General features: G+C 40.5%; 2 pseudogenes; one reads left to right on the top strand and one right to left on the bottom strand.

Moving 5' to 3' along the window:
- Nucleotides 1–16,309: 16,309 nt before the first annotated feature.
- On the bottom strand, nt 16,310–51,501 carry LOC105494247 (tetratricopeptide repeat protein 4 pseudogene; annotated as a pseudogene).
- A 9,405-nt stretch (nt 51,502–60,906) lies between these two features.
- On the top strand, nt 60,907–62,659 carry LOC105494239 (elongation factor 1-alpha 1 pseudogene; annotated as a pseudogene).
- The last annotated feature ends 9,430 nt before the right edge of the window (nt 62,660–72,089 follow it).

The following is a 72,089-nucleotide window of genomic DNA, read 5'->3' on the forward strand; positions in this document are numbered from 1 at the left end:
CTGCTTTGAGTCTCAGTGTCCTTGTCTGAAAAAGGGCCTGATGATAGAGCTTGCTTCTTAATTTCAGCTGTGTTTGTCCTATGCTCTGCCACATTCACTGGGCAGCTTGGTTAGAAGCAACCCTGGCCCCGACCTGATCCCCCTCACTGTGGGGCCCTGGCCAGTTCTCTATTGGGATGAGAGCCCCCAGCCGGGCTGACCCACAGCTGCCCTCATGGGATTGGTTGTGTGATGCAGCACTTTGGCCGCCATCCCCTGACCACGCCTGGCTCCTAGTGCCCTTGGGGGTCCTGAGCTTTTGGCTGTGGGAGCAGAAGCCCCAAGGGGGGCTCTAAGAATAGACTCCTTTCCAGGACTCTCGTTTCCAGAACTGACTTTGCAACACTAAATAAATATTGAACAAAGTTGACCCTCTCTCTCCTGCCAGAATTTCCAGCTTCTTTTTCTAAAATCCGTACTAATAGCTTCTGAACCTTTTCCTCTGTGAGAAGCCCCTTCTTTTTCAGAATACTTGCTGAAAAGCCGGTATCTCATAAAAGACAAATGCATGAAACTACCAGGAACTTAGGAAGTCCAAGGGAATCTGAGAAAAATCATAACTTGGTAAGAAAATCTTAAAAAATATTTTTATTAGCTTCTTGAGTAATGGAATTTAGTCAGGACTTCAGACAGAGCCAAATATGAAATTTGTTGTTATTTAATATTATCCAACATGAAACTGCTCTCCATTTTAAGCAATAGTTTAAATGTTAATTCTCATTAGAGATCTTTCTGCTTTCAGGAAAAATAACAGTCAAACATAGCACAGACTTGATTAGGTGATTATTTTGCTTAAAATCGTCAGAGATTGAAGGTTAGAGATTTCATTCTCATTGTCCTTTGGCTCTGACTGAGGCTTCTCACCTTTCAGTCTTGCTGTTGACTACTGTCTACCTGCCTCCACTCCATACCTCCACAACCACCCCCAACCAATTTCCAACTGGAGGGGACTGGCTCCTCCATGGAACCCTGGAAATCTTGCTTATTTCCACCAAACCATGTGGCAAGACTGTCACTGTGGCTAAATCCAAATCTTTGCAGAATGTCTTGTGGTCCTCTTAGACCATGGCATTGATCATGAAGGCTTAGAGAAGCTACTATTTCTCAGTTGCTTCCCTGGGATTGAGGAGGCTGTGGTGAAAGTTTCTTATGACCTCCTGGCTTCTGATGAGGCCTCCCTTTGGGCACAGCTATAGGTGATAGAGCTGCTTTGCCACAGGGTGGCAGGGTGTCCCATCCGTCATTCCTGTTGCTGTTGTTTCTGTACTGTCCTGAACAGGGATGTGGGGAGCTGGCACGTGCAGCTCCTCTTCGTTTTGCCGTTCATGGGCGCAGTAAACTCTCCCGGCCTAAGAAGGGCTCCTTGTTTCTCTGCCGGCTGAGTCAGTCCTGTCAGCCTCTGCTTTGTCTTGTGCTTGATGTCTCCTCTCTTCCCTGCTCTCGGCCCCCTCCCCAAGATTCAAGTCTGTGTTTGGGGCTCTTCACTTGCTCTGTGGCACGTCTTTCTGAGATGCTGCTTGTCTATCCTAACTTCAAACTGTGGAGTGGTCTGTCTTCTCTGTAGTGTCTTTGCTCTGCCCTGCCCAGCTATGGACTGGAATCTCTAATGTTTCAAGTGATGAAAGTGGTGGAATATGTCACCTTTGAAAATAGGGAACGTGCCCTGTCTCCCTCAGTCACACAAAGCACCAGCAGGGGCAGGACAGCAGGGGTCTGGGCTGAGGTCCTTTTCAGCTCTGAAAGCTCAGTATCCATCCAGAAGCATACCGGTCTCCTTGGGAGCTTTAGAGAAGATGACAAGATTGTTGGATACAGGTGGCCAAAGGAGCCCTTTTTCCTTGGGACATTGAAAAAACAGATTAAAATGCTACCTGCACATGTGGTACTTAAAACCCTACTGTGCTCCTGAATTCCCTCATTCACAAAATATTTATCTCTCCACCTGTTGAGAGGATCCCAGAAAGGTGTCGAGGAGGACACTCTGCCACTCCAGGGCCCGCCACCACATGTCCTATGGGAAAGGCACAGACATGGGATCAGAAAGCTCCTAGGTCTTGCTCTAGGTCTCTCCCTCAACAGGTGGGAGAAAACCTTAGCTTTCTTATGTACCATACGAATGTAGCATTGTAGCATTCATAGCTAACCTAGGAGGTTTCTGTGAAGATCAGTGAGATTATTAGCAAAAATATATATGAAAGTTCCCAGGTCATAGGAGGCACGTAATAAATGTTAACTGAATTGATGTCTGAAGTTGTAGGCTTTGCACACCCTATTGGATTAAAACTGATTAGAGATGCGTGCTCTCGCCAGGAAATAAGTACCTAACACTCCCATCACATTGTCTTAGGAAGGCAGCGTGGAGCTGCTTGATGGCCGTCTGAGTCACATTTCTTCCCTGGAAGCTCATCGGTCAGAGTTGCAAAGTTCTGCCGCCTGAGCCATCCGAGGGCTGTGTCTGCTCTGCTGGTGCCCATCCATGCCAGGGCAGAAAGGACCCCGGCTGAAGCTCAGAGGCTGTGACTGGAGCCGCGACAGGAAAGGCAGGCAGCTGCTTCTGCAGAACCAGAGGTCTGGGGGAGAGGCTCCAGAGCTCAACACAAAAGTCCCAGATGAAGCCCTAGTGAGGCCAGGTGCTGCCTGAGACTCTGCCATTGGGGTTGCCTGTGAGTGACTGAGACTGACTCGTACCCTCAGCCCCTTTTTTGGGATTCTGCTGTTCTCATCCCTGTCCCCTGGTGCAGCTACACACATTTGCTCAGAAAGAGAGCTCCCAGCAGCTTAGAGTTTAAGATTTTCCTGTTGGAAAAACACAGCTTTTGGAGATAATACAAATGGCAAAACGCTAAATGCTGGTGTGAGCCAAGCATGTATCAGGCGTGTGTCAGGCATGTCAGGTGTGTGTCAGATGTGTGTCAGGTGTGTGTCAGGTGTGTGCCACGCATATCAGATCCTCTGTGTTGTTCCCACCATGTTGTGAAAGACGCATCATTGTTCCCACGTTGAAAAGGAAATGGAGGCCCAAAGGGTAAAGTGTGTGTCCACCTTGTGTAGCCCATAGAAGGCAGGCCCAGGATGGGTGGCCCTGGTCCCGCAGACTCTGAATTCTTTTGCTGTGCTGTGATCACACCCATTATAATCATGATGCCATAGCCACTGTCATTTGCATAGCTCTCTCAGCCTTAGAGACTGTCCCCTGGTACTATGTCCTTGGATGTTAACTTAGCCCAGTTGATAGACAAGCTGGTCATACCCATCAGAGGATGAAAGAAGCCCATGGAAGTTGGCTGCCCTGCCCTGCCCCTGCCGCCTAGGGAAAGGTTGGAAGGAGAAGACTATTGGAGCCACCCATAGGACAGCCAGGTTGGGACTGCCAGTGCAGACCAGGTGTGGTGATGCTGTCTGGAGAGTGCCTCTTCCTCCAGAAGAGTGGCTCCATGTTGAAGAGGACTGAGAATGTGGCTGGAACAGGCAATGAGAACTGTTGGCAGCAGGATGTGCCCATGCTAGAGAACCTGGTCCTGAGCTCGGGGGTGTGGGTGTGCAGGGAGGCTAGGTGCAGGAGGTTGGAGGTGGCAGAGGAGATGGACCAGCGCCTTCACTGCATCGGTGGTCCCGAATGGTCGACAGGATAGGCTGGATGGGGCTGGCAATGGACAGAGAGAGGAAGTGTGGCTCCAAAGGGCAGCACAGAGCCACGTGCTCAGCCGAGGGGCATGCGGGATCCTGAAGCCAGCTCGGAGATGGTGTGTCTGGGTAGCAGGGAACTGGGGCATGTTGCAAAAAAATACTGGAAGTGGGGCCTGCAAGAGCCTGGACAGCAATGATCTATTAAAGATGGAACTCTGGGCTTCCAATCACATGACCTGGGGGCCCAAAACATTTGGGTGCCCCAAAAGGCAGAGCATGGTGTGGCAGGCTGCTTGGGGAGTTGACCTCGAGGGGAGGGGAGGCTGGAGAAGGTGAGACTAGGCTGTGGGAAGTCCCTGTGGCCGACAGCTCCAGGCATGAGGTCTGCGGTTCACAAACAGGTTTGCACCTACGGCTGCTTTCACCTGGGTCTCAGAGGACACTGAGGTTCAGGAAGTCTCCTGGAATTGCCTGGGGTCATGGGACTTGTGGGGACAGAGGTCACCAGGCCTGGCTGTGCCCTATCCTCCCATCCTCTCTACTGACTGGACACGTGATTTCCTGTCTACTGCAGAGGGACATAAAGAGGAAGGGGCAGGGGTGCAGAGACCGTGGGGTGGAGGGTGCTTTATGGCACGTTTACCCTCGCGTCATCAATGAGCACTTATACCCTAGACCTTTGGAGGCATTTCAAAAACAACTTTCCCAGTGTCAAAATGAGAGAAGTCAGAAGCTGAAGCAGGCGTGTCCTGGCTCCCTCCAGTGTGTGCATTTTCCTGGCGTCACTGGGCTCCTTGCCCTGCTGGGAGCTCCACACCGGCCGCTCAACCTGGAGACAGCACCCTCAGTGGTTGAGCCAGGGGTGCTCTCCCCAGGACGTTGTCCATGTCCAGTCTAGGGAGAACCGAGGCTGGCAGAAGATGAAGTAACTTTTATTTCTATTAAATACTGTGCGGCCTGGAATAGGGACACATGTACAGGTTTTAAACCACACTCAGCCAAGATGGTTCAATGATGTGTCAGAGACATCTGACAGGGGTCACCTGTGAGAGCAGGTGAGGATGACCTTTGATGTTGGAGAGTACACAGGACACTTGAGTTTCTTCTTACCCATGACACAAGTTCAAACCCAGAGCGAAAGTTAAGCCCTTTTTAGTCCTTCTAGTTTGTAAGTGTGGACCTACTTTCTTCTGAGCTGGGGGAAGCAACAGATACTGCAGAATTTAGCTGGGAAGTGTACATTGTCTGAGGTCTCATTGTCAACTCTGGTGCCAAGTATGTTCGTGAGCGTTCTCTGGCTGTTCCATAGCCAGCTTTGACGTAGGGCATTCAAGAATGTCCAGGGACACGGCTCACCTTTGGGTATCAGCCGACCTGGGGAGCAAACATTCCCCAGGCGATGCAACTGTTCAGTCTCATCCACAAATGCTTACTGAACACCTTCTACAATTAGTCATTGCACCTCATGGAGTGACAGGGACATGAGGAATCCACAGTCCTGGGGTCTGGGGGCCAGGTGTAAGTGTGTGTGATGTTTACGATCGCCTCAGCAGATGGAGTAAACTCCTCACCCCTCAGGTTGGGGCACACAGAGCAGCTTCCATCCACAGAGCACAGCATGGAAAATGGGAAGAGAAAGGCACTCTACAGTGGAGAAACTAACAGGACCTCCTCCTGGTGGTCAAGGCCAACACCCATAGTGATGAGTCACACTGACAACGTGTACGCTTTGTGTGGTGTGAGGCCCTTCACCGCTGTGGGCTTCCTCCCCAAACCCATATCCCAGTCTAATCTTGAGAAAACCATCAGACAAATCCTGTTTTGGAGACATTCTACAAAATACTTGACCAGTCCTCCTCAAAACTGACAAAGTCATCAAAAACCAGAAAATTCCTGAGAGCCAAGACCTACTGAAAGAGATATGACAACTAAATGTCATGTGGTATCCTGGCACAGGAGAAGAACATTAGGTAAAAACCAAGGGAACCTGAGTAATTTATCAATATTGGTTTGTTAATTATAACAGACGTGCCATACAAATGTAAGACATTAACGATAGAGGAAACTGGGTATGGGTTACATGGAAACTCTCTTCACTACTTTCATAAATTTTATTTACTAAATTTGTGACTTTTTAATTTAAATCTGTTCTGAAATAAGAAGTTTATTTAAAAAAGACCACTCCATCCAGTAGGCGATGGCAGGTGACCTGCCGAAGAGGTGGAGTCAGTTGATGGCTGGAGGCAATCGAGATGCTCGGGGGATGGTGACAGATGCATCTAAGGCATGACAGTGATGAGGCAGTGTCCCAGACAACCAGGGCGACACCCCCAGGAACCTGCACCCTTTATGGTGGCTGAGATCCTTGCAGGATCAGTGCAATGTGCGCTATTATGGCTACTCTGAGCCATCAATAACCGGGCTTGTGAGATTGGCAGGAACCTGGGATAACGTAAAGCTATGAAGGCAGAGGCTCAAGAAACCTGAGGAGTGTAGCCAAGGTCATGTTGAGATCGGAGCTCACAGCTAACAGATAACACAGCAATGAAGCCCAGCACGAGTGAGGGACATCAGTGATGCAGACACCAAGACAATAGAGAGGGTCCAGAAGGGTCATCCTGAAAATTAAGTTAATGTAAGTGTCTATTTTTCCTTATTTGATAAGACCTCCCTATTTTAGTTGGGGAATTTACCTTTCCTTTGTCTCAGCAATCAGTATGCTTGCTCTTTCTGACATAGGGCTCCAAGTTCATTCACTAAAACCAATCTTAGACATAGGAGAGGACTGCTCTTTCTGTCAGATGAGTCCCACTAGAGCCTGAAATAAAGCCAAAATGCAAGTTGGCAAAACTATGGTTTGGAGAAAGACAGAGAAACAGACTGCACACACACTTGATAGTGTTAAGTTGCTGGATGCAGCTGTTCCTGAAGTCTACACCTGAGCTTGCAGTAATAACTTTTGTTTATATTTTGCTTAAGCCAGTTTGAGTGGGATTTATGCTACTTAGAATAAAAGGGTCCTGAGAATCTTTCTACTACTGAGAAAGATCACAGAATAGTGAGTGCTTCTGTTCCCAGAGACACTCCTGGGAGGCAGTTTGCAAATGCTTTGGGAGGAGATGAGATTTTCTGAAGTCAGATTGTGGTGAACAGGGCATATCCTCAGGAAAGTACAGGATGCCACAGCTAGCCAGGTTCTGAAAGGCTCTCTGGAGCCTGGAATGCCGTCATTGTTCTGAGGTTTTGCATCATGTCTAAAGTCACTGTTCTGTCCTCCTAACAGGAGAATGGAGCCCCAGAAACCTAGGAGGAGAAGACAAAGTGTCAGCCTCTTGGCATCTGCAGTGTTGCCAGGAAAAGCTCTGATCCCAGGGGCTTACCCACTTCCACAGATATTAAGCATCCCTGTGAGGACTGGGACATTAGCGTATCTCAGATCCATCTGCAAAACTTTTGCAAACGTGGAGCTCCCTCATTCTAATCTTAGCAACTTCCAGGGCTGAACCTTGATTAATCTGGATACAAACAGGATTGAAACGCCACATAGTAAGCATTAACAGGAGGTTGTTTCTTTTACCCATGAAACTTGATGGATCCATGATGATCTAGTACATTCTTCTCCCAGAAATTAGGATCATCCTCTGCATGTGAAGGAACAGAGAAGCACTCAGTTCTACCCTTTGGAGCAGGGGATTGGACAGCATGAGCCTTCAATCATATCTCTTGGATGACCAAGGAAGGCTGGATTTGTGCACCTAAAAAATGGAAGCACAAACTGTACAACAAATATTCTCCGTTCAAGTTGAAGTTCTCGAATAAGGTATCCAATTAACTGATATATTAATAACATTTAAAATAATAATCTCATAGGAAGATTCCAAAAGTTTCTGATTTTATATCTAGCAAAGACTTCATAAACTATGTTTGATTTGTATGTAGAACTCAGGGTGAACATGCCAATGACAGTGGCAATGAGAGGGGTAACTGGGGGCCAGAAGTAGTCTGAGGGAGAGGAGAGGAGGGGGTAGAGCATGCTCAGGGAACCATGAGCCATGCAGGATAAGCAACAGGGCAGAATAAACAGGACATACCCATCTGTTTATTCTCTCTGTATAATATTTTGATTCTCGTTGTACCCTAACTAACCAAGGCGCAGCTCAGGAAGTTGCTGCCAGGATTAGAAAAAGGGAGTTGCACGTTCTCGAAAAGCAATAGTACAGTGCAAAGAATGGTAGTTAATCCCCGAAGCACACTTGACCCAGCCCCTAAAGAGCTTTGTGACCTTGGGCCAGGCAGGCAGCTCCCAGGCTTCTGTTTTATCATTTTTGACCTCTTCTGGCTGCAGTGATTCATTTCCAGATATAGGTTGCTTCAGCTCACCTCAAACTCTTCTTGGAGCCTGTTCTTTGAGAAATGGTAATGTATCTCTTGAAAAGTTTCTTTTTCTTGCAAAGTCACCCAATTCGTGAGTTAATGAGGTCCCACCAGTGATATGATTGCAGAGTCACAAATATCACTAACTGAAAGGAGTAGAAGGAAGGTGGGAAATGCAGACACACCATGGGTGGGTGGCTTCCAGGAGATATACATGAGACCAGCTCTGTGGTGGGCCAGGTCAGACGGACTTCTGCTTAGACTAGGTGGAAGCTTCTCAGCATTCTGAAGAGTACCACCATCTGACTGGCAGTTTGAAGGTATTGCTTGGGCTGCTGTATCAAGAATAGACTTCAGAAGACAAGGTTGAAAGTAGCAAGACCAGGCCGGGCGCGGTGGCTCAAGCCTGTAATCCCAGCACTTTGGGAGGCCGAGACGGGTGGATCACGAGGTCAGGAGATCGAGACTATCCTGGCTAACACGGTGAAACCCTGTCTCTCCTAAAAAATACAAAAAACTAGCCAGGCGACGTGGCGGACGCCTGTAGTCCCAGCTACTCGGGAGGCTGAGGCAGGAGAATGGCGTGAACCCGGGAGGCGGAGCTTGCAGTGAGCTGAGATCCGGCCACTGCACTCCAGCCTGAGCGACAGAGCGAGACTCCATCTCAAAAAAAAAAAAAAAAAAAAAAAAGAAAGTAGCAAGACCAGTGATAAAGGGGTCATAGCAGTCCAAGTGCACAGTGGGAGTGGAGATAGGAGTTACATTAAGGAGAGAGTCACCAGGATTTGCTGATGGGATAGGTGTGGGCTGTGGAAGAAAGAACAAAGTCAAGAATGACTCCAATGACATTGTCCTAAGCAATTGGAATGATGAAATCACAGTTGTTGAGATGGGGAAGCTGCACATGGAGTGGGTCTGGAGGACAGATTAGGTGTTTGGCTTTGGACATGCTGAGTTTCAGATGTGTTTTGACACACATGTGGAGGGGTTACACTTGAATATGTGAGTCTGACCTTTGTATTGAGATGTTCCTATCCTACCTCTTCCTACCTCTCCCCTGCAAAGGACTGACCTTTGTATCTTCACAAGGCTCTGTGTAGATTCCTGGTATGTCACATTTATTTCAAACGGCTTTACTGAGATGTAATTGATATATCATATTGTTCACCCATTTAAATTGGACAGTTGAATGGTTTTTAGTATATTCACAGAGTTGTGATCGTGTGTATCATGGTCTATTTTTAGAATATTTTTGTCAACCCTTCCACCCTAAAAAAGCTCGTAGCTATTAGGAAACATTCTCCATTTCCTAGCATGGTATTTTAAATTGGTGACAATTCTTATTTTCAAGTCTGTCAGTAAGCCTCTTAATGGTAGGGAACTCCATGTTATTTGTTTTTGCATTTCACCCTATAACAATGACTCAAAAAAGCTTTTGTATGAATGAACTACAGTTTGAAAAATATGACCCCAAGATTGTGTGTCTTTAAGAGAGAACGAGCCCTTTGCATTCCGGTGCTCTTCGTGTGGCTGCCTGTAGCATTTTTCAGATCTAGTTGAGAAACTGATAGGAGAATATGGAGATAAGTCTTATTACTGTTTTCTTTCTTGGCTATACTTCTCTAGCATCTGTTGTAAACAAAACAGAAAAGAGGCTTTCTAAACCTGGTGAAAATATCTCAAATGCAAGGAAGCCAGTGATGAAAAATGCAATATCAAAGTTCGGGCTGTTATAAACACACAGCATAAATCACATCTGCTCATTAAACTTATTACAAGGAATGATAACAAAAGCAAAGAGATATCTGAAAATCTCTTGGGAAAAATAAAGTAGCTGATAAATTCTTGGTTTTAACTGTTTTATGTCATAAGGATGGATATAATTTCATTTGGGACAAATGTTTCTTGACTCAGACTACAGATTTGGAGCTGAAGGCCACTACTAAGGCAACCTCCTCTGACACCTTCGTTTCAGAGCTGATGAAGGCTAGATAGTCATGCCCTGTGACCTCTCAGCAGGTTATGGCAGAACTCGCCCAAGAGCAAGGGGCATAATGTATTAATTAGTTTAAACCGACATGCATTATGTACTAACAGGGTCTGGGCAGACCAGTAGCATCTAAATATTATTCTAAGGGTCAGAAGCTTTTTTTTCCAATAAAGCCTTATACTGAAAACAATAATTATGGCAGAATTCTTCTGATGGAGCCTGGGAGGTGGACTGCTTTTTCCCGCTGCTGCTGCATTCCTGACCTGGTTTAGTGAGTGCTGGGACTGTCCCTTTGACATCCTTCCTCTGTGTTCTTTTGAAATACAGGAGCCATCCACTGCGTATAGTCACTAGTTTACTTGTTTCTCTTCCCTCCTAAACTGTGGAATCTCTCAATATAATGATTGTGTCTTACACTAAATTGCATATCTCAGTTTCTGAACTCAGGAAATATTAACTTTGTTTTTGACCAGGTTCTTTTCAAGGTGTCAGTGACACATATGAGGGAAACAGTTGACTCATGCTGATGGAGCTTACATTCTATGGGGCAAGAGTGAGCAGAGGGCAAATCATCAAATAAAGAAACAACTATAGACATATTGTGGGGAAAATACAGCAGCAGAAGATAATAGGAAATGTCAGGACATTTGGAGTGGCTCAATTTGCTGTTTTGTTTTTATTTTTCCCAGAAGGTGAACAAGAAGGCATCTTCAATAAAGTAACATTTACATAGAGACATAAAGAAATGAAGGGGGAGCCATGCATATCAAGGAACACAAGTGCAAAGGCCCTGAGATAGGATCCTGTATGGTGATTTGTAGGAACAGTAAGGCCAGAGTGGAACACAGCTGGAACAGAGTGAATTAAGAGATGTGGACAGAAAAGTTGCAGGGACTCAGGTTATTTAGGACTCTGTAGGCCATTGTAAATATTTGGGATGGGACACTGGGCAGAGGAGTAACATCATCTCATTTCAGTTTTGGAAGGTTCACTCCAGCTATTCTGTTGACAATGGATTTTAGAAGACTGAACATGGAATCCGGGAGACCAGTCAGAAAACAACTTCAGGAATTCAGCTCAGTAATGACAAATTCATCCTTCCCCTTTATTAGGCCTCTCTGCTCCACATTCTTCATTGTCTACATTCCAATCCATCTGCAAATCCTTTGGCTGTATCACCTAAATATGCTTAGAATCTAATCACTCCTTATCACCACCACCGTTCCCCATATAAGGCACCCTCATGTCTCATCTCATTATTGCCATTGGCTTCCCAGCTTCAGTCCTCTCTATTGCTTCTTCTTAACTCTTAACACAGTAGCCTGTGGTTCTTTTAAAATGTCAAGCAGAAGCAGAAAATGGCAGAGCAGGGAACTCCAAAACTGTTTCTTCACTAAAGCACCAATGAAGTTGGCATAAACTATTAGGATTAACTTTTTAAAACTAAGGAATCTAATAAAAAATATATGACAATGAAGGAAATGTTTCACAAAGAAAAAAGTTCCTAAATTTCAGTAAAAGAGTATTGTGGTGCTTTAACTTACCCATACAATTTACCACTTTCCAGCTTGGTGGTAGCTATGGGGCTGGCTGCCCATGTTACTGACATAACTTGGTGGCCCCAGAGGAGGCACTGCAAGACTTAGTCTCAAGCAATTATGATTGTATGTCTGTCTGGTGGCTCCCCGAGTGATTGGTCAGGGAATTCCCTTTGTTTCACATGCCTCTGAACTTTCTCAGGCCTGAAGCAGCCACCTGGGTGGAATTTTAAGAAAGGATTTAAGGCAAATATAATCACTGTTGCTGCCTGGGGAAAGTTATAACAGATAGGAAAAGCAGCAGACAGACTAGAAAGGTTAGGAAAAGTCAGGGAAAGAATATAAATATGAGAATAAATATTTTAATAGATTCCACATAATCGGATAATCTGGAAGTCCACGCAAATGCCCAGGACTAGACATGCTCAGAAAAGACTGGAGAACACCATGAACTTTCATCTCTGGCTCCTGTCTTTAGGCTCCTCTGAAGCTGAAAGTGGACATTAAGCAAATGTAAATGGCCTAGCTAAGCATTAAAGGAATGCTCAAACACATAGCCAATCCACAAAGACTTTAAGTATTTTTTGTTACGTTGGGTTTAGGCATTTAAGAAAATCTCTGTTAAATCACCAGCTGACCAGTAAGTTAACAGAACTGGAACTTTGGTGACTACACATAACAGAGAAAACAGTCTTATAAAAAGAATTTAGAAGAGTCACTAAACAACTACAACCTACAAGTAGTAACAGCAAATCCTAGGGAGAAGATTATGATTTCTAGAGTTACACATTATGATATTCAACATGTCCAATTATCAAAAATTTACAACACATGCAAAGAAACAAGAATGTATGGCCCACTCACAGGAAAAAATAAATGAACCAAAACTGTCCCCAAGAAAACCCAGACATTGGATTTACTATAAAAAGACTTTACATCAGTCATCTTAAATATGCTCAGAGAGATAAAAACCATGGACAAAGGAAACCATAACTATGATGCCTAGGCAAATAGAGGTTACCAACAAAGATAGAAGATATAAGAATAGATCAAACAGAAATTCTGGAGCTAAAAAATGCAATCTGAAATGAAAGCTTCACTAGAGAGATTCAGCATAAAATTTGAACAGAAAGAAGAAAGCATCCTCAAAATTTCAAACTGAACTTAAGATAGCTCAATGTAGATTATTCAATTTGAGAAGCAGAAGTGGAAAGAAATGAAGAAAAATGGACATACCTTAACAGAACTGTGGGATACTATCAAGTGTACCATTATATGCATAATGGAAATACCAGAATAAGAAGGAGAGAAAGGAGCAGAAAAAATGGCCCAAATTTTTCAAATGTGAGAAATAACATAAATCAGTATATCAGGGAATCTCAATGGACTTTTAGCCGAAGGGGCACAAAGACTCCATTACACATTATAATTAGACTTTCAAAAGGAAAAGCCAAAAAACAATCTTGAAAGCATGAGGTAAGAAGCAACTTGTCATGTTTTTGTACAAGGAATCTTAAATAAGAAAAAGAGTCAACATCTCATCAGCAAGCATGGAGGGCAGAAGGAATTGGGATAATATATTTAAAGCGCTGATAGAAACAAAACAAAACAAAACTGTTAACCAAGAATTCTGTCTGGCAAAACTAATCAATGAAGAAGAAATTAAGACATTCCCAGATAAATAAACTTCGAAGAAGTTCATCACTAGTAGGCCTGTCCTACAAGAAATGCTAAAGGTATTCCTTGAGGCTGAAGTAAAAGGACACTAGACAGTTACTCAAAGCTGTGTGAAGAATTAAAGAAAACCAGTAAAGGCAACTACAGAGATAAATATACAAGCTAATATTATTGTATTTCTGGTTTGTAACTTCTTTCCTTTTTCTTTTTTCCCCTATATGGTTTAAAATTCAAATGCCCAAAATAATATAAATTTGTGTTAATGGGCACTCAGTGTGTAAAGACAAAATCTGTGATAACAATAGCATAAAGAGATGGATGAGGCTGTATAGTAGCAGAGATTTTGTACACAATTCAGGCTAAGAGGGTATTCATTCAAGCTACATTGTTTGTAATTAACATAAGATGTTAATTACAATCTCCAGATTGTGCAGTAGAAAATAAAGAAAATAACTAAAAAAAGTGAAGAAAATAATTAAAAACTATGCAGAAGAAAAAATAAGAATTGAACAAAAATGGACTAGAAAAAATCAATTACACAATAAAATCCATAATGAAGGAATTGAGAAAAAAATATACAAAATCTACGGAACATAAATAGCAAAATGAGAGAAGGAAACCTTTCCTTGACAGTAATCACTTTAAATATAAATGAATCAAACTGTTCAATTAAACAGCAGAGATTTTCAGTATGTATTAAAAAACATGATCCAACTATGTGCTATCTAAAGGAGACTTACTTTAGCTATAAAGACACAAAAATGCTGAAAATAAAAGGACAGATAAGGTATTTCATGCAACTACTAATCAAAAGAGATCTGGGACATCTCCACTATTATTAGACAAAATACACTTTAAATTTTATTTTTTTCCTTCCAAAAGCTTTATTTCAATTTGATCCAAGGCTTGGGCAAGTGCTCCAGGGTAGTTAAAAAGCTGTCCAGTGGCTGGAGGGAGAGGCTTAGACAGAAGCCCTGTTACTTTGCAAGGGGCCTCCCAGAAGTCACTGGGCTCAGTAGGCTCCTAGTTGTACTTGAAGGTGAGCCTTTCAAAGAGATACTCACCCAGCCCAGCCTCCAGGCCAGCCAGCCTGTGGGGAGGTTGGTCAGGTGGTCATCCATCTTCTTGATGAGTTTAACTTCCTTATCTAGGACATGACTCTCCAGGAAGTCACAGAGAAGGGGATCTGTGCAGGCAGAACTGAGGGCATGAAGGGCCTAGTTCAGATTTTTCTCCAGGGCCATGGTGGCTTCCATGGCATCCAAAGTTCTGCCCCACTTATCTTGAGCCGGCTTCTGGAGGTCCTGGAAGATAGCATGCTGCCACACTGGTTTTGTATCTTTGAGAGATGCTTGGTACTCTCATGCTTCTCCTCAGCTGATTTGCAGAAGTAGTAGCCCATGCTTTCCAGAGCCACATCATCATGGTCAAAATAGAAGCCCAGAGAGAAATAGGTTTAGAAGACCTGCAAGTACAAATTGACAAAGTGGTTGATGGCTGCCTCCACCTCAATGGAATAATTCTGATAAATCTGGGAGCTCATGGTTAGTCAGCAAGAAGGGACTAACCACTAAAATGGTGTTGGCTGGTCCCAGAAGCAGGAGATGACTGAGAAGATGGTCCTGAAGGTTGAAAATGGAGAGAAGATTGGAAGGTGGCTGGAGACTGGAAGAAAGAGAGTTCCTGGATCTGTTCCATCCAAACACTGTTGAAGCAAGAGACAGCCACAGGATTGCTGAATGTGCTGCCTAGACTTTAAAATTTATCATAGATGATAAGAAAATTGTGTATTCAAAAAAGGTTAATCCATCAAGCATATATGACAATGATAAATATACATGAACCTAAAACAGAACCCCCAAGACACATGAAGCAAAAATTGACAGAAATAAACTGAGAAAAAAATTCTACAATAATATTTGGAGACTTTAATATCCCACTTTCAATAATGAATAGAACAAAGACAAAGTGTCAGTAAGGAAATAGAGGACTTAAACAACACTATAAACAAATGGAATTAGTAGACATGTAAATAATACTCCACTACCACAAACACCAGAATATGCATTCTTCTCAAGTGCATATGTAACATTCTCCAAGCTAGATCTTGTGTTAGACCACAAAACAAGTCACAGTAAATATTAAAACGCGAAAATCATATGAAGTATTTTCTCTTACTACGAAGGAATGAAACCAGAAACCAGTAACAGAAGGATACCTGGAAAACTCAGAAATCTGTGGAAATTAAACAACATACTCATAAATAAGCTATAAGTCAAAGAAGAACTTAGAAAATACTCATTTTTTTTTCATGGTAGATAAACTCTTCTTAGGAAGGGGGCAACAAGCTGCTGCAGACAAAGATATACCCTATAACAACAACCCAACATGCTAGAAGGTTTTCCAGTTTAAAAGACACAAAATCTCAAAATGTGAAAACTACAGGGGAACTCAGAGGCCACTGTCCTAGTCTGTCACAGTCCTCCATATGGCAAAGATGAAGGAAACTGGCAATCCTTTTAGGGGTACCAAGGATCTCAGTTTGTACGGTCTTTATAAATGCAGAGCAGGATGTGGCTTTCCTGCCCCCATTTCACCTCAAGTCATCTACAGTGACCACACATGGCTCCCCTCTGTGTTCATGAAATAACTTGAGGCCAGAGTCTCTCAGCTTTAAAGCCTTGGAATCCTATGCATAGTTTGTTTGTGTGTAGATGTGCAGTTTGAAGGGTAGCTTCTGTAACAAGATGTCAAACTCCACAAAAGTTCAGAATCATGTCACTGGATCCTGAGTCCATCTCCACAGACCAGGGTGCCGCTCAGGTACCATCTGCAGCAGATGGTCCCTTTAGAGATGGAATCCAAGGATGTCATGGCCAAGGCACAGAATTTTATATTAACTGAAGAAAGTGAAGACCAGCCAGAGAGGCTGCAGTTTAGGGAAACCAGAGGCTCCTCCCCCACCACGATACTAGGAAGGACTATCCCCTTGGTGACAGAAATAAGGCACTGGACTGATTCAGGCGTGCTAAGTTCCCAGCAGAGGAGGGTAAGGGATGAGATCCAGGGGGCCTGGCTCAGTCATCTGGTGCACCTTTCTCCCCCAGGATAATTCTTTCAAAAAGGTTTGGATCCTACACAGACCAAAAATGCTGGTGTCAGGGCTTTTACAAAGTACCTGTGGTGCTGTAGAACCTGCAGCAAGGTGCCCTTGGCAGGCATCCGGTACAGTTCTGCTCTGTCCTCATCCTCAACGTAGACCTCCAAATTATCAGAACAATATTTTTGCTTTAGGTCCCGAGAAGGTGTTTCACCAAACATCACCATTAGATGATCAATAAACCTGGAGTCCTCATGAAAGGCAGAGATGAAGTCCAATTGGGCATACTCTGGGTACAGAAGGAGCACAGGCCAGCTCAGCCTGCCCTGGTTATCTAGATTCAGCCTGGCTCCATGGTGGTTCTCAGAGCTGAGTTCCTCCAGGAAAAACTCCCCTAGTTCCTCCAGGAAAAAAGGTCCCCTAGATCTTCTGAGGCTGAAATTTCATCCTCACAGGTAGTTTCAGAGAACCTGATATTCCTAGCCTTGACGGCCTCGAGTAAAGCCTCATTCTGATTCCTCTCCTTTTCTTTCAAGTTGGATTTCCCCACATCCCTCTTTCAATTTGCTTCAGCTTGTCTGCTTTAGCCCTCATTTCCAGAAGCTTCTTCACTTTGGCATCTATCTGCAGTCCCTTATCACATCAGTTCACAGCCTTGGCAAAGTATTTCAGTTCCAGATGGCATAAGCACCTCTTATTGCTTTGAGGTAGCAGGATTTTAGCTTTCTGGCAGCTGTCACATTACTGACAGCAGAACGAAAATTGCCCAGATAGTACTGTGCTGCTGCCCGGTTGGTATAAAGGACAGCATTCAAATCAGGATTTGCACATTTCTTCTTTAATCCTTCAGTGTAGGAAATCACAGCTTTCTTGTAGTCTTTTTCTTTAAAATAATCATTGCCCTCATCTTTATAGGTATTGGCTTGTTCTTCTGGAGAAAGCTCCTCATCAAAAATAATTGACTGGAGACAAGCCAAGTCAGGATTCTCCCTGGGATCAATTTCTGATGGCACTTTCTTCATAAACAGGGGGACCTTTTCAAATTCCTCCTCCCACTGTTCCTCATGAAAGCCGCCACGGTAAGGCTGGCTCTGGAACTTTTCCAGGAACGAGTTCATGGTGTCGTCTGAGGTGGGGTCCTGCTCATGTTGCTCCACAGCTGATGCCCTGCCCTCCAGCCCAGGTCCCAGTGCCGTGAAGTGTAGAAAATACTCTACAATGAATAAAAATAAAATATAATATCCAAAATTTATGGATGCAATAAAAGCAGTGGTCAGAAGGAACATTTAAGCTCTAAACACTTTTAAAAAGAATGATATTAATAGAAAATCTAATTGTATGTCTTACATAACCGGAAAATGAAAAGCAGTCTAAAGCCAAAGCAAGGAGGAGGCAGGAAATAATGATTAGGGGAAACATAAATGACATAGAGAATAGAAAAACAAGAGAGAGTATCAATGAACCTAAAACTTGGTTCTTTAAAAAGATTAACAAATTTGACAAACCTTTAGCTGTACTAAAAATAAAAGACTACAATAAACAAAAAAATGAAATCATAGACATTACAACTGATACCACATAAATACAAAGGATCAAAAAAGACTACCAATGAACAATTATATGCCAACAAATTGGATTACCTACAAGAAATTGATAAATTCCTACAACATACAACCTACCAACACTGAATCATGAAGAAATAGAAAATCTAAAGAGACCAATAGTGAGTAAAGAGATTGAGTCAGTAACCAAAAATTTTACAAAAAAGAAAAGCTCAGTATCAGACAGCTTCACTGATGAGTTCTATCAGTTCTTTAATGAAAATTTACACCAATCATTTCCAGACTCTTTCATAAAACTGAAGAGATGAGAATACTTCATAATTTATTGTATGAGGCTGGCATCACACAGATACAAAGCCAGACAAAGAAATTACAAGATTGTCTCTTATAAATATAGATGCAAAACCTCTCAATAAAATCCTATAAAACTGAATACAGCAGCATATTAAAGGGATCATACTCCATGACAAATAGTATTTTCCCAGTAATGCAAGAATGGTTCAACATATGAAAATCACTCAATATAAGAAACCACATGAATAGAATGAAGGGAGAAAAAAGACCCCAAAATATATAAAAATTTCAGTTGATGCAGAGGAATCATTTGATAAAGTTCAACATTCTTTTAATGATAAAAACACTCAGTAAATGAAGAATAAAAGATATCTTCTATAACATGATAAAGGTGATATATGAAAAGCCCACAGCTAACATCACATGTGGTATTGAAAGACTCAAAAGCTTTCCCTTAACAATGGGAACAAGAGCAGGATTCCTACTATTGCTATTTCTACTCAATATAGTAGTGGAAATTCTAGCCAGAGCAATTAGAGAAGTCAAATAAATGAAAATCATACAAATTGAAAAGAGAGAAGTTCTCCACTCACAGATGACCTGGTCTTATGTGTAGAAAGCCCTAAGGATTTAATAACAAAACTATTAGAGCTAATAAATGAATTAAGCAAAGTTGCAGGACACAAAATCAATAAAAAAATCAGTTGTGTTTCTATACACTAGAAATAAGCAATATGACAAGGAAATTTTTTAAAACTTTCTTTTTATAGTAGCATCTGAAAGAATAGATACTTAGGAATTTAAACAGGGAGATTAAACACATGTACTGAAAACTACAAAACATTGCTGAAATAAATTAAAGAAGGCATAAATCAATGGAATGTGTTCATGGTGTAAGATTTAATATTGTTAAGGTGATAATGCTACTCGATTTTCTTTGTTAATCAAAGCAATCTACAGATTGAATCCAACAATTTTTTTTTTTCTTGTGGAAACAGAAAACCCATCCTAAAGTTCATATGAAATCTTAAGGGACCTTGCACAGCCAAACAATCTTGAAAAGAAGAATAAATGTGGACAACTCACATTTCCTGATTTCAAAACTTATCACAAAGCTACAGTAATCAAAACAGTGAGGTACTTGTATAAAGACAGACTTACAGACCAATAGATTTGAATAAAGATTCCAGAAGTAAACTCTCACATACACAGACAATTGATTTTTGACAAGGGCACAAAAGCCATTCAATGGGCAAAAGGACAATCTTTTCAACAAATGGTGCTGGGAAAACTGTGTATCCACATGCAAAAAAATGAAGTTGAACCTTTTCCTCAAATTATATACAGAAACTCACCAAAAATGAATGAAACACTTAAATATAAGAACTAAAACTCCAAAACTCAGACGAAAACATACAACTAAATCTTCATGATCTTAATTTCTTAGATATGACACCAAAAGGATGAACGATAACAAAAATAGATGAAGGGTAGAAAGCAAAGTGATAATGGAAGATGAGAGTTGAGTGATGTGACCAGGAACCAAGGAATGTCATGGCCTCTAGACGTGGGGAGGTAAGGGACCAATTTTCCCTGGAAACTCCTGAAGGAACTTGCCATGCTGACACCTTGATTATAACCCTTTAAGATACATTTGGGACTGTTGACCTCCAGGACTGTAAGATAATACATTCGTGTTGATTTAAGCCACTGAATATGTGGTGATTTGTTACAGCAGCAATAGTAAACTAATAATCTAAATGAAAGTAGGGATTTTTGTCTTCCCACACCCTGCTCACTTCACTACAGAATTTATAGCACTTAGTATATTCTTCAGTAAATATTTGTTGAGTAAAATGAATGAAGCCAGACTTTAGAGTCAGATTACACTTGGTTGGTTAACTGTTGTGAGGAAAGCAGGTGAAAGTTCTCTTGGCCTTGCTTCTCCTTGCACTGGGAAGCACTGTCATCAATGAAGGGGTTGCTGTGGGTTTCAAGAGAAAAGAAAAGGTGTGAGAATCTCCCAGGTACAGTGGGAGCTGATCTGTGCTAGGGAAATAAAGTAGTATTGCTTGGTTATTGCTCACTTGGTCACTAATATAACATGAATTGAGACAGTATGGTTGTGTATTTTTCTCCAATTAAGGTTATGGGGAGGCATGGCCTATGGAAAGTTAGTTATTTTGCAAGGGTGATTTGATAGAGGCAGCAAGCCAGGTAGCTGGGGTGTTTGCAAGGGCATGATCATGATGGTGTACCATGCAATTTAAATAGAGGCAGGAGGAAATAAAGACCTGATGTGATATGTTCAGATTCATGAATAAAACATTGTAACTGGAGTCACAGTATTGTCAGACTAGAGGTACTGAAGGAAGGGAGCTGGACACTTAAAAGAGATGGGAGGGTGGAATGTTTGAGATTGAGTGAATGGAGGTGCTGTGGTCATTTAGTGATGCTAAGGTCTTGGAGTGGCCATGGGAGGGGTGGGAGGCTGAGGTGGAGCAGAGGACAGACTCATCTGGAGATGATGCAATAAATGAATGGAAGGCTAGGCCCTGCAAGGAGCTCTCTTGTGTATATTAAAATCATCAAAAACTGTGGCAGCAGTGATTGCAGAGATCCTAGTGACCATGATCAAGGAATGAAGAGGAAGACCAGCGGTCTAGAGATTACTGCACATGTGGGGCGGAAAGTGGGCGGTAATGGATGACAATCATTAATTTGATTTAAAAAGTATTGAATGTTTGCTTTGTGCCAGGCACGTGGTGGTAGGGTCTGATGGGAGGTTAAGGGAAGAGAGGTGGAGAATGATCTGGAGATTTCAATGAGCAAGAAGGTATTTACCCCACATCCAGGCCCAGTGGATTGAAGCCTTAAAAGAAAACAGCAACACCTGAGAAGGATGCCAGGAAATGAGTCCAGAGGGTACACATGGAGTCAGCTGAAGTACACCCGGAAGAAGGACAGAAGAAAGACTGTGAAGGACTTAAGAGTCAGGGAGGGGTGTGAACTGGCTCAGAAAGGGTGATGCATGGGTAGGCCAGGGGGTGAGGGATGAACGGGAGTCTTGGATTTCCTGTAGTCACTCAGGGAAACCCAGCAGCTAAAAGTAAGCGATTTAAGCAAATGAATGGACAGATGAATTAACCAATAGACTAAAGATGGTTGAATGCTTCCACCAGCCTTGCTTCAGGCCCTATTTAGAACTGAAGTTGACTTTCTCTTTCTTTTAATAGCTGCAAAAATGATGAATTTGATTTAGTTTCTAGAAGCAATTTCCTTTTGAAATCAGGTGAGGATCTTGGCAGATGCGAGGAATCTTTCAGAACCTGCATGTACATGAGAAAGGGATATGACAGCATAAAGTTCTCCTGTTTGAAGAAGCTTAATGGAGCCACTTTTTTACTCAGTTGACTGAGACCTGGAGCTGGTGCACTCTTTGAATTGCATGGTGCGCCTGCCGCCGCCTTTTGACTTCTCCAGCCTGAACACCTGCCTTTTTGGGGAGAACTGTGGTAACATATGAGGAGGCGTCCTGTATTTTCTGCAGTGTCTGACAAAGAAAACCTAGTTGGTTCATACGTATATATGATCTTTCAACACAAACTTCAAATAAATGTCTTCACTCCTTGGGGAAAGCAGGGCAGAGCCCCACTGTCTCAGCTAGCTCTCACTTGGCTGTCTTGTTTTGGGGCTGGAAGGCCACACTGTTGTTCCTGCGGTAGAGGCGGAGTCTGGGCATTGTCCCTTTGTAGCTGAGAGCAATTGTGTCTGCTTTGCTAAAATAAAGTTATTTTTTACCTTAGTCTGATCTCCAAATCTTTCTCTTTGAGATACCTCTGCCATCCAAGATCAGGAGATACTGAATTTTCAAAGCACTTTCTTAGGAGTTGCATGAGCAAAACATACACCTGCTCTTGTTTTCAAGGGATGTGGGCAAGAAGTAAAAAGAACAAACTGTTAATGAGAACACTTTTTGTATTCCTCCCTCCACACCGACACATACTAGCACCATAAAATTTAAAACGCATCAAATGACTGTCGTAAGACTTTACTTTGATATATAAGGCAAAATGTTGAACATGGGTGCTAATTAATCGTCACGGAGTTACAGGGGAACCTGGACGAATTAAGACTGGGGCGAGAGACTGCTCATCAAAGATCTTGCATTGTAGCTCAAGAAGAAAATGTTTAACTTAGTGTCTGGACACTCTGAGGATAGAATGAAATGCTGTGTGTGGCCTGGTGGCCTTGGAAGCCGGCATGGTTTCAGCATGCAGGGTTGGGGTGAACCTTCTCTCCCTCACCGTGGCAGCCATCTCAGTCTGCCCCAGGATGTGCAGGCTGCTTGTCCCTGGCCTCACATCCTGCTGTGAGTGGGATTGTGACCCCCTGAAGTGCATATATTGAAGCCCTAACTGCCCCTGTGATGGTATTTGGAGGTGAAGCCTTTAGGATATAATTAGGGTTAGGTGAAGTCCTAAGGACCTCTATGATGGTATTAGTGTTCTTACAAGAAGAGGAAAAGACACCAGAGCTTCCTCTGTCTCACAGTCCTGTGAGGACAGAGGCAGCAGGTGGCTGTGTGCAAACCAGAAAAGGAGCCCCCAGTAGGGAACCAACTGGCTGGTCCCCTGATCTTGGACTTCCAGCCTCTGGAGCAGTAAGGAACAAATGTTGGCTGTTTAGGGTACCCAGGTAATTTGTTATGGGAGCCCAGGCTAAGACATACACCTTCTCAGCACCTGTGTGTGACGGAACACAGGCTTTGGTGCCAAACATGCCTGCACTCCGTCACATACCTTGTTATGTGGCCTATGGTTAGGCACTGTCCCAGTGAGACCCCACCTGGATTAGAAAGTCCTTCTCATGCCATATATGCTCCCTGTGCCATGGGTGGTTCCCGTTGTGGTCTCAAAGGCCACCAGCCATTCAGATGCTTACACAGCAAGTGTGTGGGGCTGTGGTTGGGCTCCTGTCTTCCCAGTGGTCAGGGGCATGAAGAGCCACCTCTCACCACCTTCCATTCTGCTATCACATGCCCTTTGTATTGAACTCTTGTAAGTCTCTGTTATGAGTCAAATCCTGTCACCCCAAAATTCACATGTTGAACTAACCCCCAGGAGCCCAGAATACAGCTAGATTTGGAGATAGAATCTTTACCAATTAAGGTAAAATGAGGTATTTAGGGTGGGTCCTAATCCAATATTACTGTTGATCTTTTAAGAAGAGCAAGTTAGGACTCACACACAGAGAAATGACCATATGAGGACACAGGGAGAAGATGCCTCATCTATAAGACAGGGAGAGAGGCCTCAGGAGAAACCAGCCCTGACACCACCTTGATCTCAGACTTCCAGCCTTCAGGATGGTGAAAGAATACATTTCTGTTGTTTGAGCTGCACAAGCTGCAGTGTTTGTTACAGCAGCCTGAGCAGACTAATACAAGCTGTCACCACTCAGGGCCTTCAGCTGTACTTCTTGTCAGGATACCATTTCCTTAGTCTCCATGGAGCTAACTTCAATTCCTTTCTCAGGAATTCACTTGGGCATCCTTAAATGTTCTAGGAAGTCGTCTCTGCACCCCTCAGGCTAGGCTCTGCCTTCAGGGTGCCCCTGGTTCCCTGGGCGGGCTGTGTTTGCAGGGCTGATCCCAGTGTGCTGTATCCCACTGTGCTTCCAGGGTCCTTGTTTGACCGCAGATTTCTCTTGTGTCCAGTTGTTATCTTTGAATTGTGTCCTCAGTGCCCAGTACTGTGTTTGGAATATGGACCATACTTAATAAACATATGTTGAATGAAGAAATAGATGAATCACAGTGGTAAACCAAAGTGAAAATCTGAATGATAAATTATCAAAGAAGCACAATAGACTACTGTAGTCCACTGGAGCCATGCCATTGGTGCTACCCTGGCCTTTTGGTTTGAATCAACTGGTAATCATGTTGATGGTCTACTTCACTTTGTGGTTTTCACATGACTATCATGTCACTGAAAGATAAACAGATCCACTATTAGGGAAGAGTTACTTGAACTGAGGCCAGGAGAGATACGACCTCTTGTTTTTGATGCCTATGGAAATGTCACATTGACTGTTTTTCAGAAAGCAAGGATAACAACACAGCCTCTTGAAACTGTTATTGAGGATTTTCGAGGGATTCATAAATTATTTTTTTAACCAAGTGGGGAAACAGATTTTTTATATACTGCGAAATTGTGGAGATAAAAGTTTCCTTGTGTTTCCTTTTAAAATTATAAAGGCAGACCCAGCTTACAAAAGGAGAAATGGGATGGATGTAGAGAGAGGTGCATGAGGTGGGCTTTTGTATCCTCTGCCTTCTGCCTTCTGCACAAGCCCCAGAGTCCCTTCTGCTCAATGAGGGACCCCTCAGGTGCCAGGCCTGGTTGGCCAGGCTGGGCTGCAGCCCCTTCATAAGCTTCTAGTATGACAGTGTTGTTAAACAGCTCTGTTTTTTAAGTTTTAGGTTCCACTTGGAGTTTGTACATAGAAGACATTTGGAAGAATAAAATCCATATAAAACCATGTTTATCCAGCCTACTTATTCTTGTTATTCCTCATTCTTGGAATGTGTGTGGAAATTTTATAGTAATTAATTGCTTAAGATTTTATTTCCTTGTCCTGTTGTCTTGGTGTTTACTGCCCGTTTCCCAGGATACTGACGAGGAAATAGAATGAAAAGGCCCTTAACATGCTCTGGACATGGCCACCCTGAGTTGTACTTGGCTATGGGAGCTCAAGTTCACAGCAAGAGAACAGAGGCCAGAATGGCCAGCTCAGTTTCTTGGCTGCATTATCATGTGAACTTTTCCCTCCCTATCAGTATTAAACCTCTTCCCAGCTCTACATGGGACATGTTTTGTCTCTGAGGTCAATGGGGTTGTTGAAAACAAAGACTGTGATGTTGTGAGTGATGTACTGCTATGGGAGAGGATGGGTCTCAGTAGCAAGAGCTACCCCCCACCAATGACACCTCATCTAATCGTCCTGGACCACTGGTGTAGAATCATTGAGTTATGTGTGATGTTAACATGGATGGCTCGGATCAGAAACATAGAGGCAAGGAAAGAAGTACCATGAATGGAAACAGTTCAGGGAAGGTTTATCAACCTCTCCAGACCTTATTTCTCCATCTAAGTGAGGGAAGAGTGTGATGTGAAGATGTCATGTGCCAGGTGCCAGCTCTAGTGCGTCATGCGCCAGTGCCCAGCTAAGGCTTACTCTTCCTCCCTTTTCTTGCTTCTCAGCTTCCAGCCTAGAGTTCTTATTCTGCATGCCGGGGGAGAGCACCAACTTTGGAGTCCCCTAGCCCTGAGTGTGACTATGGGTTCTTGCTTTTCATGAGTATTTCAGTGTTGTTTTGAGGATAGAAAAATACTGTGAAGCATTTAACATGTTTCAAGCACATTGTGTGCACTCAATTCATGGTCACTATTATTTTATTTATAAATATAATATAACTATAAATATAATAAAATGCTTCCCAACTAGTTCTCAGAAGAAGACTGCCTGAAATGTATTGATATTTTTCTTTTTGATTGCTGGAGCTCTCATATGCCAAATGCTCTTGGGACGCAGAATTCTATTTTTTTGGAAATGAAGTCATGGGTCGAATGATTGGCAAAGAAAGTCATATTTCATTTTGTTTTTTATTGTTCTCTTCTCACAAAGTATGAAGTGGATCATTGGCAACCCTAATTTAAAATAGTGCTAAATAGAAAGTATATGTAACACTACTTATTTATTCTGGAACTTTAAAACTATAGTGAACAATTTTCTAGACCAGAGTCAGCACACTTTTTTTCTGAAAAGGACCAGATGGTATATATTTTAAGCTTTGCAGGCCTTCCTGTCTCTGTCACAACTACTCAACTCTGCTGTTTAGTGCAAAAGCAGCTGTGAACAATATAGAAATGATGAGTGTAGCTACGTACCAGTAAAACTTGAGCGGTGTGACACTGACTTGTCAGATTCTCCCCCTGTATCTTGCTTTCCTCATTACAAAAAGAGCATCAGTCTGAGGATGCTAAACATTGTACCTAAATGTACCTAGCACAGTATCAGGCATGAACTAATGGAGCTCACTCTGGCCTTTTATGCCATGGGTCCACAGTCCATGTGCTGTTCATGGTTAATTTAATTTTGGAGTGGTGAAGGCATTTCATGATCTATCTATTTGTAGCAACTGGGGTGCTGTGTTGAGAACGATTCTGGGACTGTCTGGACTTGGCTGAAAAGTATACGGTGACGTCCATTCCTAGTGTTTCTTCTTTTCTTGTTATGTTCCCTGTATTTCAGCCATTTTTTTCTTCTGGTTTCTTCAGTCTAGTTTTTTTTTTTTTTTTTTTTCAATCTCATAGCACCCCTTACCTTCACTCACAGTGGCAAGTGGGTTATTATGTCTATAATTCTAGGTTGGAGAGAAGATGTTGACATGACTATTTCTTTAAAGTTTTATATGGTTTAAACTCTAATTTTAATCTGATGATTAAGCAAGATGTACATTTTAATTGATTAGTATTTTCTTAAGGTATAGGATAAAACTATTTTCACATGTACGCTTTCTTTCTCTTTCTTTCTTTTTCTCCTTCCTTCCTTCCTTCCTTCCTCTCTTTCTCTCTTTCTTTTTTTCTTTTTGAGATGGAGTCTCCCTCTGTTGCCCAAAGGCACGATCTTGGCTCTCTGCAACCTCTGCCTCCCGGGTTCAAGTGATTGTCTTGTCTCAGTCTCCCGAGTAGCTAGGATTACAGATGTGTGCCACCATGCTACAGGCTAATTTTTGTATTTTTAGTATTTTTAGTTGGCCAGGCTGATCTTGAACTCCTGACCTCAGGTGATCCACCTGCCTTCGGTCTCTCAAAGTGCTAAGATTATAGGCATGAGCCACCATGCCTGACATCTACATGTGTGTTTTATGTGTGAGATGTTGTCAATCTTAATTTAGGAAAAATCCTTTTTAATTTTCTAAGGTTTCTTTTTTCTTTTTTTTTTATCCCCCAGGATTGTCATGAAAGCTGACTAATTTGTCTTCTGCAGTGGAATGCAGGAGACTACAGCTCTGAAGCATCATTCTCCACACCTTTCTCTTGCTGCCCTCCCTGCCCTCCCTCCTTTCTCTTGCTACACCACCCCTGCAGAGCAGAGCAAGGAGGCTGGCCCAGTCCTGCAGGGGCTTCCTGTGCAAGCTGATTCCTTTCCTGTGTTTGTAAAGTTGGAGGCAGTCCACAAGGCAGCTTTCTGCTCCATCTGCAGAATTTGCAGGTTCCTAAGGTCACCCTCAGGTTTGATAATTTGCTAGGTGAGTTCTTACAGAACTTACTGAAAGCTGTTATACTCATGGTTATGGTTTACTTGAGTGAAAGTATACAGATTACCATCAGCCAAGAGGGGAGATGCAGGGCAGAGTCAAGAGCTTTCCAGATGTGGAGCTTCTAGTTGTCCTTATGGTGGAGCATGGAGAATGTCAGCTTCTGCTGGGAATGGTATGTGACAATGCTTGTGGGGTATTGACAACCAGGGACCCTCAGCTGAGTCTTGCTGTCCCGGGTTCTGATTGGTGCTTGAGCGAAAAGACAGGGTTGACTGCCCAAGTCAATGACCTTTACTCTCCACCCCTCTGGAGAAAGAGTGAATACTGCATGACCCATAGCCCCCATCATAAATCACACTGCTGTTAAACCGTCCAGTGGCCAAAGCCCCAGGCTCAGGTGAGCTGCTTTGTTGGAGATATTATGTTTATCTTAACGCATGTCATCCCTTGAATAAATTAATGCTGTCTGTGACTCAACTGGATGATGACACCTGGAAGATCTGCATTTGGAATCCTCTGGGACTCTGCCCCATGTGTCTCTTCCCTTGGCAGATTTTAGCCTGTGTCCGTTCACTGTAATATAACATGCCATAAATATGCTAGCTTTTAGAAGAATTCTGTGTATTCAGTGGAATTCTGTAGCTGGAGAAGGGAGTGAGGGTGGAAATGTACGAGAAATACTTGTACAAAACATACCATGAGGCATAGGCCAACCAAAATACTGAGATATAGTCAGGAGATGAGAAAATGCCCCTCCTCCTACACCTTATCACCATGCTAAGAAGCCACCAGTAATAAGTGGATTACAACTGAACAAGTTGCGAGATTAAGACCCTTTCTGAGAACGTTGTATAAAAGAGGGATTAAAAAAAAAAAAGCAAATGGGGTGGAAAATTTTAAAAAGCAACAACAACAGAAGCACTTACTAGAGGCATTTGAAATCTTTAGTGGCTACAGCTACAACAAGCATTAAACATATCTCAACTCCTAGATATATTATGTTTAACATAAATCTTGCTATGTGTTAAATAATGATGATTATTTAACATAATTTTTGTTAAATGAAGATTTACCATAAATCTTCATTTTAATATCTTATTTACATCAATAACTATTAACCTATGCAACATGGCTGGCTTTCAACAAGAAATTACAAAGAATGGCAAAGGCAAAATAAACAAACAAAGCTTCACAATCTGAAAAGGCAAAATAAAAAGAGAGAAATAATCAGAATCAGACTCTGATATGACATAATTGTAGGAATTATCAGAAAGGAACTTTTAAGTAACCATGTTAAGAGCTAAAATAATATAGTAGTAGTAATAATAATATACAAGGCCAAGTAGACAATGTCAGAAGAGAAATTGAAACTATAAAAATGTTTCAAAAAGAAGTACTAAAAATAAGAAAACAGTAACAGAAAAGAAGGATGCCTTCAGTGGACTCATCAGGAGACTCAATATATCTAAAGAATCGTGGAACTTGAGTTTAGGTCAATAGAAACATCTAAAACTCAGATGCAAAGAGAAAATTAAAAATAATAATAATACAGAATAAAATATCCAAAAACTATGGGATAATATTAAAAATTACAACATACACAGAGTACCAGAAAAACAAAAAAGAAAAAGATAATGGGTGGATAGAAAATATTAAAAAATGTAATAGCCAAGCACTTTCTAAGTTTCACATTTTATTGATTGAAACTACAGTAACACACAGGTCCAAGAAGCTATACATATTATATTCAAATTGTAGAAAATGAGAAACAAAAAGAAAATTTTGAAAAAAGCCAGGGAAAGAATATACATCACTTATAAAGGAACAAAGATAAGGATTACAGCAGATTTGTTATAAGAAACCATGCAAACAACAGGAAAATGAAGTAAGTTCTTTAAAGAACTTGTTGAAAAAATATCTCAACCTAAAATTTTATAGCCAGTGAAATTATAGCTGACCACTTCCTAAAAGTGAAGCAGAAGTAAAGAGTTTCTCAGACTAACAGAAAAACGAGAGAATTCATTGTAACCTGATCTGCCTTGAAGGAAATTTTAGAATAAATTCTTCAGTCAGAAGGAAAATTATATAGGTCAGAAACTCAGATCTATATAAAAAAGGAAAGGCATCAGAAAAGAAAGAAATGATAATAAAATATACTAATTTTCCTTATTCTTAATTGATCTAAAAGGTAACAGTCTACTTACCAGCAATAATAGTAATAATATTGGAAGTTTATAGCATATGGATAAGTAATATGAATAACAGCATCATCAGAAGAGTTGAAAGGGGGAAACTGGAAATATTCTGCTTAAGCTATCTTCATTACCCGTGAAGAAATAAAGTATTATTTGAAGATAAATTTAGATTATTTAAAAATGTGCATTATAAACCCTTGGGCAACCACTCAAGAAGTTAAAAAAAAAAGTACAAATGATATGCCCAGAGAGGAGATAAAATGGAATCAAATAAAATTCTTAGTTAAAATGAGAAAATGCAGAAAAGAGGAAAAAGGAGACGCAAAGAACAAAGCAACAAATGGACAACAGAAAGATAGTAGATTTTTATTAGAAATCAACTTAAAAATGGCCTAATTGTAACAATTAAAAGTTAGAGATTATCAGAGTAGATTAAAAAAAGAGACCTGATCATATGCTGCCTACAAGAAACCCATTTTAAATATTAATATAAAGACTCAAGTAGGTTAAAAGCAGAGATGGAGAAACTTATACCATGCTAACACTAATCAAAAGAATGCTGGAATAGCTATATCAGTTTCACACAAAACAGATATTTGAACAAGGATGATTTATCAGTATAAGGAGGTCCCTTGCATGATGATATAGAGACCAATTCTCTAGGAAGACATAATTTCAAGTATGTATGCTCCTAACAACAGAGCATCAAATACATGAGGCAAAACCAAATAGAACTGAAATGAGAAGTAAGTAAATCTACTATTATAGTTTGAAACTCCAATACCCCTCTACTAATAATAGATAGATCAGGTGAAGAGAAAATCAGTAAGGATACATATTACCTCATTTGCACTATCAAGCAGACTGAGCTAATTGGTATTTATAGAACACTTTATTCAACAAAAGCAGGCTACATATTCTTCTCAAGTACCTATGGAACATTCACCAAGATAGCCCATATTCTCAGTGAAAAAAAAAACAACAATTAAATGGAGAGGAATAGGGAAATTATACAAAATGCATTATCAAGACACAGTGAAATTAAACAAGAAATCAATAAATGAAAAATAGGAAAATACCAACATGTGGAAATTTAATATATTAAAAAAAAAACCTTGGTTAAAGAAGTCTCAAATGAAATTTTAAAAATTAAACTGAATGAAAATTAAAACACAACTTATAATTTATAGGATGCAATTAAAGCAGCACCTTAAGGAAATTTATAACATTGAGTACATATATTAGAAAAGTAGAAATATCTACAAATCCATTACGCAGGCATCAGTCTTAGTAAGCTAGAGAAAAAAGAACAATTAAGTGTAAAGCAAACAGGGAAAACAACCAATAAAGATTATAGCAGAAATCAATGAACAGAAAAATAGGGAAAATCAATGAAACAAAAAATTTGGTTATTTGAAAAGTCCAGTGAAATTGGTAAACCTCTAGCCAGACTAACCTGTAAAAAGAAGATAAAGATACATATTTCTAATTTCAAGAATGAAAGAGGGGTTATGACTGCTGATTCATAGATATTGAAAGGACAGTAAAGGAATACTGCAGACAACTTAACACCTGTATATTTTAAAGCTGAAATTAAATAAGCCAATTCTTTGAAAAACAAAAATCACAAAAATCCAATTAAGGAAAAAGGGGTAACTTGACTATTTCTATATCTACTAAAGATGTTAAATTGTCAATTAAATTCTAAACAATTTGCCAGTGAAACCACCTGGCAAATTATATTAAATATTTGAGGACATAATACAAATTCTACATGATATTGACCAGAAATACAAAAGGAAGGAAACTTTTCAATTCATTTTATGAAACGAAGATTACCATAATTACCATAATCAGATATTACAAGAAAATTGTGAATATCTCTCATTAATATAGATGTAAAAATCCTTAGCAAAATGTTAGCAAATAAAATCCTGCAATAAAAAGGATAATACATTGCAATCAACTGGAGTTCCTTTCAAGAGTGAAAAGTTGGTTCAACATTCATAAATCAAAAACTTTTGTTTATGATAACAAATTTAAGAAAAACTAAGGTCATATTTTATGTATGTGTGTATTTTTCAAAAAAATAGTTTAAAATTACTAAGAGAACTGACTAGGAGGCTGGTATGATCCACGAAAAGGAAGAACAGTGTGGTGTGGGGTGGCCCACCTGAGAACCACATGGGGCAGGGAAGCCCCCTCCCCCGAGCCAAGGGAGGCGGTGAGAGAGCATATGTGCTTTTTCCATGGAACTTTGCAACCCACAGATTGGAAGATCCTACTTGCGAACCCACACCACCAGGGCCTAGCGTCTCAACCCCAGAGCAGTACAGATTCTCAACAGCCTGTCAGCTGGAATCTGCTTAAGCCTACTGAGGTCCTGGGGAAGGGGCGACCAGCTTCGGCTGCTGTCTAAGCTGTTTGAGCTCCTTGAGGGAGGGGCAACAGCCAGCATTGGCACTCACAAGTGCTTGGCACACTAAGCTCCCTGGGTGGGGGAAGGGTGGCATCCATCTGTATAGCTCCAGACTGTGCTTTTCCCCTGCTGGAGCTGGGGAAGCTGGAGGGCTTGGTCCCAAGACATGTTCCCCACAGCCCAACACACCAGCTGTGGCAGACTGCGGCCAGAGTGACCAGAGTGCTTCTTCAGGCCTGACCTTGACCCATCCTTTCTCACTGGGTGGGGCTTCCTGTCAGGAACTCCAATAACTCCAGCCAGAGGCTCAGGGATAGAACCCGGATCTTCCTGAGCCTGAGTCCCTAGAGGGAGGGGTGGTCACAGTCTCTGCGGACCAGCAGACTTAGCCTTTCGTCCTGGTAGTTCTGAGGAATCCGGGCAGCCCAGACGAGTAGGTTTCCCCCATGTGAAGCACACCCTCTCCACCAAGGTTCAAAGTGCTTCATTAAACAGGTCCTGTTCCCTGAGCCACCCAACTGAGTGAGACCCTCCAACAGGGGTTGTCAGACCCTATATAGGAGCGATCCTACTGGTATCAGGTTGGTGCCCCTCAAGGTCAGAGATCCCAGAAGAAGGAGTATGCACCCATCTTTGCTGTTCTCTAGCCTCCTTAAGTGACATCTCCAGGCGCAGGAGCAGACCAGATGAATAGGGCCTGAAGTGAACCCCCAGCAAACCGCAGCAGCCCTACAGAAGAGGGACCTGACTACTGAAAAACAAAAACAAACAGAAAGCAACAGCAACAGCATCATCAACAACAAAAAGCCCCCGCAAAAATCCCATCCAAGGGTCAGCAGCCTTAAAGAGCAAAACTAGACAAACTCATGAAGATGAGAAAGGATCAACAAAAAAAGGCTGAAAACCCAGAAGGACAGAGTGCCTCTTCTCCTCCAAACGATTGTAACGTTTCTCTAGCAAGGGCACAGAACTGGACAGAGGATGAGATGGATAAATTGACAGATGTGGGCTTCAGGAGATGGGTAATAGAAAACTACGCTGAGCTAAAGGAGCATATTTTAACCCAATGCAAAGAAGCTAAGAACTTGATAAAAGGTTAGAGGAGCTGCTAACTAGAATAACCAGTTTAGAGAGAAACATAAATGACCTGATGGAACTGAAAAACACAGCATGAGAACTTTGTGAAGCATACCCAAGTATGAACAACCAAATTAACCAAGTAGAAGAAAGGATACCAGAGATTGAAGACCACCTTGCTGAAATAAGGCATGAAGACAAGACTAGAGAAAAGAGAATGAAAAGGAATGAAGCAAACCTCCAAGAAATATGGGACTTCATAAAAGGATTGAACCTACGATTAATTGGAGTACCTGAAAGAGACAGGGAGAATGGAAACAAGCTGGAAAACACACTTCAGGATATTATCCAGGAGAACTTCCCCAACCTAGAAAGACAGGCCAACATGCAAATTCAGGAAATGCAGAGAATACCACTAAAATACTCCATGAGAGGATCAACCCCAAGACACATAATCATCAGATTCTCCAAGGTCAAAATGAAGGAAAAAAAACGTTAAGGGCAGCCAGAGAGAAAGACCAGGTCACCTACAAAGGGAAGACCATCAGACTAACAGTGGACCTCTCAGCAGAAACTCTACAAGGCAGAAGAGATTGGGGGTCAATATTGGACATTCTTAAAGAAAAGAATTTTCAACCCAGAATTTCATATCCAGCCAAACTCAGCTTCATGCATGAAGGAGAAATAAAATCCTTCCCAGACAAGCAAATGCTGTGGGATTTCATTACCACCAGGCTTGCCTTGCAAGAGCTCCTGAAACACTAAATATGCAAAGGAAAAACTGGTACTAGCCACGGCAAAAACACACCAAAATATAAAAACCAATAACACTATGAAGAAACTACATCAACTAGTGTGCAAAATAACCAAATAGCATCATGAAGACAGGACCAGATTCACACATGACAATATTAACCTTAAATGTAAGTGGGCTGAATGCCCCGATTAAAATACACAATCTGGCAAATTGGATAGTCAAAACCCATCAGTGTGTAGTATTCAGGAGACCCATCTCACATGCAAATACACACATAGATGCAAAATAAAGGGATGGAGGAAAATTTAACAAGCAAATGGAAAGCAAAGCAAAACAAAACAACACAGGGGTTGCAATACTAGTCTCTGATAAAACAGACTTTAAACAAATAAAGGTCAAAAAAGACAAGAGCATTACATAATGGTAGAAAGAACAATTCAACAAGAAGAGCTAACCAGTTTAAATATATATGCACCCAATACAGGAGCACCCAGATTCATAAAATAAGTTCTTAAAGACCTACCAAGAGACTTCAACTCCTACATAATAATAGTGGGAGACTTTAACATCCCACTGTCAATATTAGACAGATCAATGAGACAGAAAATAAACAAGGATATTCAGGACTTGAACTCAGCTCTGGATCAAGTGGACTTCATAGACACTTATAGACCTCTCCACCCCAAATCAACAGAATATACATTCTTCTCAGTGCCATATGGCACTTATTCTAAAATCAACCACATAATTGGAAGTAAAACTCTCCTCAGCAAATGCAAAAGAACCGAAATCATAATGAACAGTCTCTCAGACCACAGTGCATTCAAATTAGAACTCAGGATTAAGAAACTCACTCAAAACCACACAATTATATGGAAATTGAACAACCTGCTCCTGAATGACTCCGGGGTAAATAATGAAATTAAGGTAGAAATCAAGAAGTTCTTTGAAACCAATGAGAAGAAAGAGACAATGTACCAGAATCTCTGGGACACAGCTAAAGCAGTGTTAAGGGGAACATTTATTGCACCAAATGCCCACATCAGATTCAGGACAGAGGCAAGGGCAAAGACTTCATGACGAAAACACCAAAAGCCATTGCAACAAAAGCCAAAATTGACAAATAGGATCTAATTAAACTAAAGAGCTTCTGCTCAGCCAAAGAAACTATCATCAGAGTGAACAGGCAACCTACAGAATGGGAAAAAAATGTTTGCAATATACTCATCTGACAAAGGTCTAATATCCAGAATCTACAAGGAACTTAAATTTACAACAACAACAACAAAAAACCCCATCAAAAAATGGGCAAAGGATGTAAACAGACATGTCTCAAAAGAAGACATTTACGTGGCCAACAAACATATGAAAAAAAGCTCACCATCACTGATCATCAGAGAAATACAAATCAAAACCACAATGAGATACCATCCCATGCCAGTCAGAATGATGATTATTAAAAAGTCAAGAAACCATCGATTCTGGCGAGGATCTGGAGAAATAGGAACACTTTTGCACTGTTGGTGAGAATGTAAATTAGTTCAGTCATTGTGGAAGATAGTATGATCTGGAACCACAAATACCATTTGACCCAGCAATCCCATTACTGGGTATATATCCAAAGGAATATAAATCATTCTTTCATAAAGATACATGAACATGTATGTTTATTGCAGCACTGTTTACAGTAGCAAAGATGTGGAACCAATCCAAATGATAGACTGGATAACGAAAATGTGGTATATATATGTGTGTATATATATATATATATATATACACACACACACACCATGGAATACTGCACAGTCATAAAAATTTATGAGATCACGTCCTTTACAGGGACGTGGATGAAGCTGGAAGCCATCATCCTCAGCAAACTGACACGAGAACAGAAAACCAAACACTGCATGTTCTCACTCATAAGCTGAACAATGAGAACACATGAACACAGAGAGGGGAACAACACACACCAGGGCCTGTTAGGGGTTGGGAGGCCAGGGGAGGGAACTTAGAAGAAGAGTCAATAGGTGCAGCAAACCACCATGGCATGTAACAAACCACCATACCTATGTAACAAACCTGCATGTTCTGCACATGCATTCTGTTTTTCTTTTCAGAAGAAATAAAGAAAAACAAAAATTAAAATTAAAATAAAATAAAATTACTACTAACGTCACATTTGAATAGAAAGAACTACAAGATATGTAGATTGGAAAAAGAAATTATTTTTATTTTAAGATGACATGCATTTCCATTTTGGAAATAACTTAATACAAATTTCCTGGAACTAGTAACCAAGTTTAGCAAGGTCACAAGAACAAGGTCGATGTACAAAATTAGTGTACCTTAATAACTGGAATAACAAATTTAAAACAATGACAAATCACAACAAAGCTAATACATATAAAGTACTTGTTTATAAATCTAACAGCATGTATACAGCATCTGCATGAAAAAAACTAAAAAACATTGAGGAAAGAAATCACAAAAGATATAAATAATGGAATGATACTCTGTATTCATGGATTGAAAGAATTAATATTAAGATAGCTATTCTTTATAATTTAATCTATAGTTTCTATGTAATCTCAATAAAAAATTCTAGCAACTTTTTGTAAAAACCAAAACATATGAAAAAGCACAGGCACTGTAATAGCCAGCACAATTCTGAAAAAACAAAGTTGGATGACTTACACTACTTTTGAGACTTACTGTAAAGCTACATTAATCAAGATGGCAGTGTATTGGTGAAGAAAAGAGATCAATGGAACTCAATAGAAAGCCCAGAAAGAAGCCTACACAAATATAGCCAACTGATTATTTTTTTTTCACAAAGATGTAAAGTAAATTTAATGGAGAAAGGAGGGTTTTTTCAATAAGTGGGATTGCTACAATTAGACATCCACATGCAATAAAATGAACCCCAACAAGACCTCACATTTATACAGAAATTAACTCAAAATGGTCATAAATGTAAAACACAAAACTGTAAAACTTGTATTCAACAGATGATAAATTTTGAGTGGCCTGTGGTTTGGTGATTGATTTCTGGAAACAACACCAAAAGCAGAATCCCTGAAAGAAAAAAAAGGACAAGTTGGACTTTGTTAACTTTAGTAACCTTTCTCTTGTTGAAGACACTATGAAGAGAACAAAAAGACCACCAACACACTACCGACAAGGTGAAAATATTTGCAAGTCACATATCCGAGGAACTTTCATATACAACACAAATAATTTTTAAAACTCAGCAATACAGAAACAACCCAATTTAAAAATTGGAAAAGGATCTGATCAGCTATCTCACCAGATTGCAAATTAGCATATGAAATGATGTTCAATATTATTGATTAGGTAGATGGAAATTAAAACAACAAGAGATACCTGTTAGAATGGCTAAAAAACAAGAGCAAACCAGAAAACAATGCCAGTGCTAAATGCTGGTGAGGATGTGGAGCTATAGGAACTTTCATTCATTGCTGCTGAGAATTCTAAACAGTACAACTACGTTGGAAGACAGTTTGATGGTTTATTACAAAGATGAACAGTCTTACCATACAATATAGCAATTATGCTCCTAGGTATTTATGCAACTGATTTGAAAACCTCTATCTTTTTTGTATATAAAACCTGCATGCAAATGTTTATAGCAGCTTTATTCATACGTGCCCCAAATTAGAGGTTACAAAGATGCCCTTCAGTAGGTGAATGAATAAACAAACTGATAGATTTATGTTACAGAATACTATTCAGTGATCAAAAGGTATAAGCTATTAATCCATGCCACAGCATAGCAGTATCTTAAATGCACATTGCTAAGTGAAACAAACCATTCATAAAAGGTTATATGCTGTATGATTCCAACTATAAGACATTTCGGAAAAGGCAAAGCTATAGAGATGGAAAATAGATAAGATGTTGCCAAAGATTACTGAAGAGCTGCAGGAGATGACAGATGACCTTTACTGAACAGCTATGAGGTTGACAAAAGACTGTTCAACAGTAACAGCAGAGGTTAGACGACAATACAAAATGTTTGCAAGTGTAAATGGATGCTAGATGCCAATCAAACATTTTATATCCATAAATTTTCATTCAACAATGTAGGTAAAATAAACTCATTTTCAGGCAAAAACTGAGATAATTACACTATTTATCTTCCCTAACATGTCTTCTAAAAGAACTTAATCTAGGAAGAAGCAGCTTGAGCCCAGAAGGGAGGGATGCAATGCAAAAAGCTTTGATGATTAAAAAATGGTGAATATGTAATAAACACTGATGATGCTGAGTGATAAGGAGTTTATAAAACAAGATTAAACTACACAGCAATAATAGGTCAGACAGGAGAATATGATGAGTTAAAGTGTTGCAAGGTACTTCTACTATCCAGAAGTGGTGATACTAGCAGATTTGATACTTAGTCAAGCTTTATTATTGACACTGTAAGAGTAACCATTGAAATAATATAAATAGACTAGAACTCTAAACTGTTAGAAGTTAAGGCAAAGAAGTGTTATTAGGAATGAAGAGGGAGTTATCACATAATGACAAAAAATACTTTTTCATTAAGCAAAATTGACATGATTTCAAGGAGAATTTGAAATACAATCATAATGAAAGATTTTAACACATCCTTCAAATTAATTGATAGAAAAATCAGACAAGATTTAGAAGATTTGGATAATGAAATTAATGAAATTAACAAGCTTGAGGTAATATAGAGCCCTGCGCACCAACTCAACTAAGAATGAATGTAAAAAATATAAACATATATAGAAGATTTACAAATTTGAACATAATCTTGAGCACAACGTAAACTTGAATAAATAACAATATAAATAACAGAGGCTATTAGAAATCGGAAATTAGTATTTTAAGAGCTCTATTCATTTCCATGCAGTTAGAGATTTTAAAAAACCCCAAGATTCAAGGATCAAAGAAGAAATCATTTTGGAATTTTTGAAATAGTTAAAACTGAATAATAATAAAATTCTACATATTTCAACTGGTAGAATGCAGCTAAACCAGTATTTAAAAGTTAATTTATATCTTTAAATGACTGTTTTAGAAAGTTCAAAAATTAATAAACTTAATGAGTTAGGAATAAAATAGAATAACTTCCCATTAAAAAAAGAAAAAGGAAAATAACAAATATTGGTGGAGTACTTAGTGAAACAGAAAATAAATAATAGATAATCCAAGAAACTCAAAGCTGATGTTAAAGAAAAATAGAACAGATAACCCATCTTTGTGTCCATATGAACTCAGTGTTTAGTTCCTGCTTATAAGTGACAACATGCAGTATTTGGTTTTTTGTTTCTGCATTAATTCACTTAGGATAATAGCCTCCAGCTGCATCCATGTTGCTGCAAAGGACATGATTTCAGTAACTTTCTCTTGATAAGAAACCATGGCCATGGGCTGGTTGTGGCTGCTTTACAGAGGCTGAGCGCTGAGTGCCTGCATGCCCTGCTTCATCCTTTGATCTATAGGACTTAATTGTATGTAATACATTTAAATGTTGTTTCCACCCCAAAATGAACATAGGAGCATTTTTGCGTATCATGCATGTGTGTCCCCTCTTTGTGAATATTCATAGCTCTTCCTGTAACCTGTTGAATGTGTACACCTGGCCAACGTGTTCAGCACAAATCCCTCTTCCACTCTCCTCCCTTGAAGCACCTGTTAATGGTCTCTGCCTGAGGCTACACTTCCCTGCTTGTCAGAATGGCCTCCTTGCAGGCTGTAACCCTTTATAAGAAATAAAGCTCTCCTTTCTAAATTTATAAATCTTGTGATTTTTTAAGTTGACACCCTTCACCACTGGGAGAGCTAGCTGCCTCTCCTAAATTGATCAGAGTGAATATCTCTGTCTTAAAGACTTTTAATATATTGTAAAATAAATTTATTTTACCCTAATGAGACTATGAACTTATTAATACCATTTTGTATTTATGTAGTTTTTATCTCTCCAATAACTATGTGTGGCTTGATATCTAGCAAATATTCAGTATATTGATTTTGTGAATATTTGGGAGTTTCCATCCTCAAGTTGTGTGTGTGTGTGTGTGTGTGTGTGTGGATTGTGGTTCTCTGTTTGTGTATCACTGTCGTGGCAAGTACCCCTTTTTTCTCCTTCACTAATCCAGACCTACAGAAGTTGATATTATTAAATTCTGATCAATTTTCCCCTTATGTTCTCTTATTACTATGGCCTCAGTCAGTTTCAAAGCATATTTATTTTGTATTAATCAAGTAGAAAGTGCAGATATCAATTGTTTGACCTTACAAATGGTGAAACTGAGGCTCAGAAATTTTAAAATACACTGGTTAAGAGCATCATTAGTGTGGAAACATTCCAGGTAATAATTTCATGCTTGAAGTTTAGAGTCAAATACTTCACATATGTCTGGATTTACAGATAATTAAAGATTTGCATGTTAATATTTCTGTGCCTATTCTTAAATAACATTTCTACCCTTTTATACCAAGTCTAATTGATATATTAAATTTAGTAGCTTGGCTTATATATTCTTTATTGAAAATGCAAATGAAATCATAGATGATAAGTTCTTACCACAATCAAAATGATCAGCAGTCGTATTCAACCCAAATTTCTTTAAAACAATAAATGGATCTCCATGGGGGTTCTGGATCTGGCAATACTCTTATTTCTTTCCCCACTTTGTGGCTTCTCAGGCATTTGTTTATAATTATTCATTAACCCACTTGTATATTTTACTGACTTATGTGTGTCTTATTTCTGGTATCAAATAAATTAGATAAGTTTGATAAAGTACATCTTTTAAAATCTCTTATTACAAAATTGATATATTTTAGAACATTTCAAAATAGCAATATAAAAAAGAAGAAAATAAAACCTCCCATAAGCCCACCATTTGCCTGATGCCTGCTGATATAGAGACTTAAAGTTACCTATGCTTCCACACATTCGTTCAAACAGACTTACAGAGAGATACATACACGCACCCACTTCCAACCACGCCACCTACTCCTGCCCTCAATTCACTCACAGACTTTTTAAAGTAAGAAGTTAGTATTGGTATAAAACTATTAGCTAGACTGCAGACATTATTTGGATTTCACCTGTTTTCCCACCTGGTGGCATCCAGGATTCTCTCTTGCATTTAGTTGTCATGTCTCATTTGCAGGGTGACCAGCTCATCCTAGTTTACTCTATTTGTTTCAATTTTAAAAATAAAAGTCTTACATTCCAGGAAGCCCATTAGTCCTGAGTCAACTGAGAGAGCTGGTCACTCTACCCCTTGCTCTTCTGCTATCTGTGAGTCCTGAGTCAACTGAGACAGCTGGTCACTCTACTCCTTGGTCTTCTGCAATCTGTGACATGTTTTAGTCTGTTCTCATCTTTCATGACCGTGGCTCACTGTTAAAGGGTGCTTGTTGGTATGTTGTAGAATGTTCCCAGTTTGGGTCTGTCTGGTGTATTCTCATGATTAGACCCGGGGTTATGGATCTGGGTAGGAATATCACAGAGGTGTCTTGTCCTTCTTATCATGTCACGTTGGGGGTGCCGATGTTAACGTGAGTTATTACCATGATGTTTGTTTGGATCACATGGCTCAGGCCGGTTGGCCAGGTTCCTCCACCATCATGTGACCTTTACCCCTTTCTGTACTCTGTTCATTAGAGCCACTAAGTCTAGCCTCACTCAAGGGCTGCGGATTAATCCCAACTCCTAGGAGGAAGAAGGAGTTTTGAATTTGTGGACATATGTTAAAACCACTTAGTAATTGATACGTATTTTGGGGGTGGATACTTTGAGGTTATGCAAATCTCCTGTTTCTCCTTAAGGTTTCACCTATAACTACAGGGCATCATGGCTTTTGCCTGCAGGGTTATTGCTGTGGAGTTCCAGTGATAATTTTCTCTTTCTTTCATTACTTCTACATTTATTAACTGAAATTCCTCTGGAAGGAAGATTTGTTCCTTCACTCCCACTTACTTATTCATATTAGTAAGGATTTAGGGAGATTTAATTGGGGGGGGAGTATTATCTAATACAAATTTAATTTGTTGCTCAAATTGTTAAAGGCTTGGCCACTGGTGGGTCTTTAAGTTGACTCCTGTATCCTTTTCAAGTACTCTCATTGTTTATTTTTTAAAGCACTTAATTACTGGCACTGCTAAGCTCTTCAAACTCATTTTGTAGTTTCCCTGTCCCAATCCTAGAAAATGCTGCTTCTCTAAAAAGCATTGGTGTCCTGGTTCCTTTCACAGGAGAACAGTAGTTAAATTTAGGCTTTAGGTACTTGTTGCTACCAAGTGTTGCTGCTTCTAAGACCTTTCAGTAAACAGAGCTAGAAAATATACCTACGTATGCTAACCCACACATATACACACAGCATATTTATTGTGATAGCGTTCTGTCTCATATTAAATAAACATGAGTTTATACAGATTTCTCTAACTACAGTTTACAGCCACAGGGTTTGTTCTAGCCTTCCCTCTTTCTGTGACAATGAGAAGCCTGGCTGTAATTTTCTACTATATATTTAATAATTTGTTCAATCCTAGTATTATCTTTTTACATAATGCTGGATTTAATTTGCTCACATTTTGCTGAGGAATTTTGCATCTCTATTTATAAAGGATATTGCTTTGTAGTTTTCTTGTAATGTTTTTGTCTCCAAAATGAGTTGGAGAGTGACCCTTGCTCTCTCATTTTCTGGAAAAGTTTGTGTATTGGATGGGTGTTATTTCTCACCAGTGAAACCATAATGGCCTGAAATTTTTCTTGATGAAATGTCTTTAAGACGTTAGTTTATTTAATTGCTACAGGGATATTCAGGTTATGTATTTATTCTTTAATGAATTTTGGCAGTTTGTATCTTTGAAGGGACTGGTCTACTTCCTCTAAGTTGATTTTGTGGATGCAGAATTGTTTGTAGTATCTCCTTATCTTCCCTTTAATGTCTGTGGGGTCTGTAGTGAGTCTCCTCTTTCACTTATGATACTGGAAACTTGTATTTTCTCCCTTTTTTTTTCTTGGCCAGTCTTGTTAGAGGTTTGCCAATTTTACTGATTATTTTTTTAAAAGAATCAATTTTTAATTTAATTAATTTTCTTATTTTTCTCTTTCCAATTTTATGATTTTATGCTCTAATATTATTTTCTTTTTTCAACTTGCTTTGGGCTGATTTTGCTCTTCTTTCTCTACTTTCTTAAAGTAGATGTTAGATCTTCCCTTTTTATAAATATTTAATAGTAACAATTTCCCTCTAATATTGCTGTGGCTGAATCCTACATGACTTAAAAAAGTTAAAAATGCAGTCATACTATTTTGAAAGCTATTTAATTAACTACAGACCATGAATACATTTCATACATATATTCTTCTGTAGCAGACTTTTCATTATTTAGTGTTTTCTAATAATGAGGCATGAGGCAAGAGTACATATTTTAACAAATAAGCAACCATTGCATAAATGCCTCTATGCTACACACAGTGGGCAGGAAAATATAAAGGTGAGTAAATCACACCCATAGGTAAGAACATCCAGGCATTCAACATTGAGTGGTATGACTGTGATAACACATGGATACTTAGAAGACAGGTGGGGAAGGGGGTGCTGGGATAGGGCTGGTGGGCATCAGAAAAGCTAATTCTGATGGGGCCTATAGGTTCTCATTGCAGTGGGGGTACATATTGCTCTCATTTGGAAGAAGGCTGGCAGTCCCCACCATGGTGTGTTTTAAAGGCAGTGGAAATATTTAGAGCCAGGAGGTCAGCAGAAACCTGTTTTTGGAAAGTGAGTTTTATGGCTTACAAACCTATCCAGCAGCAGCTGGAGTTAGAGAACAGAAAGTGCTGAAAAGAAAAAGTGTGCCATCAGAGAAAAGCGCCCTCTCACCAGTCAGACAAATGGGTTTCCCCATTTGGGAAAAGTGTTATTTCAGCAACATTGGGAGCCTTGAATTGGGAATAAAGCAACATTTCTAGTGGATGTATTGGAGGAGCACAGCCAGGGAAAGAAAGGTCAGTAACTTAGCGATAATCTGAGTTCTCTCCAAGTTACTCAATTCTTATCCCAGAATGGCAGGACTGAAATGCAGACCAGACAAATTGGTAGCTGAGCATCCAATGTTCTTTTTGACTTGGTTGGTTTGGCTTATCAAGAGGCTGGGCTGTCAGTGGATAGAAATAGATTGGAGGAAGATGTGGGAGACTTTTATCCCTATGAGACTTCCAGATATTATGTAAGAATGGAGAGTGAGTACTGAAGACCAAGGATAATGACTGCAAGACGTCTAAGGTCCTGGAATAATGGTTACTTACCTGTGGGGTGGAGGGCCTCTCTTCTACTTTTTCTCTTGTTTACACATTGTGTTTTCTAAACACACGTAATTCTACAGTATAGATTCATGTTCTTACTCTAGCAATAGAAATGGGGTAACAATTTGAGAAGACAAAGATACAACTGAAAAGGCTTTGGGGCAGGAGAATAGTAAGAACCTGTAGAGGCAGAGATGGCTTAGAAGAGGTATTAAAGAAAGGCTGTTCAGGAAAGGAGCTGTACAGGAAAGGTGGCTGGTTTTCCCAAGGAGTCTCTATTCAAGAGTATTTCTAGCCCAGTTGCTAAGGGACTAGCTTAAGATCTTTTGCATTTGACCTGTTTCCTTCCTTCTAGATTATGTGGAATCAATTTTACTTATGTGGATTTGCTCAAATCAAATGCAATGGTTACAACTGCTTACTACTTCAAGAGGAGAAAATGTCTTACTTTTTAATGACTTTCTATAGCAGGAATACCAGGAAGGCCAACTAGGAAGGGAAAAGGGTCAGCTCCAGGTAGCTTTAGCTGTCCACCTGTCTGTCTCACATCTCTTTCTTTTCAACAATCATCTAACGCCTGTCTCCGAGGGTGGGGCCAAGGCACAGAGCTCAAGGACCTATATTTTGATGGGAATCCATAGTTCTGCTTTGGCCAATCCAAAGATATACCATCACCAATAATGTTTAGTGTTTATTAGGACCATCTGTTCTTAAATTGATACTTCTCTTCTTATTGTTTAATTCAACAGGGGAGAGGTGCTACAAGTTGTGTTTGTTTATTTATTTATTGTAGCAGGTTTCAAAAGAAAGCCTCAAACCTATAGATTTGTTGAGAGCAGGGCCCACCGATTGGTATTTTTGCCAAATTCTACAGGTGATTCTAATCCAGAAACACTGGTTTATGATATAGTACTTCCCCCAGACAAGGCTCTTTGAGATGGACCAGGTTAGGAACAGCCAAGACCAGGAAATGTGTTCAGGAATTCTGGTGTTTTTCCCATAATGAACAATCTCATTCTGAGTCTTTGCCCCTGGAATGTCCCTATAATTCCTCACACTCATCACTAATGTATTTTTGGTATGCTTGATGGTGTCCCAAAGTGCTCTTAGGTTCTGCCCATTTTCTTCATTCTTTTCTTTTTCTGCTTTTCAGGTTGGATAATCTCAATTGTCCTATCTTCAAGTTCACAGAGTATTTCTTCTGTCAGCTCAAATTGGCCGTCGGACCTCTCTAGTAAATTTTACAACTTCAGATTGCACTTTTCATCTCCAGAATTCCTATTTTATTCAACTTTATAATAATTAACCCTTTCTTGATATTCTCCATTTGCCAAGACATTGTTCTGATTTTCTTTAGTTCCTTGTCTATGGTTCTTCTAAAAATATGCTTTTTAGAGCATATTTAAGACAGTTGATTTAAAGTCATTGTCTAGTAAGGCTGATGCCTGGGTTTCTGCAGGAATCATTTCTATTCATTTATTTTTTTCTTCATGACTGGGCCATACTTTCTTGCTTCTTGGCATGCCTCATACATTTTAGTGAAAACTGGATGCTCTGAATATTGTAACATGGCAAGTTTACAAACCAGCCTCTTTCCCTTCCCTGAAGTTTGTTGTTGCTGCTTGTTGTGGGTAGTTGCTTGCTTGTTTCATGATTTTCTGAACTTTTCCCCTAAAGCCTATATTCTCTGTTGTGGTTGCTGAAGTCTGCATTCCATTATCTTAGTGGTCAGCTAGGTTTTTTGAGTTTCCTTACATGCTCAGAATGCACATTCTCCTGGTCATTGCAGATTGGCTGTCTGTGGGGGCACTCCTTCAATGCCTAGCTAGGCCATTTACAACTCTGCCTCAGCCTACACTTCCTGTTAGCATGAAGGTATGCTGGAGTTGAAAGCCAGATAACCTTAGGACCTCCCGAGGACCTTTTGTAAGCACACATCTAGCCCAGAGAATGTGCATAGCTTTCCTTATTGCCAAGCATACAGTGTAGCTCTCAAAAGCTGCTATCTCCCCATATGTCTCATTTGCCAGCCTCTTGCTTCTCAGGCTTTGTGATCTGTCTGTTACCTGTTCTGATTGTTATCCCTTGCCCTAGGCTTCCACAGCCTATATTTGTGCCTTTAAATGCTTTTGGAAAATGCTGTCCAGAAGGCTGCCACAGCCCTGGGAACTCTCTGAGTCTAATGAAACCAAGGCCAGCTTTTGTGCTGGTGTTTCAGGGACCTCCCCGCATCAGGCTGGAGAAGACATCACAATTGTTTGAGAATAAGGTTTGTTTTGCTTCCTCTGGCACCAGCAACATGCACCATGAGCATGGACTGGAGTCTTCATGACCACCACTGATCCGGGGCAGCAGGCTGGCGGGAGGGTGATTTCAAATGTCACTACAGTCTTTTACCACAACACAGTGGCTGCTTCTTAAGCATCTCGTTGGTGGTTGTAAGTTTCTGACTAGATTCCAGAGTTCTGCAGAGTTCTGACAGTTTTTGTAAGTTCATTAGTTGCTTTTGTGGAGGAAAGAAGATTGGGGATTTTCTAGTCTGCCATTTTTCCTTGATGTTTAATATATTTTTAACTTCAATTATAGAAAATTAATATAAAACATCCTTTATTTAATGACTATTGTCATCAGTGGAATGATCTGCAATTTCCATTTTTGAAAATGTTTCCAATTCTATATTCTTTACTCATGTATAGACCTTCACGCTAAAATACTCGATGTATGTCCTTCAAGTCATGAAATATGCATTTATATACATATACAAGAATCCTTGAAAATGCATACTTCTCTTTTGTAGCATCAAAAAATTAACACAGTCGTTTCTCCCTTTCCCACTGACTGGCTGCAGCATTTAATTCATTAAATATTTCTGACTTTGTGGTAGGGCCTTTGACCTTGCTCCATCATTGTTCTTGGTCCTGAAAAACCACATTCATCTTGGAACATGTTTTTGTCCACAGCACAATATATATATTTTTTCTAGTTCAGAGTAGGGACTACAGCCTTAGAGATGTTTATGTCTCAGGACTTTCTTGGGAAACTAGGCCTTTTAAACTTTCAACTACACAGTGAGGAAAAGTAAGGGGGTCTGGGGTGGCCACAGACAAATGTGGAAATGCCATTTAGTGTCAGAACATGCAAGTTGTCTTAAGGCATGTCAGGGAGATAGGTCTAGCCTTTGCAACTCTGTGGAGCACAGAGTCTAGCTGGGAAAAGCTTGACGCTGAGACAAAAGAGGAGCCGATGCCACTGTGCAGCTGAGAGGGGTCAAAAGCAGCTGCAACAGAAACAAAGAGCAGGACACAGACTGAGGAACCATGGGGAGGGTGGCAGAGTCTGCAGGCTGTTGCCAACAATTAGAGGTTTTCTCCAAGCTCAGAAACACGGTGAACAGAACTGTCAATTAGTGTCAGTACATGTCACAGCTTGAAATCTCCAAAACTTCACTCACCTTGTAAAAATAGGTCAGCCACCAGCATTATTATAGGCACCATTACCATAGGTTGAGAAATTGGAGGCTGGAGGGAATCATTTCAGTTTGACACACTGCTTCTGATGTCCACTGAGCATCAGGTGCCCCGCTGGAGTCTGGGAATATGATGATGAAAAGACTCATTTTCTACCCCAAAAAGTTGGCTGTAAAGTTAGGAGGCATCTTTAGCTTGAAGTTCTCCCTGTATCTCCTGTAACATTCGCATGGCACAGATGGCCTCCGAGTAAAGTCCTAACATGGGTAATTTGTGTCTTCTTTCTTCTTTCCTTGGCCAGACCACATAACAACATGCAGACTTAATTTTCTTTGCTAAACATGTATACACTTTTTCTACATATGCTTTATATGATTTTTTCAGGGTCTCTGAAATAGCTAGAGAAAATTAGGCCATAAAATCAATGAATAAGATTGTAAATATATGATTCTCCTTTTGTAAACTCTAATGAGCCATAATTAGATAAAAATGTCATTTCAAATTTTAGTCCCTGTTGGTACTACTAATTATTATTATTTTGTTAATTTGTATTCAAGTGTAGAAAATAAAGGCATACAGTAACTTGGATCCAGGAAAAAAGATAATGCAATTGGAAGAAAATGCACAGGCAATTTAAATCCAGCTGTTCGGAGCTTGAAATCCTTAAGTGTGGGAACAAACGATCTGTAGTCATTGAATTCTCAGATTTCAATTAATTAGAGCAGAATTTGAGTGTGAGCTTGAGACGATCAAGGGAAAGTCTATAGGGGAATTAGGATTACGTCAAAACGTTTGTAGTGTTGGACAAAGGCAAGTTCCCAAGGCACAATTTTAGCTTTTTAAGTAATTCTTTCTCTGAAGGACCTAATTTAGGTATTTTTTTTTTTGTTTCCTGAAAAGAGTCAATGCTTTTAAAGTTAAGAAAGAAAAATAGTAGTTGTAATGGGGCAGGATCAATATGGATGTTAAAAATGGAAAAGTAAGCCAAAGTTAATATCACAATGTGATCAAAGCATAAAAATGTTTAAAGCCTTTTATGTGCTACTTCTGGCTCATCTGAATGCCAGGGCCAAGTCCAACCAATTAGCCAACACCATTTTGTAAACTGTTTTTCCTGTTTCCTTTCTGTATTTGCAGAGACTTAAAGTATACTGTTTAACCCAAAAGAATGGCTCTTATTGGGTAAGGACACGAGAGTTAGCCTCTTTGGTCAGATCCATTAACTGGAATGGGGTGGGTTTTCTATGACATGCAGGTGTTCGTAACTTGTGCATCTTGAGCATGGGACCCAGACTGTTGATGACAGAGTATGTAGAGTGTTTTCAGAAATCGGACTTGATAATACTGCTTTGAGTCTGGACAGAAGATAAGGTGCCTCCTTAAGTGGCTTTTTCATGTGATAAAGAAGGAAGTGCATGGAAATGGGATGTGCAAGTTCCAGCTTTTCTACTTGGACCAAAGACTAACCTGTTACTTCCTATGAACCTTAACTTTGTCATCTGTGAAATGAGAAAACTTACCATCATGTGGCTGACCAGGTGCTCCAATGTTCACGCGTCTACTCGGTGAGGTGTTGAAGGTGTACTCTGTGCCCTGTGCTCTTCCAGGGATATAGTGGCAAGCAGGACTGTGGCCCTTTTTTCACCGAGTTTATGCTCTCTCTGAGTGTGAGAAAGCAGAAAATAAACAGCAACAACAAAAAACTCCAAGTAAATACTTAAGATATTTTCAGAGGTGACTCAAGAGAAGTCAGACAGGTGCCAAACTGGTGGGAGAAGAGCATTTTAAGTAGAGGAAACAGAAACACCAAAGGCCCTGAGGCAGGAATACACTGAGAGTACATTTGGATAAGGTCAGTGACTCTCATACTTTGCTGCCTCATTATCCCCTGGGGCCTTGGTAAAACTCTGAACCTCTACCCCAAGGTTTAGACTCAGCAGATCTGGGTTAGGGCCCGAGAATCTACATTCTTTGTTGGACTCTCTGGTGCTGCTGGCATTGCTCCACATGCTGAGAAGCTTGGATTAGAAGAAACCACAGAAGTCTAGTTCGGCTGACTGGAAAGGAGCAGGTGGAGAGGTGGGTAGGGAGACCTGTGAGGGAGGGGCTTGTGCAGGAAGGAGTTTGGGTTTTACTGATTGAAGTGGGAAGCCATTAGAGAGATCGCCCTGGTGCTTTGTGGAGAACAGTTCACAGCAAGAAAGCAGGAGGACAGGTTAGGGACTCTCCCAGCAGTTTAGGCCAGCAGTTAGGACAGGTTGGGCTAGTGGTTAACAGCGGATGTGGTTGTTTTCAGTTATCTCTTGGAAGTAGAGGTGTCAGGGCTTGCTGATGACAGGATCAGGGATGTGAAGGAGAGAAATGAGCCAAGGACAGCTACCACATATGGAGCCTGGGCACCCTGCAGCTGGTCAAATGTGTGTAAGGACCGTTGACAGTCATGTGGTGGGGCAGGGGAGGGGCTGTTTCCCTTCTCTCCCAAACGTGGTGTGTAATAATAGCAAGACATTCAAAGTGTGGTGAAGTAAGTCAACCAGGGGCTGGGCACTTTTCCTCTTTAAGACCTCAGCCTGCAGGTGACCAGACCTTCTGCAAAGCTCCGGTTGACGAGTTAGTTTTTCTCATGTGGTTCAATGACAGGACTGACAGAGACGTTGTTTTGACAAACTCTGCTCTTTTTGCTGTAATATTTCTTCTCCACATCAGAGTTCTGATGGATAGCTCTAATACCCACCCTTGAAGATTACTAGAGATAAATTTATGTCAGACAGTGTAACATAGAGGAAAAAGCATGGTGTTTGGAAGGCCAAACCTAGGATTGTATCTTTACTTCCTCCTCCAGACTGCAGGCATATTACTTAACTTCTCCATGTCTTCATTTTCTTATTTGAAAAATAGAGATAATAATGTCAAGTGATTTGCAGCATTTTGAAGATGAAAGAAGATAAATCATGTGGAGGATTTTTTTAATATAAAGGTTTATGTGAAAATAAGTTGTTTTATTATTATCAGTGTTTTCATTAGGATGTTGCAAAAGTGCTTGATGAATTGCAAATGACTCTGTAAATGGATGATGTTGCTATGAGTTTATAAATGTTCATAAATGGATGATGTTGCTATGAGTTTATAAAATTTTCAGACTAATTCACGAACTCTTGACTTGGGACTGTTCCTGTGTCTCATAGTTCACACATGCCCCGTCAGACAAATTGTCTGGTAGATTTGAATTTCTGCCATGGGTAATGAGTAGGTTTTGGAGAGTGGAACAAGGGTATCTTGGGTTTCACATTCCTCTGATTTCTCCAGAATATTTCCTGAGGACTGTGAAAGAAGGCAGTTCTAAATGCAAAGAAACTCTCGTATTGAAATGGTTTTGACATTCCAGGGAAAATCCACCAGATTAAGACAAGAACTGTGGTAGAGGGTGTGCACATTTTTATTGGTCCAACTGCTATAATTCTGGATACAGTTCATTCAAATCTGCAAATAATTTTAGGATTTGATTTGTGAAAAAAAATGTAGTAGCATGAGAAACCTCACTGGACTTGAGAGACAAAGGAACCACAAAAATGATGAATTCTCTGTTTATTATGGAGGGATCAAGTCTGGTGATAAATTCAGGTGGATGTGCAAGATAGTCAGTATCTACATGATGTTCAATGATGCCAGCCTTCACACAGATGCCTTCTTTCTGAAACTGTTGTTTCTCTGTGGCTGCCCTTTGTCGGGAACTGCCTATCATCATGATAACCACCTTTAACTGAAACTCACCATATGCCCATGGTGCCCATCGTGCTGAGCTCTTTCCATGCTGTTTGTTTTTTCCCCCATACTATTGGTAATCCTGTCACCAACACTGTGAATTAGGGACCAGTGCAAACCTCATTTTAGAGCTGAGCAAGCAGAGGCTCCAATAAGTTGAAGAATTTGCTAGTGAGAGATGGAACCAGGGTTTGCCTTGGTCTGCCTGACTCAGACCTCTGTGATCCAGGAAGTGGGATCCAGGTGAAAGGTTTATTTTCTTCTTGGTGTGGCACATATGAAATATTAGTCTTTATGTTTCTCTCTTTGGAGCTGGAAACCTGTGAATTACGACATCTTGTAGCTTCTTTTTTTTTTTTTTTTTTTTTTTTTTTTGAGACGGAGTCTCACGCTGTTGCCCAGGCTGGAGTGCAGTGGCGCGATCTCGGCTCACTGCAAGCTCCGCCTCCCGGGTTCCCGCCATTCTCCTGCCTCAGCCTCCTGAGTAGCTGGGACTACAGGCGCCCGCCACCGCGCCCGGCTAATTTTTTGTATTTTTAGTAGAGACGGGGTTTCACTGTGGTCTCGATCTCCTGACCTTGTGATCCGCCCGCCTCGGCCTCCCAAAGTGCTGGGATTACAGGCTTGAGCCACCGCGCCCGGCCTGTAGCTTCATACTCTTGGCCAGGCCCTAGTAGTGCCTGTGGCAGGAGGAGCAGTAGGGAGGGGTTCCTTGCTTAGGGTCCTCCTTGCAGACTATGACTTGGCCCCTTGGGTTCTGATCTCTCCCTCTCTGGCAGTCTTGGCTGTGAATCCATTGGGAAACATGTATCTGTGGATATGCATGTGTATGCGTAAGTCACATAGAATCTTGGAGTCAGTACCTTTCACTCTTAGAATTAGTGTGTCCATTAAGAGATTTTCTTTTTCTTTTTTCTTTTTTTGAAGCTGAGTCTTGCTCTGTCACCCAGGCTAGAGTGCAGTGGCATGATTTTGGCTCACTGCAACCTCTGCCTCCCGGGTTCAAGCGATTCTCTTGCCCCAGCTTCCTGGGTAGCTGGGATTACAGGTGCCTGCCACAGTGCCTGGCTAATTTTTGTATTATTAGTAGAGACGGGATTTCACCATCTTGGCTAGGCTGGTCTCGGACTCCTGACCTCGTGGTCTACTCGCCTCAGCCTCCCAAAGTGCTGGGATTACAAGTGTGAGCCACTGCACCCAGTTTGAGATTTTCTTCTCATTTCAGTTTTCCTTACTTTCCAGTCCAGTATCCTAAACCTGCTGGGACTGGAGACTCAGGATGTATAAGGTAACTCCCTTTTTTTTTTTGAGACAGAGTTTCACTCTTGTTACCCAAGCTGGAGTGCAATGGCGTGATCTTGGCTCACCGCAACCTCCGCCTCCCGAGTTCAAGTGATTCTCCTGCCTCAGCCTCCCAAGTAGCTGGGATTACAGGTATGCGTTACCACGCCTGGGTAATTTTGTATTTTTAGTAGAGACAGTGTTTCTCCATGTTGGTCAGGCTGGTCTCAAACTCCCGAACTTAGGTGATCTGCCCTCCTCGGCCTCCCAAAGTGCTGGGATTACAGGCGTGAGCCACTGCAGCTGGCCAAGAGAACCCTTTTAAACTGTGAATGACTCTGAATGCTGCTAAGTTCTTTTTATAAGTTTCTCTTCTTGGCCACCTTTCTTTATCTTATGTTTTATTTATTTCCTTGAATATGTTAAATCGACAAAATCCAAAAAATAAAGAAAAACTGTTTATCTTCTCTATTTTGGTTCCATGAAAAAGTTGGTTCAAATCATTCAGTCTGGCATTACTGGAAATCTCTTAACAAGATTTACAGAGCTGCCACCCCAGTGAATTCCACCCCACTGAATTCATTGTTCATTGAGAGAGATTAGAAAATGAAGATACCATGCCCCTTGGCTTCCCTTCTAAAGGAGACGCTAGGAAAGGAGAGGTAAGTCTAGTCTATCATTAGTTTCTTAATTTTCTCATATTGATTTAGATTGAAGAGTTTGCTTACTTTCTTTAACAATTATGCACTTTTTGTTATATTAGTTTAATTTTTAAATTGAAATCTGTATATTAAACATGGAGGAAAAAAAGAACACGTGCACAAAATGGGAAAGCCTCCAAATAACGGCAACCTGCCTGCCTCTGTTAAGCGGTGTTTATAGCCATATCTGTGCCTGTCATCCACACCAGGGTGGGTGATGTTGCTCTTGACACACCCATCCTCTGGCATTGACTCCACTCCTGGGATAGGCTGCATTGAATTGAAGGCAGCGGCAGCAGCATCAACAGGGAACTTGTTAGAAATGCAGGCTCTCCACCTCCCCCTGCACTGGGAATCTGACACTTTGCGGGTGGGACCCAGCAATCTGCACTCTGTCAAACTCGTGAGGTGATGCCTGTGCATGTGCAACTTGGAGCACACAGTCTGACCTCAGGTAATCACGGTGATCCCAGCCGCATTCATTTCTTGGGGCTGCCAGAACAAACTACCACAGACGGAACAGCTTCAGAAGAAATACGTATTCTCTCCCAGTTGTGGAGGCCGGAAGCCTGAGATCAAGATGTTGGCAGAACTGGTTTCTTGTGAGACTGAGGGAAGGATCTGTTCCAGGCTTCTCTTCTTGGCTTGTAGGTGGCCATCTTCTCCCTGTGTCTCTTCTCATTGCCTTCCTTTAAGTGTGCCTGGGTCCAGGTTTTTCCATTTCATAAGGACGCAGTCACGATAGATTAGTGGCTACCCTCATGATTTTTTTCTTAACTAATTACGTCTGCAACAATCTATTTCTAAATAAGGTCACACTGGGGGTTAGGACTTCTGGAACTGGAGGGGACACAAGTCAACCCATAATGCCATCCCTTGCCAGTGGGAAGCTCAAGGACCAGGCAAATGCTTAGCAGAGCGTGGCTTTCCCTGAGTCTACGGTTCTTGGCTGGGCAAGTATATTCTTTTTTAGCTTGATTTTATTTTTTATTTAGCAATATATTATATACTTCTTTCAAAGTCGATAAATATTTTTGGGATTTGGGGACTGAACAGACACTCGAGGATTCATGCACCCCCTGATGTGTGTGCATATTTTTGTATATGCAGTCATAGACTGAGAATGCATATCTGCTACTTTGACACTTACCATATCATAATTTAACATTGCTTTTTCATTTGGAAAATTTATGTTGTCATTTTTTCCTATTAAAATTATAAATAGTAAATTTTTGCCTAAATGTACTGCTGTACTTTTATGAACACTTCTGAATATATCTTTAGGAAAACTTCCAAAAATGTAAATTTGCAATGAAAAAGTACACTTGAATTTAAGGTTCCAAATGTCCACTCAGAAAGCCTGTGCCAGTTTGTGTCCCTTTAAACACGTAGTATCCGAGAATGCATTTTTGTTTTCATACGTTAGACTTTATTCCTTTTTCACTCTATACCAATTTGCTTAGCTAAATAAAAAAGATTTCATTTTTATGTGCATCTTTGATAATAAGTGGGCCTCAATTTCTCCAATGTGTGCTGGCCATGTGGACAGCCTATTTCTACACTTCGCCTATGATTCTGCTAGGACAGTTATCTTTCCCTTCTTGATTTGTGAGAGCTTTTTTACATCAAACGTTTATCACAAATCTGCATCACAAACTTATTTTCTTTTTGTTTTCTGTTTTAATTTTGCTCCTTTGGCAATATGTAACATTTTGTTCCTTTTGCAAAAATGCTTCAGAAGGCATTTCTCAGTCCATATAGAATAATTTTAAAAAACCATCTGACTATTTGTTAAAATTAATTATTTTATTATAATCATAAGTTTGAATAATAATGCGTGAGGAAAGTTCTAATAGATTGTCATGAGTTGCTTTTGAATCACATGTCTTTGGACTTTATAAACATCTGCTACAAGAAAAGTTTGACACCATTAGTTGGTTATTAATAAAATAAGTCAAACCTTCATGCCTTTAGGTTATTTGATGCAACTCCGTTAAACTGAAGACCCCACACTCCTATCAAACAGATCAGATGCTTTTAAAGTGGGAAAAATACTTCTTGTGGAAATAGTAGATCTGGTTTGTTATTAGTGAAAAGAAGATCATTTCTATTTGAACAAGTTGTCGACCAGAGATCCTGCAAGATGTGCTTTGCTGAGCAGAAAATTGCTCTCAATGAACAGACTGTGAATGTCAGTTCTCAAACTGTTTCACCAAAGAACTTCATCAACATATACACACACATTCATGCACACAATTTACAGATTGGTTGATCATTTTGCTCTAAGAAATTTAAATGACTTCAAAGTCAATTGAAATGCAGCATAAAAATGATTTTTCACTAATAATGGATATTCCCTAGTTTTCCCTGGTGCAACAAGGAAACAAACAAAATCACAATCTTACTTTCGTAAGGTCCTACCTACTACCAATAGCAGCCACGTTTTATACTGCCTTTGCCAGCTGAAGCCCTAACTGCTGCAATTTTTCACTGGAGAGCACTCCAAACCACCCGGTTTGATTATACTTTATTGTTTTTTTTCTGGAAATTTCTTCTGTAGTAATATATCAAGCTGCCAAAAAAAACATGCCAAAAATTATTCTCGAGGCTTCATTCTTCTGAGTCTGTGTCTCTAAGCTGCAGCATCCATTATTTATCTTTAGAAGTCAGAATCACACCTGGAGAAGCAGGTTCTACACTTAGTGCATGTGGCATCTGGGGTCTCTCCAGAGCTGCCCATCCAGGGAGCCAGTCTTGCAGTTCTTTCAGGAAGTAACGCAACGTAAACTCCATGGCTCCCTTTTCTGAATTTATTCCATGTGCGTCTACAAATGCCTGGGCAGTAGCTCCGACTGGAGCTTGGCCTGTCTCCATTGTTTTTGTTTCCAGGTTCATTAGCAATGACATTTCCATACACTAACGTACAGCACAACATATGAATCACCAGGGTAACTGAAATGCAAAGGGAAAACAGCTCATGACTTTGAATCGACTTTAAAGAAACAGTGGAGCCTCAGTGAGACACGGGGACCTGGAATCATTGATCTTTACCCTCACGAGTGTGTGCTGACTGTTCCAGGTCTGGAATGTTTCACGTCTGAAGCTAGGTCAGACCCTCGTCTAAGGATTGATCTAAGAAGAGCATTATTGGCATTTACTTTTTCCAGATCACTTTTACAGGGCTGCTGTGTGGCAGCCAGGTGCTCAGAAAGCGTTTCTTGGATGAGTAGATGGTGCAGTTTCTTTCTTGTCAAGAAGCGGTTGGAAGCATATTCATGCAATGGTTGAAAATGTCAAGATGAATCCAGCCCTGTAAAGAGAAGGACACTAACGCACAGTCTCAGTCTGCTGTAGCTCCTCAGAGGCCAAAAGCAGTCAGTGAATCCTAAACTATTTTTCCAAAATGCATTTCTTGAGAATTAGTTTTATAAACTCAATTCCTATCAGAGATTGAAGTTTTGGGGCAGGGAGAGGTTCTCAGCAAAATGTCAGAATATATGAGGGTGACCAAAATGCAGTGAGGCAGTGGCAGCGTAGCTTCCGGGAATAGTCCATGGCTCTAAGAACGAAGCCCTTCCTGGCTCTCCGCCTCCTAACATGAGTATTTAGAAGTTGTGTTTCTAAAGCACATTCCTAACCACTCTACCAGCATCCCAACCCATGCCTGAGTCCTTCAGGATACATTTTAAAGTCAGTTATCCTTTAACTTGTGTTTACTTAACTGTGTAAGTGCAGGTGGTGCAAGGAGTTAAAAGTTGTTTTGTCCGTTCCACCCAGGAGCTTGTGTTCAGTCTAGTGGCTAGTGCTAATAAGTTAAAAAAAAAAAAAAGAAGATACATTATCACCTATGTATTGAGTGACATACAGAAAACTGAAGAATTCTTGATGCACAATGAAAGTTCACCCATCTCAGATTTAGGGCCAAGAAATCTTCTCGGATAAAGTGCCTTCTAAGCTGAGTCTAGATGCTGGGTGGGACTGAGCCAGGAGGGTATGGGTGTCTGGAAGGAGTCAAGTCTCTCTCTCTCTAGGGCTAGCCTGGAACCTCTCAGATTTGCCATTACGAATAAGGGTTTTTGCTTAGAGATATGGACCAGACCTGCATCCCACTCTATGGGCCTTTTCAGGCATTTGTACCAGGGGAGGTGGCTGTGGTAGGTGGGTTTGGCATCATAAATCCTCAGGGCCGACCGGGCTATCCCACATACCATCTACATGAATTTGAACAAATCTCTGCTGCGTTTAGTATCTTAGCTTCCTCATCTGCAGAGTGAAAGAATTGAACCACATAATTTCTATGGGGATTTCCAGCTTTTACTGGCATCATTTGGAAATGTGAACTATGACATTGGCTACTGGAGCTGCCAGGCCTAGAACTCTTTCTTTTCCTCTGCCTTGGGCTGGGGTGATGTACTTAAGAGTGCAAATGGCCACGTTGACACTAATCGTATGTATCAAAATCAAATTTAAAATTGTTCACTCATATCTTCATCTTAGAATGTGGAGAAGAGACTTTTGTCCTGGATTAGATTTACAGTCACAGATTTTCAAGTGGGAAAAGCTCAAGGATGGTTTCATCCAATACCCCATTCACAGGTAAGGAAACTGGTATAGAGTGAGGCAACCTGGGCAGAGACCAAACAAGAGATGAGCCTGCAGCTCCTGGTTCCTTCTACAGGGAAAACAAAACATGTTCACTTAAATATTATCTATGTGATCCTTAAAACGTACCTATGACATCTTTAGGAAAATCTTCCTCCTACCTTGTGGACATCAGTGCCTGCAGGGGCTGAGAAATGTGCCCACATCTCACTCACAAGCTGTCCAGAGGACCCAGCGCTCCTGAGACAACTGTCTATTCCTTTCGCCACTTTAATATCACTTTAAACTATGTGTTTTCCTTAAAATGTAATTTTAAAATAGTTTTACTTCTGTTTTAATGTCATAATTTACAGCTACAACTTGAATTTCTATTACAAATTTCTTTCTCCTGTCACAACTGTCTGAAATCATCCAACTGTGTAAGCGTGTGAAAAGCCATTGATGTATCTCTAAAGCCAAAATATGGTTTCCATTGGTTTGGAAAATGAAACATGTCCTTTAATTTAAGCCCATATGTGGAGCATAAAAATGTGTTTCCCTTGAGCTGGCTTTCTTGGAATTCTCTTTCGAGTAATGCTCAATTCCAATTATACATGGATGCTTTTTTTCAGTAGACCCTTTTGAAAGTTTAATTAGAGATGCAACTCCAAATGAATGAACTCACGGCTTCAAAGACTTTGGAAAATATGTAGTGAGGTCCAAATGGCAACTCATAGTGAGCTTGATTATGTGACAGGCTGGAAACAAAGGCCTGGCCCGAGGCGTCTATTGGTGCCACAGAGGCATATAAGGACAGAAGCACTAGGAAAAAAGTGCTCTGGGTTTTTATTCACACGGATCTATCTAGTTCATATACAATGAACCAACAACTGACTGAAGTCTCCCCTAGAGGCTAGAGTAAATGAGATGAGGGAAAACACTTGAAAAGATTTTTGTTCAATTGTTGGTTTGTTCTGTCTGAACTGCTTAGATCCATGTGAGTAAAAACCCGGAGAGCTTTTTTCCTCGATTTTCGTTTTGAATTTGTCAAATGGGAGATGGTGAGTGAAAATCTGGAAAATGAAATTCACATTCAAAATGAAAATCTGGAGAAGGAAATTGACTCCCTTGGGTTCACATTGTAAAGTAGTACCTCAGCCCAGGCTCCTGGGTTCTGATCCCACTCCTCTGTTACCCTGCAATTATTTCCTATTTATGTTAATCCCACCCCAAAGTTGGGGAATAGTATAGAATCTCTTCTTGTTTCCTCAGACATATAATTCATATGAAACAAATTTGAAACAGATTTTTAGGGAAATGGGGAAAATTCTGCACGAAAAGGTAACAACCACAGGCTGCTGTGAGCTAAGTAATTTCAGCTGATCAAGAGCACATGGAGGGTGACTGAAGACTGACAGCTTCCTATCTACAACAGTCTTTTACAAGGAAAACGGTGGTGATGTTTCCATGGTATCACTAAGACCTCCTCAGTGCTAGTGCAGAGAGAAGGGCAAGCAGGAAGGTCAGATGAAAGAGTCCCTTGGAGTAGAAGCCCATCTAACAGGGGATGGGAGTGTCAGCTTCTTGTCCATCTGGGCTTGGCAGGGCCTCTTGCCAACTGATAAGTTTTTTTTTTTTTTTTCTTTTTGACGGAGTTTTGCTCTTGTTGCCTAGGCTGGCATGCAATGGCGCTATCTCAGCTCACTGCAACCTCCACCTCCCTGTTCAAGTGATTCTCCTGCCTCAGCCTCCCAAGTAGCTGGGATTACAGGCATGTGCCACCATGCCTGGCTAATTTTTGTATGGCTAATTTTTATATTTTTAGTAGAGATGGGGTTTCACCATGTTAGTCAGGCTGGTCTCGAACTCCTGACCAGGTGATCCACCCGACTTGGCCTCTCAAAGTGCTGGGATTACAGGTGTGAGGCACTGCACCGGCCCACTAACTCTTTATCTCCCCCTTGATCATGACCATGGAACCACATCTCTAGGAAGGAACCAAAAGAGAAAAGCCACAGAACTGATAAAAATCCACTTTAGTATTAGAGGAGATGTTTCCATAAACATTTATTTACTAAAAGAAAGTATTGAAATTTTTAGAGTACTTCAAGTTAAAAATCCTAGTTAAAAAAAATTAGGGAATTTAAAAGAATTAAGAGTAAAAATTAGAATTCAAAAATTAGAAGATGAGATTAGGAAAGATGGATTGAGATCCTAAAAAATGAGCGAGGCAGTGCATAGCAGATTCAATACTACAGAAAATATAATAATTGAAGTTAAGTACTAAAAGTATTAAGAGTTAGAACATTTTTTCAAAATATTTTTTGAAATGGAAGGTATATGTAATGTAAACATATTAATAGTGGTCTAATATTCTGTATTATACCAATAAGTATTGAAATTTAGAAACTGGAAAACATTCTCAATTTCTAATGTTACACAGAAAGGATATAATACAAAAGATTAAATTATTCTCCATATAAGGGGAAGGAGTTTTCGCCCTTGCCACTTACCCTGAATAACGAGCACTAAATCAGAGAAATACAGTCTCAACTTTTTAAAAAATTAATGATATGCAGTAAAATACACAAAGTTTATTTAATTTCCTTTTGTTGAGAAGTAAGAAAGAACAAAAATATATTATGGGTAAAATAAAAGCAAATCAGGTATAAATTTCCTTTTAAGCACTGCTTTCACTGCAGCCATAAATTTTGGCATGTTGTGTTTTTGTTTTAATTAATCTCAAAATATTTTCGAATTTCCCTTGAGATTTTTTTTGACCCATTGTGATTTGAGAATATGTTATTGCAGCTTTTTTTTCGCAACGGGTTTGCTGCCAGAACACAGGTGTCATGAAAACTACCCCTAAAAGCCAAAATGGGAAAGGAAAAGACTCATATCAACATTGTCATCATTGGACACGTAGATTCAGGCAAGTCCACCACTACTGACCATTTGATCTACAAATGCGGTGGCATCAACAACAGAACCATTGAAAAATTTGAGAAGGAGGCTGCTGAGATGGGAAAGGACTCCTTCAAGTATGCCTGGGTCTTGGATAAACTGAAAGCTGAGCGTGAACATGGTATCACCATTGATATCTCCTTGTGGAAATTTGAGACCAGCAAGTACTATGTGACTATCATTGGTGCCCCAGGACACAGAGACTTCATCAAAAACATGATTACAGGGACATCTCAGGCTGACTGTGCTGTCCTGATTGTTGCTACTGGTGTTGGTGAATTTGAAGCTAGTATCTCCAAGAATGGGCAGACCCGAGAGCATGCCCTTCTGGCTTACACACTGGGTGTGAAACAACTAATTGTTGGTGTTAACAAAACGGATTCTACTGAGCCACCCCACAGCCTGAAGAGATATGAGGAAATTGTTAAGGAAGTCAGCACTTACATTAAGAAAATTGGCTACAACCCCAACACAGTAGCATTTGTGCCAATTTCTGGTTGGAACGGTGACAACATGCTGGACCCAATGCTAACACGCCTTAGTTCAAGGGATGGAAGGTCACCCATAAGGATGGCAATGCCAGTGGAACCACGCTGCTTAAGGCTCTGGACTGCATCCTACCACCAACTCGTCCAACTGACAAGCCCTTTTGCCTGCCTCTCCAGGATGTCTACAAAATTGGTGGTATTGGTACTCTTCCTGTTGGCCGAGTGGAGACTGGTGCTCTCAAACCCGGTATGGTGGTCACCTTTGCTCCAGTCAACATTACAACTGAAGCAACATCTGTCGAAATGCACCATGAAGCTTTGAGTGAAGCTCTTCCTGGGGTCAGTGTGGGCTTCAATGTCAAGAATGTGTCTGTCAAGAATGTTCATCGTGGCAATGTGGCTGGTGACAGCAAAAAACCCCACCAATGGAAGCAGCTGACTTCACTGCTCAGGTGATTATCCTGAACCATCCAGGCCAAATAAGTGCTGGCTATGCCCCTGTATTGGATTGCCACACAGCTCACATTGCATGCAAGTTTGCTGAGCTGAAGGAAAAGATTGATTGCCATTCTGGTAAAAAGCTGGAAGATGGCCCTAAATTCTTGAAGTCTGGTGATGCTGCCATTGTTGATATGGTTCCTGGCAAGCCCACGTGTGTTGAGAACTTCTCGGACTATCCACCTTTGGGTCACTTTGCTGTTCGTGATATGAGACAGACAGTTGCGGTGGGTGTCATCAAAGCAGTGGACAAGAAGGCTGCTGGAGCTGGCAAGGTCACTAAGTCTGCCCAGAAAGCTCAGAAGCCTAAATGAATATTATCCCTAAAACCTTCCACCCCACTCTTAATCAGTGGTGGAAGAAAGATCTCAGAACTGTTTGTTTCAATTGGCCATTTAAGTTTAGTAGTAAAAGACTGGTTAATGATAACAATGCATCGTAAAATCTTCAGAAGGAAAGGAGAATGTTTTGTGGACCACTTTGGTTTTCTTTTTTGCGTGTGGCAGTTGTAAGTTATTAGTTTTTAAAATCAGTACTTTTTAATGGAAACAACTTGACCAAAAATTTGTCACAGAATTTTGAGACCCATTAAAAAAATTTAATGAGGAAAAAAATATACATATGCTATTGCATTTCCACTCATATGTAAATTTCTCAAATTTCCTTCCATTATTTATTTTTTAACTTAATTCCATTGTGGTTGGAAAACATGCTTCCTGTGATTCAAGTCCGTTTAAATTTACTTAGACGTCTTTCGTGGCTGAGCATATGATCTATCCTGGAGAATATTTCATGAGCATGTAAGAAGAATGTGTATTCTCTTGTTCTGTGGTATATTCTGCATATGCCTATTAGGTTGATAGTGTTGTTTCGAGTCTCCTGGATCATCTGACTAGTATTCTATCCATTATTGAAAGTGGGGTGCTGAAAATGCACTATTATTGTTGAATTGTTTATTTTTCCCTTCATTCCTGTCAGTTTTGCTTCATGCACCTGAGTATTCAGTTTTCAGGGGTATGTATGTTTATAAAGATTGTATCTTCTGATGGATTGACACGTTTAGCACATAAATGACCTTCTTTGTCTCTAGTGAGAACGTTTGTCTTGAAATTTATTAGTAAAGTCACTCTAGCTTTCTTTTGGCTGTTGCTTCTACGGCTCATCTTTTTCCATCCTTTTATTTTTAACCTACTCGTGTCTTTAAAGTATTTTTCTTTTAGATAGCATATATTAAGAGCCTTTTAAAAATCTATACTGCTGGCCGGGCATGGTGGCTCATGCCCGTAATCCCAGCACTTTGGGAGGCCAAGGTGGGTGGATCACGAGGTCAGGAGATCAAGACCATCCTGGCTAACACAGTGAAACCCCATCTGTACTAAAAATACAAAAAATTAGCCAGGCGTGGTGGCGGGCGCCTGTAGTCCCAACTACTTGGGAGGCTGAGGCAGGAGAATGGTGTGAACCCGAAAGGCAGAGCTTGCAGTGAGCCGAGATGGTGCCACTGCACTCCAGCCTGGGCGACAGAGCTAGATTCCATCTCAAAAAATAAAAATTAAAAAAAAATATATACTGCAAATTTCTTTATTTTGTTTAGAATGTTTAATTTATTAACACTGAGTGATATTACTGATAAGGTAGAATTTAATTTTGCCATTTGGTCTTTGTTTTTTATATTCCATGTCTTTTTTGTTCCTTTATTCATTGATTCTTACCTTCCTTTGTGCTAAATATTTTCTAATGTACATTTTAAATTTCCTTGTTGCTTCTTTTATTGTAGTTTTTGAGTTATTTTCTTTGTGGTCACTTTTGGAATTATAATTAGACTCAATATAATTTGGTTAGTAACTTAAGTTAATAATAATTACAAGGGTATTCAGAAAGTTTGCTTCAATATATGTCTGTCTCATCTCTTGTGCTTTGTGCTATTATTCTCATAAATGACGTCTTAATAAAGTCTTCAATACAGTTTTATAATACTGCCTTATGCTTTTTGTCTTTTAAAAAAGGAGAAGAGTTATAAACAAAAAATATGCTTATAAGTACTGTGTACTTATCGTTAACAGTGCTCATAATTTTTATGTGTGTATTTGAACTATTTTTCAGAGTTCTTTCATTTTAGCTTAAAGGCTACTATTTAGTATGTGATAGTAACACATTCTCTCATTTTTTTGTGTATCTGGAAATGGCTGAATGTCTTCATTTTTAAAAGACAGTTTATCTGGATGTAGAATTCCTAGTTGATAGTCTTTTTATTACAACACTTGGAAGATGTCATCCATTGTCTTCTGAACTCCATGGCTTCTATGAGAATTGGCTGTCTGATTGAAATCCTTTGTCCATGGCTGTTCTCTCTTCTCTTGCTGCTTTCAAGATTCTTTCTGCGTCTTCGGTCAATTTTGTCAGTATGACTATGGTATGAATAGGCATAGGTCTCTCTGAGTTTATTTTACTTGTAGTTTGTTAAGCTCCTTGAATATGTAGATTAATATTTTTCATAAAATTTGGGAAGATTTCAACCATTATTTCTTCAAGTGTTTATCCTTTCTCTTTTCTTTTTCTGGAACCTTCATTATTCATATGTTTGTATGCTTGCTGGTGTCCTGTGCGCCTCTTAGGATCTGTTTATTTTTCTTCATTCTTTTTCTTTCTGCTCCTCAGTCTGGAAAACCTCATTGGACTTTTCTTCAAGTTTGCTGTTTCTTCTTCTGCCTGCTCTGTTTTGCTGTTGAACCTCTATAGTGAATTTTATATTTGAGATACTGCACTTTTTAGCTACAGAATTTCTATTTGGTTCCATGTTATAATTTCGGTCTCTTTGTTGACGTAAAGTAATGCCTCTATTTGGTGAGGCATTACTTTCGTATTTTACCTTCTTTCTTTAAGTATGATTTCTTTTAGTTATTTGGAAATATTTATAATAGCTTACTTTAAGTCTTTGTACACTAAGTCTTAACTGTAGGTGCCCTTGGGGATATTTTCTGTTTGTAATATTTTTTCCACGTAGTTAGAATACTTCCCTGTTTTTTTTGCATGTCTCATATATGTTATGAAGACTGGGAATTTTGGATGTGACAACAATTTAACAATTGTGTTATAACAACTTAAAGACTGTGTATCCGATTTTTCCACTCCTTCGTGGTTGGTTTTTTGTAGCTGCTTTTAGTTTAGTTGTTTAGTTTAGTTGTTTTTCTTGTTGCTACCTATTTGTTTAGTGACTTTCCTGGACTAATTTCATAGACTCTATATTTCTTGCAGTGTGGGACCACTGAGTTTTTCACTATCTTTTATTCTTAAATTTCTTAAAAAAAAAAATAAGACTAGCTTTCTAGGAGTCACACTGGGGTTAATATGATTTAGTGGTCGGTCGATGATTGGTCCTATTTCCTTAAATGCTTTGCCTATGTTTTTTTCTAAACTTTGCCAAGGGGGTCTGTGTGCAAAGGCCTTCAGACTTCAGGCATTTTCCAAGACAGCATTAGCTGTCACTTCCTGTTGTTATAGAGCCTCAAGGTCAGCCAGAGGTGGTGCCTTTTCCTTTCCCAGGATTTCCCCGGTCATACACGTAGCCTAGATAACTAAGAATATGTTGCACTTGTCAAAGTTTCCAGTGGTCATCTGGTTTCCAAGATTTGTTTTAAGATTCCCAGCCAGGCTTTTGTTTGCCCCAATTTAAGTCATGGCCTTAGGCAGTTGACATGTCTCCAGTAGCTACCCTTGTTTCAGTAATATCCTGTGAGCGGGTCCCTCACCTCTGCTGAACTGAGCTCCAGGTCAAATCAAATACCCATCGCACTTGAAACACATAGATTATCAAGGAAGCTGCAAATTCAGACAAAACACTAATTGTGATCTTGGAATAGTACTTTTCAAGAAGCTCCAAAGAGGTCAGAGCCGTCCTTAGTCTGCAGTGCCTCTAGGTTTTGGCTACCTCACTACTGTTCTGGAGAGGTAAAATGTCACAGACACTGTCGTCTCACTGAGGGCCAGTGGCTTCTCTTTGATGAACGATTTTCATTATGTTCTGAAGCTTATTTAATGGCCAGCATTCTGAAATGGTTAATTTTATTTCTTTGGCCGTTAGTTTGTTTTGTTCATGAAATGCACATTCATCGAGTCTTCACTCCTCTGTTCTGGAAGTCCCATCACAAGATGCATTACTTTATAATTGGAAACATACGGTAATTGCAAAAGGGACTATTAGTAAATCAAAGGAAGTTATTTCTCTGTCTACTTTGCTGTGTTGATATTCATTGTCATAAAAACTGCCAGAGCCCATAATTTACCGAGAGCATTAAATTGATTATCAGGACATGGGGCTACACAGGTGCAGTCGTCTTGGGTTATTTCTGTCTTAAAGCTGTTTGTGTGTATATCCATTAATTTTATTAGCGTTCATTGACAAGTGTGGAGTCTCCAAATGAAATAAAAAAATATAGTCCTTGCCTTCAGAGGACATAAACCAAAGGCAGGAGAATTAGAAAATTCTTGACTAATGCAACTTTTAATGCAAATTGGACCCCTGGGGTTATTTTGTAAGATTGGAAACATTTAATTCACTGTAACTAAAGATATATATTTTTAAACATTAAAAACAAAAGCATCCACAATTTCAGCACCCACATAACTATACATGACAATAGCATGCATGGGTTTAGATAATATGAACTGTACAAGTTTTAAACTTGTCCCTAAACCAGAGTCTTTTTCCCCAAAATTAAGTGTTATTTAGAATTTGTGGAATAGTTCAGGTTAGTTTAAATGTAAATATCAGTATATATCTTAATTCTATTTATGTATGTCTCTTTTTCTCTATCTATCAAGAGAAAAACACAAGGGAAAAGAAACTTGAATCTGTCCCATCCTCATATTCTTGGTGAAGGGACAGAACGCTCCGGCTAGAAAGTATAAATAATGTCGAAGGTTAGGAAAGTTATTAAGCAGCCCCCCAAGTTACTCACATGATTGAGGATAGAACATGTTTAATTTTGTTCTCAACAAAAAGAAAAATGATCTCCATTAAAGTCACAGCAGCTCGATGACAGTCTGGCTGCTTCAGAAGCTGGTGAGTCCTCTTCTGTCCAGGAACAGGGTAATGTCTGTGCTCAGAGCAGCAGTTCTCAAATGTTTTGGTCTCAGAATTCCTTTATATTCTTAAAAATGATTGAAAACCTCAAAGAGCTTGTATTTAAGTGAATTATATCTTTGGATATTTACCATCACAAAAATTAAAACCCGATTTTAAAATTATTAATAAAAGTAACAATACATTTAGTAGCACATACTGTGAAATAATAATAAATATATATTTGATCTCTGTTCCCAGTTTCTGGCATTTAGCTCCTAAAACTCTTGTAATTTCCTGGGTGATAATAATCTTTTTTTCTACTGAGGTGACTCTTGGTGGGCTCCTGGATGGGGTCTGGTAACCAGAAAGACCAACACATGATTAGAAGCTTGGAATTTTCAGCCATATCCCCCAACCTCTGGGAAGGGGAAAGGGGCCGAAGATTGAGTTAATAATTGGGTGTTTTATTTTGTCTATTTGATGAAGCTTCCATAAAAATCCCTGAACGATGGGGTTCAGGGAGCTTCCAGGTTGATGAAAACACCCACATGCGGGGAAGCTGGTGCACCCCAACTCCATGGGGACAAAAGCTCCTGTGCCCAGGAGCCTTCTGGACCATGCTCTGTGCATGTCTTTGTCTGGCTAGTCATCTATGTCCTTTATCGTATCCTTCATAATAAACCAGTAAACATAAGGAAAGTGTTTCCCTGAGTTTTGTGAGTCATCCTGGAAAATTACCAAACCTGAGGAGGAGGCTGTGGGAACCCTGATCTACAGCTGGTGGGTCAGAAGTACATGGTCTCAACCTGGGGCTTATGACTGGCATCTGGGGTGAGGGGCAGTCTTATGGGATCGGGCTCTTGACCTATGGAGTCAGCGCTCACTCAGGGTCAGAGCTGAATTGAATTGTATGACACGCAGCTGGTTTAATGTGAGAAACCCCACCCCTATCCCCCCATTTTGGTGACCAGAGTGTTCTGTGTTGAGTGCATAATAAGAGAAAACAGTTCTGTTTTTCTATTAAACACTTACATACATAATGTATTATTAATGCAAATACATTTTCTGAAAAACATAGTGACAAGTGGCTTTGTTTTCTATTTTTTGCAAGTCTCTTTAATGTTTGGTTATATAGGAGACACATTCTCATACCTGTTTCTGCATTCATCTTCTGTGATGTCGATTCAGGTAGCTTGTAGAAACCTCCACTGTACACTCCTGAGTTAATAAGACTGAACAAAGCAAATAATGTCTCATTATTATCACAAAAATAGTTCTGATTTAGTGGACCCCTTAAAGGTTTACTTTGATCTCCACAGAGGCTTCTGGAACACAGAGCCTCTAGACGTCACAGAGGCTTCTGAAGACGTCTAGAGTGAGTTCAGGAAGGAGATGCTTAGAAATGATGGGATTAGAGGTTCTTGGGTGTCTACTTCATTCCTCAGGGAAAAATAATAATCAGATTTTTTGTATATTAGTATCAGCCCAAATGGTAGTTAGAATACTTTACATTTTCTTATATTCCTTGAATAAACAATTTACATCTAAATCCAGTAACTTTAAGAAATGTGTTCATTTGCATTGCTACTAGAGCTGGATAAGTTTGTATAGATGTATCAGTTGAGATATAAATGATAATTTTTGGAATGAAAGTTATTGTATATCTTTGATAGCAATAAACACATGTTGATCCTATGACCGAAAGGTTTTCTAAGAACAGTAATCACATTCTGTCTCCACATCTCTGGGGTCCAAGCCCTTCACATTAGGCTTCACTGAAAGGATAAATTGGAGTTTGAGTTGATGAAAAAGTTATTTTAATGCTTTTGCTTCATATACCTTTTCTAAATTTTTTTGCTGGAGCTCTTTTAGGTAAACAATCAGAGTTTGAAAATAATTTATTTTGGGGAACAATTCTAGTCCTATTAGCAGTATTTCTTGGTTGGAATTTCATTAAGGTGACTTTGCAAAGGAGCTCGGACTGCCCTGCGTGAGGCTGTTGGCACCCCACTGCTCAGAGTCCAGGCTGAATCTCCCCAGGCATCTCTCTGTGTCCTGCTTCTCCCCAACACCCTCTTTGCCTTGGAGTCCTCTGGGGTGCTGTCCCTAGCTCCAAGACAACATGTATTTCTCTCTGTGGTTTCTACTTCCCACTGTGAAAGCACAAGACTTACCCCTAAATCCATTAGTGACAATGATAATGAAGCAATGACTGTGGACCCCATCCTGAAATAAGCCGTGGGGTGTGGGGTGCATTGAGTTGATGTCGGTCCTTCTGTTGTAGGTGTTTTATTTTGTCAAGTCGTGGACCCACCCCTGGGCTCCAAGGACATTTGCATTATCTGGACACACTTAGAAGATGCTTGGAGGTAGAAAGGCTTTAAAGATTAGCCCCAAACCTCATGTTATCAAGCTAATAAAATGGTTAGCCATGATGCTAACTCACTTATTTGCAATTTTAGAAAACAATATTCAATTTTCAAACAATATGTATTTGGGCCCTGTTATGACTGAATTATGACCCTTTCTCAACCCCTTGCACCTCTCAATATGACTGTATTTGGAGATGAGTTATTTAAACAAATTATTACATTTAAGTGGGATAATTGGGATGGGCCCTGATCAAATATGACTGGGGTCCTTATAAGAAGAGGAAGTTAGGACACACACACACACACACACACACACACACACACACACACGGAAAAGCATGTGAAGATACAGGCAGGAGATGGCCATCTACACACCCAGGAAAGAAGCCACAGGAGAAACCAAGCCTGCCAACATGCTGACCTTGGACTTCCAGCCTCCAGGGTAGAGAATATGATTTTGTGGTTTAAGCTACCCAGGTTGTGCAGTGTTTGTTATGGCAGCCAAGCAGGCTGATACAGTCCTCTGTGCCTGACACTGCTGCAGGTCCAGGGAACACTGTAGTGTCAGCCATCCTCAGGAACTTGCTCTAGTGTGTTCTCTCAGATTCATCCTATGCACAAGCTGTACCCTTGGGGTCAGCAAGGCATTCTCTTTGCCATGGACCCGTGGGCTAAGGGGCACACAAGGCTATACATTGAGAATTACTAGAACATAGTCATTTATGTCAGAGGAGATAGTCACAGGTAAAGCCAGAGTCTGCATAACCAGACAGGATGGATTAATCAATTCATTTGTCAAATATTTATTCTGCAATGTGGAATAGATGTGGAAATAGAGTCTGAGTTGGGTCCTCAGAGACATGATGGTCCAGTTGGGAGCCCAAGAGTCAGCACATTAACAATGAGGGAAGACATAGTCAAGATGAAAGGGATTCCTGGGAAAGACACAAAGAAGTGGGCTGAGCCAGCAGAGAGTATGTTTAGGGGTCCTTGTGGCTGATCAGGGCAGAGTCCCTCGGGAGCACGATCTCAAGTGTAGCCTGAGGACTGGAAGGGCCTTGTGAAAAGCAGGGCAAGAGTCTCCCAGGCAGAGAGACCAGACGTGCAAAGAGTCTGGGCTGGTGAAGGGCTTGCTGTATTGGAGCTGCTGGGGGAATGCCCTGTGTCTGGCCTCAGAGAAAGGAGAAGCAAACTGTGAGGCGAGGGTGGAGAAGTGAAGGGAGCTGGGTTCCCAGGGGCCTGCGGGCCATGGTGAGGCATCTGAATTTTATTCTAACGCAATGGGGACGCATTGAGGCCTGGTGAGCTAATGAGGAATGTTATGATTCCACAGAATTTTAGAAGAACCCACTGGCTTGGTAGAGAAGGGGACTGGGGGTGAGGAGTGCGGGAAGCTGGGAGCTGCTTATCCTCTGTCCAGGCCACAGGGGCCAGCAGCCAGTGCTAGAGCAGCAGCCTGCCTTTCCTCTGCCTGTTGGCTCAGAGCCCTAGCCCGCAAGCCCCAGACCAGGCGTGGCTCTCCTGGAGTCTTAGTACGACCTGAAAAGGGGATTTAAAACATCTATTCCTTTATGTTGAAACATAGTTTTTTTCCTTCAAAAAGAGAAAACTTTAAAGATACAGAATTCTGTATGTTTAATATTATTGAAAGCCAACTAGATTTTTTTTTTTTGGAGGGGGGATGGAGTCTTGCTGTGTGCAATGGCGCAATCTCAGCTCACTGCAAGCTCTGCCTCGTGGGTTCAAGCAATTCTCCTGCCTCAGCCTCCCGAGTAACTGGGATTACAGGCACCTGCCTCTGCATCCAGCTAAATTTTGTATTTTTTAGTAGAGACAGTGCCATGTTGGCCAGGCTGGTCTCGAACTTCTGACCTCAGGTGGTCTGCCCACCTTGGCTTCCGCAAGTGCGAGGATTACAGTCATGAGCCACCACACCTAGGCCCAAGTAGTTACTTTAATAGCTAACATTCATTCAGCATTTACCAAATGCCAGATATCATTTGTACATTTTCTGTACAGGTTGTTGTGTTATCATTGCAATAGTCCTGGGACGTAAACATCTTTTTTATTTTCATTTCTCAGGTGATGAGGATTTTATGGGCCTTAGTTCCTTTCTTTTTTCTTTTTTCTTTTTCTTTTTGAGATGGAGTTTTGCTCTTGTTGCCCAGGCTGGAGTACAATGGCATGATTTCGGCTCACTGCAACCTCCGCCTCCCGGGTTCAAGCAATTCTCCTGCCTCAGCCTTCCGAGTAGCTGGAATTACAGGCGTGCGCCTCCACACCCGGCTAATTTTGTATTTTTAGTAGAGATGGGGTTTCTCCATGTTGGTCAGGCTGGTCTCGAACTCCTGACCCCAGGTGATCCACCTGCCTCAGCCTCCCAAAGTGCTGGGATTACAGGCGTGAGCCACTGCACCCGGCCAGTTTCTTTGTTTTTAAATAAGAATATAATATAGCAAAAGTCCTGTCGTTGTTACATAAAGGGGCACACGAATGTGAATACACATGTATACATGCATGTGCACACATGGCAGCCATGAGTGATGTTCATGGATAATTACAAGATAGTTGGAACATAAATTATATCGTGTTTTTCGTAGCACTCTGTATGTTTTAAA

This window comes from Macaca nemestrina, chromosome 4, assembly GCF_043159975.1.
Source record: "Macaca nemestrina isolate mMacNem1 chromosome 4, mMacNem.hap1, whole genome shotgun sequence".
NCBI lineage: Eukaryota > Metazoa > Chordata > Mammalia > Primates > Cercopithecidae > Macaca > Macaca nemestrina.